A 72,089-nucleotide genomic window follows, 5' to 3' on the forward strand; every position below is an offset into this window, starting at 1 on the left:
CCGCTCAACCCCTATTTCTCCCTCTCCCGTTCAGGAACTGTCAACCACCCTTACGGTGGAACCGGCGTTTACCTACAAAATGCAGTAGCTTGCCGAGACCGGTTGCCAACGGTTTGCGACAGGTTTACGCGAGGAACCGTCCTAACTGGCCTAGACTATCGTATCAAGATATTAGGTCATCCCATAAGTTCATGCCGTTTTTCGAGCGGTTATATATGTTAAGATTGTTTACATACCTTTCAGTTTCATGAGAAAATGTAATCCCCTCTCGTTGTACAACTTCTTCCCATTTTTCTGGTAGGGCCATTATTCCGTCTCGATAAAAGTTATCTTGTTTTTCTTTAAAATAATTTTCTAAGCTATTTTTGAGAGTGTCTATATTTTCAATTTTTTTATCTAGTAAAAAGCGTTGTAATGCTCTGAACAGGTGGTAATCAAATGGGGCAATGTCTGGGGAATATGGGGGATGTGGTAAAATTTCCCAATTAAATTCAGACAATTTTTTTGTAACGCTTTTCGCTACGACATGAGGTCTAGCGTTGTCGTGATGGAAGATAACGTTGTTCCTATTCACTAAACCTGGTCGTTTAAACGCCTATGAATCGTTGTCTTAGGTATTTTCAGAACATTTGACATCTCTTGAACTGTCAAACTTCGTGATTTTTCAACATGATCCCGAATTTTATCTTCGTCTGTCCGAGGTGGTCGCCCGGAGCGTTCCTCGTCTTCTAAACAGAAATTCCCAGCTCTGAAACGTCGGAACCACTTCCTACAGGTGCGAGATGAAAACGCATTTTCTCCGTAAACAGCACATATGTTTCTCGTGGCAATTGTTACAGAACTTCCTTTCTGAAATTCATATAACATGAGATGTCGAAAATGGATACGCATTTCACTCATGATTTTGTAGTATCGTGGACAAAAGGCCTAAGATATCGGCCGAATCGTAAACAATGTCGCGAGAGCCTCGGCATCGTCGGGTACATCAATGTGTCGTCGGTCCTTTCAAGTGAACAGTTTCGTGGAAAAGGCCTGCGTGACCCTGGCCACGGGCGTTTTCGGGACACATGCGCGATAGGGCGGGAAAAGACAAAGAGATGCTAAAGGGTGTTAGTTGAGACGCTGGCGAGAACGAATGCAAAAGGCGTACAGTATGAGTTGAGAAGCGAGAGCGTACGAGTGCAGATGCCGAAGACGAGAGATCGAGTTGTTAGAGTTATAGAGTTGCGAGAGTGATTTGAGCGGAATAAGACTTTTGCGTTTTAGTTCAAGTTGAACATTTATCGTTCTCTGTCCAATTAATCTCTGTTATTTTCATTTATCTTAATAAATAGTATTAGGAGAATTTTACAAATCTAAATTATCCTAATCCTATCCTTTTTCCGATACTACAATTGGGGGCTCGAGCCGGGATTGAATCCAGACAGAGAACGACACGTTTAACGGAACTAATTGTGCTGAAAAAAAAGAGTTGAAAATGGCAAATTGTGAAGAGGAACAGTTTTCGACTGAAGAGGGTTCGACGCTGGAGGAGCTAAGAAATAAGCTCGCACGTCTGAATCTGCCGATATCTGGTTCGAAGTCAGTGCTGATGGCCAGGCTGAACCGAGCGTATAAGGCTGGTCAATCAACTCCGAAGGAATCGAAGCGCGATGAAGAATCGGTAAATCAGCGAGACCTACGGAGTGGGCAGAGAGCTGAGCCCGATTAGGATGGAGACGAAGACCTCGAGAAGCTGAGGACGAAGGAGTTGAGAGCCTGCCTCGCTAGCTTGGGGTTAAAGGTCACAGGGAGAAAATCTGAACTACGCGCACGGCTACAGGCGGCCCTGGAAAGAGACAACGTATCGTCGGAAGAAGAAAGCGACGACGAAAGTGACAATGAAGAAGATGAGAGAGACGTGATAAAACACGAGGGAGGTACGCGAGCGATGTGCTCGGACCGTGATAAATATCGCCAAAAGGCAGGTACCGTCTCGGTATTAAGCTTTAAAGATGTCGAAGACGCACTAGAATTGTTTAGCGGCGACAAAGGTGAAAACGTGAAGCGATGGTTCGAATCATTCGAAGAAATCGCGGACACGTGTATGTGGTCGGACGGTCAGAAGGCAGTCTACGCTAGGAAGCTGCTGAGGGGATCGGCGAAAATATTCGCAAGCTTCGAATGCCATGCCAGGACTTGGCATGAGCTGAAGAACGGACTAATCAGAGAGTTCTCCAGAACGTCCAACAGTAGGCAAGTACACCAAAAGCTTAGAGAGACGAGAAAGAAAAGCGACGAGGCGTGCTTGGCCTACATGTATCGCATGCTGGAAATAGCCAGTCATGCCTATATAGAGGAAGAAGTCAAAGTAGAATACGTCATAGACGGGATAACGGACGAAGAAGTCCATAAATCTATGCTGTATGGTGCTGCATCCATTAAGGAGTTAAGGAAGAGGCTAATCGCGTACGAGGAACAGAAGAGCCGAAGGACGAAGTCGGTTGCGAAGCTGGCCAGAGTTGAGAGAAACAACAGTCCCAATCAAGGTGGAAGTGCGAGAAAGACGCGCTGCTACAATTGCGGCGATAAAGCACATGTAAGCGCGGATTGCCCGAACGGATCGAGAGGTCCTAAGTGCTTCAAGTGTAGAGAGTACGGACACCTCGCATCGAGATGCAGCGATCTGGGTAAGTCCCCTAAAGAGGTTTGTAATACGCAGAAGTCGCTGCGAGCGGGTTGTAAAAGTGTTAGAATTGGAAATTGCGAACTGAGCGCGTTGATAGATACCGGTAGCCAATTAGCCCTGATGCGGGCGGATCAACATGCCAAAATTTGAGCGCCCAAATTAATTCGGGAAATTATCGAGTTTCGCAGTATCGGATCCGAGAACAATCTTACGCTCGGGAAATTTTCAACGGATATTGTCATAGATGATGAGTTATATCATATAACGGTGCATGTAGTTCCGAACACTATGATGCACCGTTCGTTGATAATAGGCACAGACTTCCTGGATACCGTTGAGATGAACAGGAGGAGGGGAGATATCTCCATTTTCAGATTAAAAGACGAAAACTCCGATGGGATTCCGGAAGTTTTTAAAGTAGACACAGAGACGGGGGCGCGTGGAGTAGATTTATCCCATGTCGAAAACGTGCACCATAAGCAGACAGTAGAGAGTTTAATCCGAAACTATAGGTCACAGAAAACGCGTGAAGTAGGAATCAAAATGAATATAATACTGCATGACGATATTCCGGTTTACGAAAGGCCGCGAAGACTATCTCCACAAGACAAGGTCGAGGTCGACAAACAGATCAAAATGTGGCTGGAGGACGGAATAATACGTCAATCACATTCCGACTATGCCAGTCCGATCGTTTTGGTCAAAAAGAAAGACGGCTCGACTAGAATTTGCGTCGATTATAGACAATTAAATAAAAAGGTAGTAAAAGATAGATACCCACTGCCCTTGATCGAAGACCAACTAGATCCGCTACAGGGCTCGAGGGTATTTAGCACGTTGGATCTTAAGAACGGATTTTTTCATGTTCCTATTGGGGAAAGTAGCAGGAAGTGTACAGCGTTCGTAGCCCCCACAGGCCAGTATGAATTCCTTAAAATGTCTTTTGGATTGTGCAATTCGCCAGCCGTCTTTCAGAAATATATAAACGCAGTTTTTAAAGAGTTGATCGCGACAGGAGTGGTGCTGACGTACATGGACGATCTGATCGTGCCGTCGACTGACTTTTCGAGTGGAATAGAGAAACTAAGCACAGTGCTGCGTGTTGCTAGTGAACACGGACTACTCGTAAACTGGAGTAAATGTCGATTCCTACAAACGAGAATAGAATATTTGGGCCACATCATCGAGGGCGGTAACATTCAACCATCTGAATGCAAAACCAAGGCCGTTGCTAATTTTCCGGAGCCCCGATCGGCTAGAGATGTTCAGAGTTTCCTGGGCTTAGAGGGATACATTAGGAAGTTTGTGCCCCGATATTCTGTCATCGCGAGACCATTAACAGATCTATTTAGGAAAAATGTCCCGTTCAGGTTCGAATCGCGCGAGCGCGAAGCGTTTAGAAGCCTAAAAACCGCGTTAAGCGAGAAGCCACTGTTGAAGCTGTATCGTGTTGAAGCGGTGACTCAGCTGCATACGGATGCGTGCAGCGGGGGATACGGAACGATCTTACTGCAACGCGACAGCGAGGACAACGTTTTTAACCCCGTGTATTACTCGAGCGGAAAGACTTCACCGGCTGAAGAGAAGTACACCAGTTACGAGCTTGAGGTTTTGGCCATCGTGAAAGCGCTGAAGAAATTCCGTGTCTACTTGCTCGGCATTCCATTCAAAATCGTTACAGATTGTCGGGCGTTCGCATTAACAATGCGGAAAAAGGACTTGTGCGTGCGCGACGCGAGGTGGGCGATCCTCCTAGAGGAGTTCGATTATAAGGTGGAGCATAGGCCCGGGACCAGTATGATGCATGTCGACGCGCTGAGTCGAAATCCCGTACCCGAGGTCATGCTAATAGACGAAGACGAACGAGGGACTGTCGTACGTTTGAGAGAAGCGCAGTTGCAAGAGGATGACCTGCGACAGATCCGAGACAACATAAAGCAGCACGAGGCCGACGGGTATATCTTAAGAAACGAACTTTTGTGTCGAGAAGTAGAAGACACACCGCTATTGGTCGTGCCGAAGTCGATGCAAACCCAAGTGGTCCGACGAGCTCACGAACGTGGACATTTCGGCGTTACCAAAACAGAGGCGTTGGTAAAAAGAGACTACTGGTTTCCGGGGAATGCGCGAGAAAGTGGAAAGGGTGGTGCAGAGTTGCATCGAGTGTCTCCTTGCGGAGAGAAAGCAAGGGAAGAAGGAAGGGTTGCTAAATACCATCGACAAGGGGGAATTGCCGTTCGACACGTATCACGTCGATCATATTGGACCGTTACCCACTACAAAGAAAAGCTACCGGCATATCTTCGTAGTGGTCGATGCTTTCACCAAGTTCGTCTGGTTATACCGTACCAAATCAACGGGTTCTGCAGAGGTTATCAGCCGCTTGGAAAAACAGTCTATTTGTTTCGGAAATCCGCGAAGGATCATCTCTGACCGTGGGACGGCGTTCACAGCTGGTGCTTTCGAGGACTATTGTAGTGAGGAAGGCATAGAGCACGTGCGAACTACAACTGGAATTCCGCGGGCCAATGGTCAGGTAGAAAGAGTAAATCGGATACTTATTCCGTTGTTGACGAAGTTATCTGCACCAACGCCAGGCGAGTGGTTCAAGCACCTGGAGAAAACTCAAAAATACCTCAATGCAACTCCCAGCAGAAGCACTAGCGTTACTCCGTTCCAGTTGCTGTTTGGCACGCGGATGAGAATGGGGGACGATCCGCAGATGAGGCAGCTGGTTGAAGATGAATGGGCCGCGATGTTCCAGGAAGAACGGGATCAATTGCGTGAAATAGCAAAGAGACGGATCGAGGAGCTTCAAACCCGAAATAGACAAACGTTCAACAAGAGACGCAAGAAGGCGACAATCTACAAAACAGGAGATCTGGTGGCGATCGAGAGGACGCAAGGCGGTCCTGGGTTAAAGCTGCATTCAAAGTTCCTTGGGCCGTACCGTGTGGTGAAAGTCCTGCGAAATGACCGCTACGTAGTGCAACAAGAAGGCGAACACGAGGGACCGCGCACGACTTCCACTGCAGCCGACCACATGAAGTGGTGGAACGTTGGTGTTAGTGATGATAGTGAGAACAGTGATGAGCACATCTGAGGTCAGATGTGATTTGTCAGGAATGGCCGAGTGCAGTATCGTGGACAAAAGGCCTAAGATATCGGCCGAATCGTAAACAATGTCGCGAGAGCCGCGGCATCGTCGGGTACATCAATGTGTCGTCGGTCCTTTCAAGTGAACAGTTTCGTGGAAAAGGCCTGCGTGACCCTGGCCACGGGCGTTTTCGGGACACGTGCGCGATAGGGCGGGAAAAGACAAAGAGATGCTAAAGGGAGTGTTAGTTGAGACGCCGGCGAGAACGAATGCAAAAGGCGTACAGTATGAGTTGAGAAGCGAGAGCGTGCGAGTGCAGATGTCGAAGACGAGAGATCGAGTTGTTAGAGTTATAGAGTTGCGAGAGTGATTTGAGCGGAATAAGACTTTTGTGTTTTAGTTCAAGTTGAACATTTATCGCTCTCTGTCCAATTAATCTCTGTTATTTTCATTTATCTTAATAAATAGTATTAGGAGAATTTTACAAATCTAAATTGTCCTAATCCTATCCTTTTTCCGATACTACAATTTTTTACTGTTAGAAGTCACTGTGTTCAATATATTACGATCTTATACCCGCGAAAATCTACTCTATCCTGTTCTCGATCAGCTAAGCTCAAGTGCATTGGTCTCTTATCGCCGTATGTTTATAAATCGACACATGAAGTGTATACACAAAAGTCGACACGAACTTATGGGATGACTTAATACAAACCGTGTCACAGTCGAGGTGCTGTTAAAAGCGGCGGCGGATGTGGAGTACGGTCGCCTAAAAGCGCACAGAGAGCCTATGGACCCGTTCTTCTTTGTTGTCTTGTTTTTGTTTTTATCGAGTTTCGCTTGCTTTTACAAAAATGTGAGTTCGACAATGGTTAAAACAACGAAATGGGACATAAATGTTTGGCAATTGTGGTTCCTATTTTGTGATATTGCGTCAGCGTCAAGTTTCTGTAAAAACGTCATTGCGATCGACATAGGAATATTTGTAACAAATGCTGCTAACGTTACTAACACGAAATATAACATTTCACATTTCTATTATGTATCGTTAATAAATATTGTAAATTCTTAACAATTCGTTTACATTTTATTTTTAAATTTCTGAACTTTTATTTTGCAGAATACATCACTTTTCCTTAAGGCTATTTATTATTTATATGGCACGAAAGAGATACAAGCTTGTGTTTCGCTCTTAACGCTTATGAAACTCGCGGAGTACGACACAACACGTATGGAAGGTCTTGATAAATTATGTTGTCCACATATTTCGCAACACTAATACAACACTAATTACTTTCAGTTAACAGATGAAACGGATTATAAACCATGTAGAAACATATACAGCTATTCATGTACTCCGCAATTCCTTGTGTTCGCTGTTATACACATTAAATTGTGTAACATTAAATAATGATAAATTATTAATAAATATATATAATAACATTAAATTATACTGTATACATGTATATATTTTATTTTACCCACCAAGTGATACAAAAATGAACAGAAATTAATTATTCTTGCCTAGTCTTTAGATGCAATTTTTCTAAATGATGCAAAAATATTTCGATATTTCTTCCCATCACTCGACAAACTACATTCTCCATTCTCAAGTGCTTGCGAGTATGATCTATCCATCCTTATTTCTACAATTCCAGTAGTCACTGCCAGCACGTGTTCATATTAGTATCACGCTGTACTTTCAGCCTGAACGATTCCCTTAAAAACATCCGTGCCAGGAAAGGACAAGCCCGAGAACTTGTTCTAGATGAAGAGCAAACAGACCAGGAAAACATCTTTCTGTATCCTAAGCGAGTTCTGAATAGAGGCCATTGTCTTAGGAAATCGGTTTGAATCGCTGGCTGGACCGTGTAATTTAATATTTTTGAGCAAATCCCTTCGGTCACAGGTCGTCTCGACAGTTTTCCACGGGAACGGGTTGCAGGAAATTTGAATACCAGCATCGTGTGTGCCCCACGACTCTCACTCTCGTAGCCATTCGAATTTATTCAACGGAAATTCAGTCGGATGGATAATAAACGTTCGATCTGGCTGCAAATACTCGGCGTAGCAGCTTTAAGGTCAGCGGCCGATCAGAGAATATCCCGAATGAATTCAAAACAGTGAGGGAGATTCGTGTAAAAACTCGAAACTGCAATAACAGAACTTGAAACGTTCTTTCTACGATCGTCTCGATGCCAATAGAAACAGCCACGGCGATGGCAATTAAATCGGACCGAGGCGTAAACTTGCAGTAGGCTTTTATTCACTAAAATGATTAAGTATAATATTACAATGAAGTTCAAATCACAGCCAAACTGTACACAAGACTAGACTCAAGACTAAAGAAGACTCTTCTTGGTCGAATGCTTGCAGTTTTTACTGGTTGCCATTGTTGGTATTGAGGTTCGAGGGGCGGATCCTAATCGCCCTACGTAAAGGGGAAAATGTAATTGTTAAGGTATAGAGAGGATTCGGAAATAGAAATAGTTTTCTTTATTCACACACAACAGCTATACATATATATTACACTCTGAAGCCCTCGACAAACTTCTTGCACGCACGCTTCTTGTCAACCGATTCAACTAGATTCTTCTAACCGTTTTTCAACCGCCTTATGCCTCAACTCTGACCTGAACGCCCTCTGACGCTTACACACACATTCACATATACGGTGTAAATGTATCATCCTCCTAACAGTAATGTTGGGCCGTGTGCAAAAGTCAAGTCGAAACCTAATGTCAGATAGTATGAAATGACATGGATTTGGGTATGGTCATTGTCACAACAGCCGTGTCGTTCGTGAATGTTAGTATTTTACTGTTGGTAGTTATACGCAATCCAGTGAAATTAAATAGTTTCAAAATTGAAGTAGGCGCGAAAATTAGAGTATTATGATGGTGCAAGTCGAAAGGGCCTGATTTCCTATACAAAAATAAGTCGAGGATGAAGTGACAATTTTTGACACAAGACTTGGTTTTCCAGAAAATCAGTTATGAAGTTCCACTTGACTCCCTACTTTTTAGGTATACGCGTACCTATATGAGGGAACTTCACAATCCGTTGTTTGGGAAACGAATCCAGGAAAAACTTTATATATCTGTATGCACGTCTAAAAATACCATTTATCCTCATATATACATGTATGTTTTCTTAAATATTTAATATATTCTTTGACATGAAATAACAATACTCATTACCTCAGCCAACGTTCATACCGCGTTGAAAATACTCGTTCTCGTCCGATCACGAAAGTCAAGCAGCACTGGGCACGGTTAGTACTTAGATGGGTGACCGCTTGGGAACTCCGTGTGGCGTTTGCTCTTTTTTACTTTTTTCAACACTTAGCCAATCGAACAATCAGATTTAATGTTTTTAATTTTGACTATATCTTTTTATACTTTTAATTTGATGTTATGTATAAACAATATGTGAAATCGTTAAACAAAATCATTACCGCAAAATATAATTGACCATTTAAATAATTTGTAGACTTCTCTATTTTTCAAGTATTTGTGAATATTAGTCCTTACTTAGAAAAATGCACGGTGGACAGCGTATAGGTTGGCCTGTGCGCGCGCGATTGACTAAGTGTTAATAAGCTATGGTCGTATACATCAAGAAAATATTTTTTTAGCATTAAACGATTATCACCATACGTTATATCATTCTTCCATACACGCTTACTTATATATTGCTTTTTTTATATTTTCCGATAATGTTATATGTGCGTGTAGGGTGCCAAAGAAATACTCGGTAGTGTTTAACAGTATATTTATTAACAATTCCCGCTTTCTACTCTTTACGTACAACTCTCGATTCCAACTGACGATTCTCTCCCCTCGGTTACAGCTTAACAGTTTTCTTGATCCGATTCGGTTCTTTTTGTCATCCATCAATATCCTTACTACGCACGCTCGTTACGCGTCCCCTTGAAGTTGGCACCATGGTATAAATGTGACTGGGCCTGTCGGTCTTTTAATGGTGTTTTGAATGACCTCTCCTTTATCTGTTGCTTGGATCTCCGTATTCTTGAAATTAGAATCTTCTTTTTTTTCAATTGTTTTATAGTATCCAATAACGTTACCTGCTGCATTGGAACTTTGTTTTGTATAGTTTCGTGTTTTTCAAATTATTTTTTCTAAAGGCAATTCAGGATTTTTGATTGGAACAATGGTACTAATACTGAGAATTACTTTAGGGTGGATCTCGTTCTGAGAAATAAGTTTTCAAACGATTACCATGGATTTTCTTAATAACACTATCAATCAAAATCCCGTAATACGGAGTTTTAATTTGGTGAATTCTGTATGGACCTAACCATTCAATGTCCATCCTATTTTTCTTATGATCATTATGAATAAGAACATAATCTCTCTCTACGCGTTTAAAATTTTGAGACAAGTTTCCGGCAATTTTACTCATAGAATGGTACAGCATACTTACATATTTTTAATCGGCGATTCCTGCTCCCTACAGGAAACCTTCCTCTATTTGAAAATGCTCATTCTCCGAAGTTGTTTCATGGAGACGAGCAGTCCTGGCTTCCTTTGATGCCTCTGAAGCTCGGAGTTCAGTGCGCTCGGTACGAACTTCGTCTTGCCAGACTGCGAACGCATGAGTTTCTGGGCCAATCGTGATTCCCATGACACTTAAGATTTTTAATATGGGTATAAAAGCTTCATTAAAAATACATACAGCGGGGAAAGTGAAAATTTGAATTGTCTGCGTTCCTGCGTGGATGTGCCTCCATAAAAAAGTCCATATCAACGAATTTAACGATTCGTTATTATTTTGGGTTTCAGAACCCAAACATCGTTCCAATTGAATTATTGAATTAAAAATACATTAAAAAGGGATAAAATACAATAAATATTTTATGAGGGTATTTATACGTAGGTACTCGGGTAGCGTGTACTGTCTATTGTTCATTTATTCCGGTCGGATCGGAGCAGATAGATAGACCACGTTATAAAAATGGCTGTAACTCATAAAATAATTGAAATTTTGAAAAATCCTTTTAAGGGCATATTCTTGAATATCGAAACTTTGGAAATATGGAAAAATTTCTTTTTAATTTTTGTCGAATTTGTAGAATATACCCTTAAACCCATAGTTTTGGCTATCACGAAGGGCAAGTTAGCTTTCCTTCCGAAAGATAATTCAAATGGCGAGAAGCCTGTAGCTTCGTGAATCAAAGTATTATATCCTAAAAAAATAAAATTCAAAACTTCATCCCATTCTCTATTGTTATCGCGTAAACTAGTTCGTATCAAATCTTTCACTACAGAATGTGTTCTTTCTAGGTATCCGTTGGCTTGAGGGTGGAGAGATGTGGTTTTATTCTGTTTGATTTCGAAAGCTTCATCAAACTTAGTCATTAGTTCGCTCACAAAGTTTTGTCCTTGATCCGTCAAAATTGTTCTTTGTGCTGAGAAAATATAACTGTAGTGTACCAAAAGAGCGTTAATAATTGACTCTGTCTGTTGCGTGTTCAAAAGTACTAATATTAAATATTTTGTCAGTTCGTCGTGAATCAAAAGTATGAATTGATTTCCTCGTTTTGTTTTCATCGTTGGTCCAATGATATCCATTGCTATTTTATCATTTGGTTGCAAAGGTGTGTCTGAAATAATTGGTATTTCCTTGGGTCGAATTCGCGTTAGTTTTTTCTTTTAACATGCATCACAATTTTTGATAAAAGTTTCTACCTTTTCCACTAAATCTGCTATTTTATATTTTTCTTTAATTCTTTGATGTTTTTTGCACTCCTAAGTGTCCTATAATTTCATTATGATTTTCACATAGAATTGTATCTACTTCTGCTTCTGTTAACTCTTTTATTGGTTCCCACGCAAAAATTAATTTTTTATGTATCATTGAAATAAAGATTTATGAGTTTCAACTGAATTTTTTCTAATTCTGAAAACGTGTTGTCACCTATTCTAAGTTTGGTATAATTTTGAATAATCGAATGGATTTTCCTAAGCCAAATTGTTTCATTATATTCACCTAGCTCGTCTTTGGTTAATTGATAAAAGGAATTGTCGTTTGATTTCAAATCAAGTCTTCCATGAATTCTTGCCGCTTGCTTGCATTCATTGAAATGCTCTGTACGATCTATAACATGGATGTCTGTTTTTGTGATTGCGTGAGCTCTGGATAAACTATCGGCTACCGTGTTATCTTTACCTTTACGTATTCAATCTCGTATTCGTATTTTTCTAATTTTAATCTCCATCTCATTAAACGTGATTAAGGATCTTTACAATCGTTTAGCCATTTCAAAGCCTGATGGTTTTTCCTAATTATGAATTTACGTCCTAACAGATATTGTCTTAGCCTTTTTATCGCCCATATGATTGCTGAAAGTTCTTTTTCATTTGCCGTGTAATTTTTTCTCAGGTGGGTTGAGTGTTTTTGAAATAAAACAATATGGGTGTCAATCTTGTGAGAGAACAGCTTCTCGTCCTTCGTTACTTGCGTCGGTCGTTAGCGTGAAGGTCTTTGTAAAATCTGGGTAAGTTAAAATCGGTGTCTCATATAATTTTTGTTTCAACGATTCAAAACTGTCCTGTTGTTTGTTCGTCCAGTAAAAGCTAATATCTTTCTTAATTGAGTCGGCCAATGGTTTGGCTATCTTGGAAAAGTTACGTATAAATTTTCTATAATAGCCGGTCAGTCCTAAAAATGATTCAACCTTGGTTGGGTTCCTCGGCGTCCTAAAATCTTTCACGGGCTTGATTTTCTTCGGGTTTCGTTTAACTCCTTCGACTGTTACTAAATGTCCTAAATATTCAAGCTCTGAGGAATTCGCATTTACCAGGCTGTATCTTGAGTCCTAGTTCTCTAAGTCTTTGCAAAACTATTGCTAAATTTTGACTATGTTTTTGAATTGTATCTTCGAAAATTATAATGTCGTCTAGATGTACGAAACAATTAACATTGACTAACCCTCTTAATGCTGTGTCCATCATTCGTTGAAAAGTTGCAGGTGCGTTTTTCAGTCCGAATGGCATGCGAATATAATGGAAGTAGCCTTATGGTGTGGAGAATGCAGTGTACCAGGTATGTAAATATGAAACCGGAATTTTTGTATAGAAAATACACGTTTATTGTATGAAAATGATTAGTAATATTAAATTATGATTTTGTCTTGCTCCAAAGTTATCTTGTGTTGTGCAAATTTGTACAAGATAAAAGATCAGTCTCTAAATTGAACACATTGATATAATGAATTAAAATCTTTTCAATAGGTATACGAAGTTCAGGTTCTATATTTGAATTGAATATTTATATTGAATATGTCACTAGAATTGAAGAAACATGTTCGCGTCGGCTTGCCTTCGAGGTAGATAGTTTGAACACTCCGTTCTCTTGGTTGAACAACTCTAAGTTTCTGAAAATACAAAACGTTATTGTCCAATCTGATTTTATCATTTGAAATTTCATATTGATATTGTTCAAGACATGGTAATCCTATAATTCCGTCTTCAATCAAAGGGAAATCGTTAGGTACTGCGCAAAATTTATGAGGTTTACCAAAAGCAATGATTCCAACAAATCTATCAGTGAAATATTTCTCTTGTCCCATATAAAAAGTTTGAGGTTCGTCTGATTTGAATATCTTAGTGTCCGATTTATTTTCTTTGATTAAATTTATCCCTGCTCCGGTATCAAATAACTGAATACGTTCTTTTGCAATTCCTCTGAATGGTATTGTTAGTAGTCGTCCAGTTGTTGTGTTAACCCTTGATATTCTTGGGCTTGCGTTGTCATTTCTCCCTGTAGATCTGGGAATCCCAACGGTCAAGGAAGCAACTAACAGATACGCAGAAAAATAGAAATCAAGAATAGCAACACACCCAAACCGGCTAGCTGCGGAAACGTTCAAAACCATAAACATGGACAGAAGGCTAAAAAGGAAGCACCCAGCAGACCTCATAAAGGATATAACTTAGCAAACGCGAGGATGGTACCCCACTGAGGGTAGCCACCAACATGTTAATATAACTGTTAACAAATTCTACCAAATGTCCAAATTGGACAAATTGTGAATTTCAATAAATAAATAAAAAAAAAAATTTCTCCCTGTTGCTGTTCATCCTCGTTCTCGTCTGTTCCCATCTGGTTTACTCGTGGGGATAGTAGGTTTCTTTGGCTTGAAAAAAAAATTGAAAATCGAAAATTTTGACATTGCGGAGCCACGTATCCCGATTTACTACATTTGAAACATTTTACTTGTTGTCGAACAGCAAATGGTATACGTTCCGTTTTAGAAAATGGTAAAACATTTTTGTTGATCGGACTATTACCTGTGGCAGGTAGTGGTCGGTCGTTTGTCTGCGTCGGTCTGTTACTACGTTGATTATACGTTGCTGGTGGTCGAGTACATGTCCTTCACCATTCCTTTTGTTCCCCTCGCAGGTATCTTTCAATGTTGGCGCCTTTCTTTTCTGTTTCGCTCAATGAAGATGATTCGTTTGCTAACAGTATGCGTCCTATATCGTGTCGAAGTCCTTTCAAATAAATTCGACCTACTTTTCTCATGGTGGCCTCAATCATTATTCGTCGTGTAGTTGATTGTGGATTTTCGTTAATTATATTGCATAAGTAAGTTTGTTTAATATGCGGTGAAATCGGATGTTGAAACTTTAAACGGATTCGCCGCGTCCTTATTTCAAATCGCGTAATTGTTCGCCGTATTCGTTAGATATTGAATTTTTACGTTGGATCTCAAAGCGTTATGTAAATTTGCATAATTTTCAATGGTTATGTTCCGAATACATTGCGCGGCTTTGCCAACTATTTGATCGACTTTAATGGCTTTCAATAGTGTAGTATCGTGAGGAAAAAGCCTGGTTAGAAACCGATCAAAACAATGTCGTCTGTCTTTCAGTCGTTAGTTTACATAGGGAAAAAAGCCTATGTGACTAAAGTCACCTAGTTCTTGCGAAGCGTTAACAGGACGGTTTGAATCTAAAAAAAGTTGTTGGTCGAGAAGCGTTGGACGTTTGTCGAGTTGCGTGAGTTACTAGCGTAGCTGAAAGATCGAGTTGTTAGCGTTGCTCAGTTGCGAGAGTGGTCGAATTAGAATAAGATTGTTACATTTAGTTCCATATTAAACAATTATCGTTTTCTGTCTCATTAATATCTGTATAACTAATTTATTGTAATAAATTAAAAATTATAAATAGCATCAGAAAACATTTATACCTAAATTTTCCACGATACTACAATAGCAAAACTTTTTGTAAATAACGCATTCGCATAGCACGTACTTCTTTTATGAAATTTTGTACTCCAACATCATGGTTAAAATTGGAATGTATTGAATTGCGCCTTTTACTGATAACATAGTCTGGTGTTGTGGTTCATTGTAATCTTGATATTTGTCATCACTTTCGCTTTCAGGATCAAATATCGTTTCGGGTGCCCTTGCTACAGGTACACGATTTCTATTTCTTGATTTCGCGGTTTCTTTTGTGGTGTTCGTTACAGGCTTGGAATCTTTGGTCATAACTGTAGTATCGGGGAAATTTAGGTATAAATATTTCTGACACTATTTATAATTTATTTACAATAAATAAACGAAACAGATATTAATTAGACAGAAAACGGTGGTTGTTTAACTTGAACTAAACGCAACAATCTTATTTTACTTCAACCACTCTGGCAATTCGACAACGCTAACAACTCTACTCTTCGACTTCTCGACTAACTCTGACCCCTAGACTCACTCTTTCAACCCATATCGTCCCTCTCCTCTAGCGTTCTTTTTTTCCTTTCCTTAATCTCACCGTGCCACCCCCCCTCCCCCTGAGAAATAGGTGACCTTAGTCACGTAGGCTTTTTTTATATGTAAACTAACAACTGAAGGACAGACGACACTGTTTTGTTCGTTCTCTAGTCAGATCTTCTTTTTACGATACTAAATAACTATTTCCTGACTTCCAATGCCTACCATCAATTTGGCAACTGTTTTTTTCTTTTTTTTTAGCATTTCGATTTCTTCACTTGCTTGTTTAGTTAGTGTTTGGATTTGTTCTTGCACTTCGGCGGTAGTTCTCGCGTGAATTTCGCTCTGTTTCTGTATCGCGTCTAGTATTTGCTTTAGATTAATTTCGCCGTCTTTACTTGGCGCTTTAGACATTTTTTCTTTTCTCCTCTTTTTTTCTCAAAAATTGTTACTTCGTCTGAGTCTTGATTGTCAAAGAATCAAGCTTTACCTTGATATCCGTAGAAATGGATCTTCCGTAGAATGTCCGTTATCAAGTTGCTTCAGATTCATAGATTGTGAGTTTGTCGTTGAGGATGACCTGTCACGACCGGCATACTTTGAACCCGATGGACCGATGATGGAGACAAAGATGTGGCGGCCTTGGCGACAATGTATATCGCCGAAGTGCCTAAAGAGTCATCTATATCCTAACGGTCCTTCCACCGAATGTTCTAGAAGCGTAGCAACGGTCACGTACGCCTACAGGGTAGTGGCGATAATGGGGGATGACAAACAAAGAAGAAACAGATGCCACCGAAAATAAAAATATTGTAAGAGCCTCAGTCTCGAACGGTCACGCCTAGAGCTCAGAAGTGTCTTATAAGTGTATAAACGAGGAAAAAATAAAGTTTTCTTCTTTCTTTTAAATTTCTTTTTATTTTACGCGACATACGCAGCATACAGCAGCAAGACGAATGAGATGGGTGAGAACGAAATAATGTGGCTATTCGATAGCGGTTGTACAGATCACATAATTAACGATGTCAATTATTTTGATAAATCTATCGACCTTAAGGAATCGGTAAATATATATTTAGGCGATAATAGATCGATAAAGGCAACAAAAATAGTTAAAAAATTTTAAAAGCTACAAAATGTTATAAGCTACTTTGAAGTATTTGGAAAACAAAATAAAATAAATATGAGTAAAGTATTTTACGCGAAAGAAATGTCCGAAAATTTGATCAGTTTAGTAAATTAACAGATAATAAGAATACGGCTATTTCAAAAGGAAATATTGCAAAAGTAATAGATGAGGACAATAAACTTACAGCTGTAGCGTTCAAAGAGAATGGAACATATAGAATGAAAAGTATATTGAAAGGGAAGGAGCACTTAGCAAACCGTGCCGAACGTAGTGGTATGAGTGAAAAGAAAAGATGGCATAAGATGCTAGGACACATAAATTTTAAATACTTAAATATTTTGGGTAAAGAGCAGCTAGTGACTGGTATACCGAATGAATTTGAAAAGGAATTTTTGAAATTTAGGGTGTGTATAGAAAGTAAAATGCATAATTTACCATTCAAAAATATTCGAACCAAGGCTAGGGAGATAATGGAAATTATTCATACGGACGTGCGCGGTCCCTTTAAGACTACCGGATTCAATGAAGAGAAATATTTTATCTCATTTATCGATGATTATAGTAAGATAGCTAGAATTTATTGTATAAAATCAAAAGATGAGGTCTTTGATTGTTTCGTACAGTATGTAAATGAAGGTGCGAATTTAACGGGCAAGAGGTTAAAAATATTGAGATGCGATAAAGGAAAAGAGTACTTGAATAATCGAGTTTATAAATTTGCTAGAGATAAAGGTATCAGAATAAATAATTGCCCAACCTACGTACATGAATTAAACGGGACAGCGGAAAGGTATAATAGAACAGTGATGGACATGGCGCGTTGCTTGTTAGCGGAAGCGAAAGTACTTAGAAGGTACTGGCCGGAAATAGTTTGTACAGCGATATACTTGAAAAATCGAATACTGGCAAATACTATAGAGAGAAAGACACCTTTTGAAATATTCTTCGGGAGAAAACCAAGTGTTGAAAATCTACATCTATATGGAAGTAAAGTTTTTGTAAGAAGACCAGAACAAAAAAAGAGTTTCTAAATGGGATAAGAAGGCAAATATGAGAATTTTGTTAGAATATAGTGAAGTAAATGTTTGAGGTAGATGAAGTTGATGTTTGCATTGTTTCTGTTAAACTTAATTTTCTCAAATTAAATGTTTTATCACGTGTACTATTTTTCTTCTAAAGACTTCATTTATATTAATGATTACATTCAGCTTTTCATTATAACTACTGAGATCACATTATGAGAATGCAACGCAGCTTACGCAAGTTGCGTTAATAAATAGTCTCATTATAATTTCTAATGTTTTTGTGCGAACGGTCAACGATGTCCCGGAATTTTCGAGACTCCTAGCAGCTGAGTATGTCAGTATTCGATTTTTCAAAATGTAGAGTACATATATAAACTATGTAAAATATGACGTACTAAATATGCATTTAAATTTAGAAGAATTGCATAAAACAATTTAATTTAAAGGCAGCTGGACGGTGCAACCGTTATAATATCCAATCCAAAAGAACAATTACAGCAAATGCTGGGAAGTCACGATGGTGTAGTTTAAAAGCAGCTATTATGAAAAAGGCTTGCCTGCAAAGTGTTGCTTGTGCCAGTATAATGTAAAACCGATGAGCACACTATAGGAATCACATAGGGTTCCTATTATACAGGTGTTAGGAAATTAAAGGGATGCCTCTTGAAACCAAAATAAAACGAAAATCAAGCATTAAAAAATTGCGTTTTCGTCTTTCCCTTTTAGACAATTAAAAAGTAGACAATTAAAAATCGGTCAAAATAATCCTGCACGAGAGAAAATCTTACGCAAACGAAAGGAGATTAGTCTAGGCAACGAGACGCACAGTGATCGTCAATTCAAACGATACATGGGCAGCAGCTTACCTCGTACAAGTCGTAGAAAAGACTATAATATTTACAGACGTATACTGTGTTTGACCCATCCGCGAGTTTACCAGGTGGGTTTCTTTCTCGCGTTCCAAGTTAGACAAATATGTCTGTGACATTGAATGCTGTCAGTAGAGCTACGAATTATTGTACGATGTCTGTAAATATCGACGTAGAGAAAGATTCGTCTAAGCGCTGCGTAGAACATGAATGTTTTTTTTTTTGATGTATACATTTTTTGTCTAGATCGTTAATCTGTAACTGCGTGTAATCTTTAACTGTGTGCTTGTGCCACCGGCTCATGTGTCCCCCCTTCTCGCGCCACTTTGGAAGTTGCTCGGCGAAACTAAGGTACAAGGAGTCATTTAGTCGTCTCATTTCGTACCGATAACATGGATCACGTTGCGTCAGGTTTGTAACGTATTTTAACCTATTGGTGGCGTCGGTTCTTTATTACTGTCATTAATATATTTTTCGCATTATTCATTACTATATTTTTTACTATCTAAGCAAGATTTCGCATGAGTTTTTATAGTATTATATTTTTAAGTATATTTAGTTGTGAACTTTTGAATTCTAGCAAATATTTTCAATTATTTATAATACGCGACTATACTGTATTAATAGAGTGTATATTTCATATTTTAGTAACGAACATTCACAATATAATTCTTGCAAATGATCGCAATGCATTCACGGTATTCGTAAACATTTGTTCGATACCGAGAAATATCTTATAATTTTAAACTAATAATTTTCATACGTATTCCAATTTCTCAATAATAATCTCTTCAGTGTGAAAAGAAAAGAAGCAGTACTCTCTAAATAAACGTTTGATAGAGAAAAGAAGAAAAACATCGAAACAATACTTCGCTTCTTTTCTGCTCTCCATCCCACCTCAACCATAAACAACTTTATTTTTAGGGAATAATTGTGACCGCGTGCAATGCGGTTTGTAGAGTCAGCATTTGCTCCGCAAAAATATTTTTCAACATTTTAAAATCAGGGTCGTTTTGATTCAATTCAATTAAATAATCACGCGCGAAAGTAATAAAATTTTATCAAAGAATTTTGTACGCGACATTAGGGTTCTTGTTCGCCGATTAATGATATTTTATGTTTTGTTATAGACATACCACAGCTTGGACTTCTTTGTCTTGTTTGCGAATGCTCCAACTGTGGCTCAAAAGCCAAGAATGTAAGTAACTTTACATATCATACTTGAATTATGTGTATTTTGTATATTTTGCTTTGAATAATATTGATTAAGAAATACAATTTGATTGAAAATTTTATAGGTTAGGGTTTTCTAAGATTATACTTCTATTAAAATAAGAAAAAGTGTTAAGGTCTTAATACCAAATTACAAAACAAATGAGTAATATATTTAAAAAATCATTAGATTTCTGATTTCTAGATTTTAAACTTTTATATTAGAGTTCCAATTTTTACATTTATAGATGTTTATTAGAATTTCAATCTTTATTATTACTAAAGTTACGAATGTAATAAATTTCCATTTTTCATAATCTCCAACATTCCAAATAATCAGCGATCACTTATCATGTTTTGTTTTGTAACAGATTTTTAACAACCTCCATTTCCACCATTGGATTTTCAACGGTTCCTGCCTGATGTTAGTCTTTCTAATGATATTTACTGTGATAGTGTAGTATCGATGGCAACGTTTTCCGTTTCTCCGCTTCTAATGGTGAGTCGCATGCACTTTTGTCTCTCCTTTTTGTCACTCGATCATGTCATAGGATGAAAGGTCCGAATCGGCACGAGTGACTGACTGGTCGTATTATGTAGAATTTTTTGCGAGCATATTGACCGCGGGTATTTTTTATACCCGTGAGTAGCAACATTTCATATCTTTATTTATTAGTTCGGGATAGGTCTTCTTGCACATCGCGATTATAATAATTAGTTTTTTAATAATTAGTTTAAACATATAAATTTGAGAATATATTCGTGGCACTTACAAATATGTATAATAGTATTCGATATAAATATTTGCAAAAGGCAATGTAAATTCGACCAATCGCGGGGAGACGCAATCGCGAGGAAACACGTCAACGGGAGTCGTAAATTCCCGCTACGATTATAATAATCGACGCCGTGGGTAGATCGATCTCCTGATTTCCGTTAAGACAATAGGGGTGGTTGAAATAATATAACTCCGTGATTAACAGTGTTATAACTTACATATTTTCTCCAACAACTTCATATAATCACACACACTAGTAACGTCGCTGAGTATGGGGATTGCCTTGATCTTGCTCAGATTCTGACTGTCAATCTGATAGACGAAGGCTCTCGTGTCGTAGTAGACGTATCGATTGATCAGATCCGACTTTGAGTGAATCGAATCAACAGAATTAACCGAATGACTGAATGAATAGACTTCGACCGTTTGACTTCGACTGTGTGACTTGAGTGACCTGAATTGACTGACTGATTGACTGGAATAGACTGACTCGTACTGACTCCCTTGTGTGTCTGACCTTTGGGACTTACGGAGGAAGTCTCGGGATGTGAGTGGTTTTTGAACGAAGGAAGCTGACGATGTGTTAGTGTATCGTGCACCATGTATTTTCCACATTATGTGTGTGGTTAGGCTGTGGAATTGCGTCGTTTTTCTCATTCGCTTCAACTCAAAAATATGGAGACATATATTAATTCAACTTATATATCAATACAATCGCAATTCCTGGTTGTTACGACCGTTCGCGGAGAGACGCGATCGCGAGGAAAACGCGTCAGCGAGATACGTAAATTCCCGCTACGATTCTGATAATCGACGCCGCGAATTAGTCATTCCCCCGTTTCGATTAGGGTAACAGAGGTGGTTCAAATGATTTTAACACTGAATTAACGGGGTTAATATAAACTTGTATATTTAACAATATTTAAAATTAGAATGAACACGTCACAAATGATTTAACGATGATACAATTAGTTTGTTACAGTAATTCTACCGACTTTATGATATTTTGCGATGTATTCGTTTGACTAAGCGACCTGGATTTTATTCGTCTGAACCCCTCGATGCATTCCGTCTGAATCCTCAAATGATATTGATTGTTCTTCGATTTTTTTCTTCTGTCTTCTCTGGGAGACGACCCCCACTACGCTTGGGTCACGCCACCGTTCGCGCCTATGATCACGTATGCCACCTTCTTTGCGTAGATAAAATAACGGGCCGAAGGCGAATCGACGTTTCTAGAACTATGCGCTTGTCGCTACATTGTATATATTTCGCCGGTCATCTAAGACGATCCGTCTGCGACACTGTAGTACCACGAGCGACGGTTAGGAACACGGCCTATAGTAAGCCTCGGGGCGTAACGGTGGTAATATCAGCTACAAGATTAAGTGTAACCACGTTGCTAATATTGCTGTCAATTACAATTATAATTCCAAGTTTACTTATATTTATTTTAACGATATAATTTTTTTAGACGTGTTTTATCACGTTTTGAGCAATGGTCACTAGCCTTCGTCAGTCGATTTCAGGAAAATGATACGTAAATTTTGTATGTTATGTGCATGTTGTATATTAAACTCCGGTATCGGAGGCGTCCGGGACGTTCTCTCTAATGTAGACTCTTGCGCCCGGGTGTTATGTGTGAGAACCGTGTAGGTGGACCTGTCACGTAAAATAAATAAAAAAAAAACAAGGAAATCGAAGATGAAAATAAAAAAAAGAGAGAATTTATTTCTTAACATTTGGTTTACGCTAATTACGATTTGTTTCTGAACTCTAGCCGTGACTTTCCAAGATTGAAGCTCTTATTTTGACTTTCGATCGGATCTGTTTCCTTTTCCCTTGTCACCCCTCAATATTTTCACTATCTACGCGTTTGTTAGGCGTTCGCGACCGTTCCTACGCACGCCTTCTTCTCGAACATTCGGCAGAAGGACCGTGGGGATATTGGTGGCTATTAGGCACTTCGGCGATATACATTGTCACCGAGTACCGCCATATCTTTATCTCCGTCATCAGCCCATCGAATTTAAAAGTGTGCCGGTCGTGACAAGCCTCTGGTCGGGTAGGCGCGTTTTCGAGTGTTCAACCTGTTTCAGGGAATTTCATTCGAATAATTGACAGTAAAGTTGGCACGAATGAAACATGTCATCGTCTCTGGTTTTGCCCGTAGAATTTTTGAATATCGCGGTCGTGATCGCGAGTGGTTTCCGAAACGAACGTTAATATTGTTCGATCGTGCACATGCGAACGTGCACATCGCTATATGATCGTTGTTCATCCATGTGTACTTGTACCAGCTTCCGCGATTTATGTTTTTACTTGACCTTTGTACTTTATTTTTTGATTTGCGATCTAGAAAGTCTCCAGCTTAGATGTAAGTTCCAGCGGGCATTGCGCCCGAAGAAAGAAGAGGCTATGGGCCGAAGAGGCCCGGCAAACTGCCGTAGAAGAGGGCAACTACCAATGACTCCCCATCCTCTGGATCATCCAGAGCATGGGAAGTTATTCTTGTTACTACCTTGTCAATATGCTTGCTTTTAATATTTGTAGTAGTAGAAATAGTTCTTTTTTTTTGGCCGATGTATATAACAGATAGTAAAAGTTAAAAGACCAATGTTCGTATGTATCGTTGGGGAAAGGGATGAACGTAATGGGTTAAAACAAAAACTAGCCGGACGAGCAGGGGTGGAAACAGCTCGGGGAAACGCCGCGTCGTTTTTCGTTAAATGCTTGCTTAATAAATCCGCTGGCTCGTCCGGCCTTTGTTCGTCCTTGTTGTTCGTACCGTGAGCGAAGAATTAACCCCAACTCCTCCGCGAAAACTGGCCGAAAATGAAAAAAACGAGGTAGCTCGTGGTCGGGCGAGGCAGTATCGAAAAACGGAGTGATTAATCATAGTGGGCTCGCGCACGGATACTCTTGCCCCTTTTCCAGGTGTAGAGCGCGAAATTTTAACAATGCTAGAAAATGAAAAGCCACCGGTTACGGGACGTGGAGCTATTCTTTTTGACATTTATACGCTTTTAGGTTATGACAATAAAAGGGTGAGATAAAATGAGTCATTGATAGGATTATTTATCTAACAACAAAATAGGCTAGTTTTATTCACAGAATAGTAGATTTTATAAATTTATTCTTTAACACATCATGGTTAATATATGTCGTTCATTGTGTGTTGTCGCTTTAAATTCGTCAAATCTCAAGCAATTTGGCTGTAAAAAGGAAGATTAGAAATATCAAGTTCGAATTAATTTTTAATATCTACTCTCTAATCGAACAAAACAACCATCGTAAAGAACGACATGCACGAATTTAGCAACTACATACGAATTTTCATTTAGCATCAGAACTACGTAGCATCAAATTCATCTGAAATCTGATTAAAGTCTTACATCCTCTATTAACACGATACTTGGAGTAAGTAATTTTACCCGGGTATTTGCTACATTGCAAAGGAGTGTAAGGGGTGTGCATCAGCAAGGTAAAGCATCCTGAACAGACGGACGTACTCGTACAATGGGCACTCGAATGTTTTTCGAGTAGTCCCTGAATAGGTTCGCCTATCTCGAGGGAAAGAGCCTCGAGTGCACGACAATTCACTAAAATTTGCACGAGGAAGTGGAAACGGTTAAAAAGGCCGTTACAACGGCTGCTGTCCACGTTCTCTTTCGTTTGCTGTTGAGTGTCGAAGCGTGCAGACGTGTGTCTAGTGCTCTGTGAAGTTAACAAAACAACACGTAATGCCCATCCGTCGAAAGTGGATCGACACATACATAATCCAAGCGTTTCTAAATTTACTAGTGGAAAATCCAACGCTCCTAATCTCTGACCCGAATCATAGCTTCTCAACTAGTTATTTCAAATTTATTCAAAAAAAGAGATAGTGCAACGTAAAAAGTGCCAAAGGTACGGTCACATGCAGAAATATTGCAACCATAATTTCCGCTGCGTTAAATGTGCAGGTATATATCGCACTGATCAGTGCACTAAATCTCCAGAAACGCCTACGAAGTGCATCCTCTGTCAAGGAGAGCATCCTGCGAATTATAAAGGTTGCTCAGCCTACAAAACCTTGTACACAAATAACTCAAATACTCAGCCCACAAAAATTCTCTACTTCTTCAATCTCCTATGCCCAGGCAGTTCAAGGAAATCAAAACAATCAGAAAATCCATAGTAACCATTCTCAAAATAGTGTTCCCAATTCTCAAAACTCGGATAACTTCTCTAGACCCGAAAAATTAATCGAGAAACAATCAGAACAAATTAATAACTTACTATCATAATTAACACTCATCATGGATAAATCATACTTAACCAATAGACAATTCATGGTTAAATACCTACATGCCACAACCACAACATTTCCAATAGAAGCTGGTATACCCCAAGGTAGCGTCCTCGGACCCCTCCTGTTCTCCATCTACACTGCCGATTTACCAATATCAACAGAAATAACTATAGCAACATTTGCTGACGACACAGCACTATTAGCATCCCACGTAGACCCGATAATCATATCCTCCACTCTCTAGTGATATCTCGACTCTATGGAAGAGTGGTTTTATAAATTGGGCTTCAAAATTAACGAAAATAAATCCACACATGTAACCTTCACGCTGCAAAAAAACATGCCCTAGGGTGACCATTAAAAATATAGCAATTCCTAACAAGGATTCAGTCAGATATCTGGGCATGACTCTGGACAGGAGATTGACATGGAAATAACACATCATAGACAAATCGAAGCAATTCGAGGCTAAACATAAAAAATAGCCCTAAGCACTAGATTCAGCTGGAAGTAAACTTATAAATAATTAGTCATGTAACTGCGCTACGCCAGAGAAACTTACTGAAAATTCTCAATGCGAGAATTGATTATAAAGTACTTGTAGCGGTAATCGACAACAAATACCGCTACACGACACTAACTAAGTAACGGACACGGTAGCGAAGTGGTTAGCGCTGTAGGTTTCGAACGTTCGGGACCCGGGTTCGATTCCCGGCGCCCGTGATCCTATTTTTCTCCCACGCATCAAAATAGAAGAATAATTAGCAGTGCCCCAGCAGCGACATCTACAGCCGGCAACTACTACTATCATCGCCAACACATAACGCACACACCTCTACTTGTAAATAAAAAGAAACGTTCTCCTTGTCCGACCCTACTCTACAGTCATTGTAATACTATTTTGTCTTACGTTCGCGGTTCGGGCAATCGCGTGGTTTCTTTTAGCCCATTCGGAATTGGGTAGAAAAAAACGTGCTGGTGATTAACAGCCCGCTCGGTTCGTTACGACACCGTTTCATCCTCTTCCTTTTTCCCTCGCTCCTTGCCTGACATCCTTTCTAGTTGGTGAAAGGAACAGAACTTTGAGCATCGTAATGTTCATTTAGCCGCGAGCGCGCGGAACATCTCGAGCTTTGATCTCTATAGAAACGGAGACGGTGAATGTGGAGTTGGATTCGATTGCTTCCCTCGCCTCCCCAGCTTTAGGAGCTGCTATATAATGATTCGCTTTTTTCTACCCAGTATTTGTTCAACCAGTTTTGAAGATAATTGAGAAATTGAAGTTACGAGGGAGTGAAGGTAAATGCCAAAAGTGAAAATTTTTAATAAAAAGAAAAACAGTGTTTCGACATCGATCTTCCTCTTTATCAATTTTCAAACATAATGAAAGTTTATCTATGCCATTAAAAACTAAAGGACACGAAGAAGGGGTCAATAGCTGGCCCTAGGATTATTTTGATTTCAAAAAATTACAGATTCCGTACGTAAAGCTGCGATATCTCGGATCGTGGCGAGAAAATTGAGATCCTGGACGTTTAAGAAAATGGGGACTCCGGGCGGCTAGCCAAATTAGATTATTCGAAGGATCATTTTTTAGATACCTTATTTAAGTAATGGCACAACCTGGATAATAATATCATTCTGTTTCTACAAAATCGTGTACAATCTGTCCACACTTCCGATAGGAGGCCCGTAGTCAAATATTTTTTCCAGGAAAAATGCTATTATTATAGAAAAAACCTACGTATCTGGTAAATCTCAGCCGGCCCCTACGCGACTGCATTCTTCAATATCTCCCGCTTCCTTCCTTAGGAAGGTTGCAAGGTCTGCAAATGAGCAATTGTTACGATCGAATGAATGAATATCTAACAGTTCGATAACGATCACGTAGCTGTGCCGCTCCGAGGACACCCGCCATTATCGATCTTAGCGTTTGCACAGTCAGGAAACAGTAGCGCGATGATTTTCGTGTGATCTTTTTCTCCGGGAATTAACGACATTCCTAACCGGACTATGTCACTAAACCGACTTAAAACCATGGGAAAATCATTTCTAAGAAGCTACAAATCATATTGCATAAACACGTCACACATTGACAACCCGAGAAAACCAAAGGGAATGTCGAAATACCGGTCAATTCCTTTCATCGTTTATTTTGATCAACTTTATTTATCTAGTGAAGTTTTTAATTCTTTCAAAAAAATTAGCAATTTTCAGTTATTCGTTGTAATAAAAAAATTTTGTATTATTTCATTTTTAATGGTGTTCTATTTCTAAGAACGTGTTAATGGTATGAGGAATATTGTAACAATTCAGTTTTTTAAAGTTACTTTGGGACCTATTGTACCATTTTTTTAACGGGCAATAAAACAGTTTTCTTGCTTCGATCATCTTCGTCGTTTTACCTTTACGTTTACGAAACTTTTTGAATATTGCAGAAAGCAAAAAAAGCGCATAAGGAAACGTAACATATAAAGTAATTTCTTCGCTTGAATATCGTTAAATCCGGACTGAACACGAGTAAATAATCAATAGGAGATTATTCTACGTGCGAAATTATGTCAAAAATATATAATAAATCTTTCATAGGACGCTTCGTTTCCGAGCAAAATAAATGCAAAATTTCAACAATATATCGATAAATATATAATGTTCAATTCTCGTATAATTCAGGAATCGATTCTGAATTCTGAAAATCGAGTTTATTTTAACAATGCTTAGATAAAATACAGAAGTAAACAACAATTAATAATAATAAATAACAAAGCTTTGTACAAGGTCTACCTGAAAATCGAGAATCGATTTTCAACGTCCTGAGCTACCGATCTTTCTCCGTCAATCCTCAATGTTTTTCAATAATGATTCTTTCTTCTGTGTCTGCTGTTGCTCTCTGTTCGTCCGTTTGGGAACTGCGCATCTTTCACTATGGCTCTCCGTAAAACAAAGAAAGCCGCTCTGTCCGCGAAACAAAAGAAGTCGTGCTGTCCGTAAACAGAGAGAGTCCGTTAAACAGATAAAGTCCCTCTGTCTATCCGCGTCTGAACTCTTAGGGAGTTTACACATCCCCTCCTCGGGTTGACTATTGCATCGCTAATTGTCCTTTTCAAATGGGACTAATTTACTCACATGGAAGAAATTCCCTCCAAGTTTACGATTATCGTTATCCACTTCGTACGTAGAATTTGAGATCCTTCTCAGAATTTTGAAAGGTCCTTTCCGGATTTCCTCCAACTTATTTCTATTTGATTTGTTTCCATTGTAAGGAAACTTCTATTTGATTTGTTTTCATTCGAGGATGGACAGTCTATCGAGGTGAAAATTAGTTTGATGCTTTTTTTCTTGCGTTATCTTGGATTTCTTTGGATGTCAGTACTGGATATCGGTCTGCGAAGATCATTCTTATAGAATCGGTTTCTCCCGTCGAATCTATAAGTTTTGTGACATCGTCCGAGCATTGTGTTTTTGATGTGCCCTTGAAAAACGGCCCTTGAAAAATGGTCAATAAGGATATGCATAAATTTCTTCGGTGAATTGTTATTAGAAAAACCTCCGACCGTATCGAATGACATTATTTCAAATGGTTTTTTAGCTGGTCCTATTTTCGACATAAATCCAATCGGTCTTCTCGTTCTGCTTTTATTCTTGATGCAGATTTCGCATTGTTTGCAGAATTTGTCGACTATCCGATCCATATTTTTGAAGTAGTAGAAAGGTCGGATTTTCTTTAGTATATGGTTCCCTCCAACGTCACCGAAGAATTCATGAACCGTCTTTGTGATGTGTGCACCAAATTTTTGTGAGACGAATATACGTTGCCGTCCTTTAATATTTTTGAAAAATATTTCTGACTTTTTTGTGAGGTTTTTTGTATTTTTAATATTTTTTTCGTTTTCTTTTTGATCTCGAATTATGTCCTTCTTTGTAATGATATTCACCACTTTCAGAACGTCTTCTTCATTTTCAAAACTTTCTAAGACGGGGTTCCTGGATAGCGCATCTGCTTCTACGTTGTCTTTTCCCGACGAGTAGATGATCTTGAAATCATTCTACGATAGGTAGTGCATAAGGTCTCCTAAAGTTTCATCGGTTCCTGCTTTGAGTTTCATTGATTCTAACGGTTTATGGTCTGAAAGAACAGTGAAATATCTACCGATTAACCAATGTTGCCAGTACCGAATCACCTCTTTAATAGCCAGACATTCGAGGTGGATTGCTTTCTTCTTCGCCTTCGTTGTTTTTAATTTCCTTGAAAAGTATGCAACCGGATGTAACATCCCGTTGTCTCGAGCTTACTTTAAGACAGCTCCTAAAGCGTTTCCACTTGCATCTGTATAAATGAAAATCTTTTCATTTTGGTCGTATATTGAAAGGATTGGGCTTGAATAGAGATATTCTTTAATCTTTTGAAATGATTTTTCACATTTTTCGTTGCAAATAAATTTCACATTTTTCCTCAATAAATTATGAAGTGGTTCCAAGAGTTTGCGCGCGTCTTCTATGAATTTGTAATAAAAATTAATTTTTCCTAATAGTTGTCTCACGCTTTTCTTGTTTTTTTGGGCGTTCAAATTCTCGTATCGCTTTTAGGTTATCTCTCTCTGGTCTCTGGACACCGTCTTTTTCGATGATGCGACCCAGATATTTTACCGACGTTCCTGCTAGTTTACATTTGGCCAGTTTTAATCGGAAACCTTCTTGTTTTATAACCTTCATTAACTGCTCTATATGTTTCATATGTTGGTCGAATGTTTCCGAGAAAACTAGGATGTCATCAATATAGTTTATACAGAATTCTGTCAGTCCATTCCTTCTAAGAGTGTTAGCAAGCAGTCGTTGGAATATAGCAGGAGAGATTTTTAGTCCAAACGGTAAGCATTTCCATTGCCAGTGCCCATTTTGTGTAATGAAGGCTGTCTTCTCTCGGTTCTCTTTTTTTATTGGAATTGACCAGAATGCTGAATTTATGTCGAACGTGGAGAAGAAATGGCAATTTCCCGCTTTGACTATGATGTCTTCTATTCTTAGGAATGGTTGTGATTCCGGAACTACAAATTTGTTTATCTCCCGGAAATCGATACACAGTCTATCTCTCCGATTCCACTCTTTTTTAAAAGCCAGTGTCACTGGTGCTGCAAATGGTGAATTGATTCCCCTATGAGACCGTGTTCTAGTAGTTTTGTGATATGGAACTCTAGTTCTTTTTGATCTGGGATGGAACATCTGTATGGTTTTTTTGATATGTACTGTTTTCGGTTAGTTTTATGGAGTCCTCTTGTAATTTTCTCGTTCCTACATCGAATTTGCGTTTGGCAAATATTTCTTTGTATTACTCTATAAGTTGAAATACCTCTTTCTTTTGTGAGTTATCTAAGTGTCCAAGGTTGTTTATAAATTTGGTGCGGCGGCTGGTTCAGCGCGAGTGCAGCGTCGGAGTAGCCATCCGTAGCAAAAGGGCTAGCCTAAGACCTTTTCTTATTGATCTGGTTACTCTCTTGATATGATCTCTGGTATTTTCCAAAATTGTTAAAGACATTGTTCCATTCTATAACCATTCTATAGCCATTTAATGTTTTCAATGAGTAATTAGATGACAGATGACAAGACACAAAACTCGTTATATCTGTAGTGGTACTCGACAGTAAACTTTCCAACGGTTTCTGTCCCGTGGCTCGCTACAAAAATGTCCTATCCTTCGGACTAAATGATTGCCAGATGTCGATACATCCTCACAGAATATTTCCAGCTATTCTAAAAATCCGCTATAAATCTTAGGATTTGTTAGCTAAGATTCTCTAAAGGAACATTCTCCTGTGTCTTCACAGTCCCTCATATACTACGGAAAATACGGGAAGTCTGCTTTCCACACGTACTATGCTTCCTGCTAGCAATCTTCTCTCAAGGCCGGTTAGCATCCATCTCCACCCACCAAAATTAACCAATTAATAGCAACATCCATTTCCCTTACTTTCCGAACCAAGGCTCACTTCGATGAATCCGATGATCATGTATCCTGAGACATATCCCATCATAGTTTTCCTCTGCAGTATCATCGTGACAGAGAGTGAGTGAATAATCGGTTAGAGCTCGTGAGCGACGCATCGTGAGCAATCATCGTCCGAACTCGCTCCACACACTCTGGTAAATCGACATCGTAGCGCACCGTCTAGAAACCCAACTGTAACTGCACATCGCGAACCAACAGCGGAACCGAGAGTTCCACACGAAGTGTATATAGGTAGTATTTTGAATAAATATACCGTCAATTATTCTCTAGTCTTCGTCACGACTTATCAACCTCATATCTTATAGATAGACTGCGAACCTTTATACGCTTAAAATATGCAAAAGGTATATGAAATTTATGCATCGTAAAATATGTAAGCGAGCACGAAAAATTTGCATGTATGTATTACATGAAAAATATGTACAATTTGTGAGTAACTTGTTAAACGTAATTTTATCAACATCATCTGAACTGTTACATAAGCATATTTAACAATTTTGTTTTAATTAACAATTCATTTGCGGTGAAGCATAGGAAATGTGTCAGCAAACGCGTAATAAACACATATATAAACATGAAAATTAACATTACTATAAATTATAAGCATTTGCTGCACTCGAATACAAAGGCGTAATTATAACAAGTGCGTAATTATTCATATTTGCTCCAATACAGTTGTGGTTCATAACTTGACAGTTCTATCGCTTCATATGTTCGCGGTTTTACATATTTCGAAGAAACCAAGATTCTTTTTTAAAAATGCATCTGCATTTACGCAAACTACTACTTGTTCACTGCAACCACCACGTACGTTTCTTAGATGTGGAATACGGTGTATGGATATTTGTGACGTATCTATTTCGATCTACACGTATGATACTACATGCCAATAGCGCGCATACATACGTCCACTGATCTCTTTACAATCGTCTCGCTTAATTAAACTCCTGCGATCCTTTATATCGCCTTAGATCTTGAATAACGTTATTTTTATTCTTATTCTATCAGTTGGAAATTCTTAGTATTTAGGCTCCTTCAGGTACTTATTTTTTGTTAATTATGTATTAGTCAGAATTAGTTTTAGCTATTAAGTTCCTAGTAATTATTATAATTATTAATCACTTACTCGCGTATCTTTCCTTTTTTTGATTACCAATGGGTTTTGTCGTCGATATAATAATAAATAAATAAATACGAGTATATATATTAGTCATTAACATATATATATATGTATATGTCGGGTTATCGGCAGGTTTAGGGGCGTGTAACGAATCTTCATTCGGATTAGCCATCGTTGTTGTACAATAGAGACTATATTTACTGGGATATATATGGTATTTACAGAGTTTGACAAATAACCGTGGTGATTAAACGCTCGAGATGTTAAAGACAATGTTCTTAGGTTCAATAACGAATCCACGGTCAAGGAGGTAACTCTTTGTTAAACGTAGAATATGTTTTGAGGCACAAAATAACGTTTGCTGTGACGCTCGGTATAACACTGTACGTAAAGACGATGTGAAAAGTCTCCAAGGTGATCGCAAGAATAAAAGACTGATGGAAACTTTCCTCTCCTTACGATCGCGTTTGTTCGTTGCATATTAGGCGGGGATACCAACAAAATTAAAGCCGCCGTTGCTAGGCAGACCCGCATAAAGCTGACACTGCTTCTACCCGGGGTTTGATTGTTAATACAACGTGTGTCCCACAATATTGGCACTTCTCTGTTAGGTAAAAACGTTCATCCTGTGTCCGTGACCACGTTCAACGACCAGTTGTGTCACCTTGAGCTCAAACCTACTGTCACAAATCTCGGGCAAACATAACCGGATTGAATCATAACAACTACTTCTAAGTTTTATTATTTAAGGACAGCTGTAATAAATAGTCTAGACTAAATTATTGGGGATCTTCCCAAAATTCCAAAAGAAAGGCCCCAATGTCCTCTCATCTGCCATATGTATATATGTCGGAGATGAAAGAACACCGGAACCTTCCCTTTGGAACTTTGACAAGATCCCTTAATACTGTAATCTAGATTCTACCATAGCCGTAATTAAAAAATAGTTGTCATTCGATCTAACTGTATTTATTTGAGATTTATGATAGTGAGTTCGGGCTCGAAGCAACAACCGGTCGCCGAACGTAGCGGTCAAGGGATGAACGTTTTGTCTAACAAAGTCATGAAGTAATTCTATAGTTCTCATTAAAGGAAATAGTTGGGACGGTGCACGACAGTAAACATTTCAACGATTTCTGTCCCGTGGCTCGCCACACGCAGACCTTGTCCTTCGGGTAAGATGATTGCCAGATGTCAACGCATCTTCACAGTATATGTTTAGCTGGCCGAGGACCCGTTATAAATCTTAAGTTTCAGTCATATAATATCCTTCCAACAGACAAATAGTCTTTTTCCCAGCTACGGGAAGATAAGAGAAATCTATCCTTGCACGAACGACGCTTCCCGCTAGCAACTTTCCCTCAAGGACTGTTAGCATCTTTTTCTAACCACTGATATGGAGATTGACCAATTGGCAGCAACGCCAATTTCCCTCACCCAACGAAGGCTTTCCTCGACGAATCCGAGGATCTCGTGTCCTTAGACACACCCCGTATAGTTTTACCTCGGTGGCATCATCGGGACGGAGAGTCATTCTCTCGTGCGACCTCATCGACGAAAAGAGTGACGTCATTACGATCAGTGAATATTTCACGTTTGTTAACAAAGAGTCAGACTTGGACTTTGCGAGAACGTACATCTGTCATCCCGTCGACCGCGGGTTCGTTATTGAGCTTAGGATCATTGTCATTAGCTTCTCGAGTATCTAATTATCGCTATTACTTGTCAAATTCTATCATAATCATATTTGCACTAGTAAATATCTCCTCTATTTCATAATGATAACGTCTAATGCAAATGGGGATTCGTTTCACGCCCCGTAACCCTAACCCTAATCTTAACGTCAACCCGACATATATATGTATATAACAATGCACGGAGTTTATTATAGAATATCTATCTATACGATTTCATTTTGTGTTATAAGACGAAATTTTCAATATGTATATAACTGACATAAATCTGCAAAACGAGTTTTTTGAAATTGTTATTACGGAGTTAGACAAGTGAAGTTGTAAAAGATGAACAGTGCTATTTTCTTCGCGATTCCACTCAATTGCAATTTTTTCGCAATTTTCTTACATTTAGTATATTAATTCTTTCAACTTCTCAACAAAAATCAAGTTATTTGTTCCGATTTCAAAAAAGTTATTCCCCCTTAAATGATATTAGAACATTTTCGCGAGCCAGTATATATAGTATGTATCGGTATGTAAAATAAATAAATTATAAAAAATAAGCCACTATAGCGTGATTCTAGGGTCACCTTGAAATTCAAAATGGAATTTTTTTGCATTGCATCATATAGAACTCATTTTCTTTAAACATGATGTTCCATTGGCTCTTCTGTCACGATGATCCCGGGAATACAGCGATAGGATATCATAGCTCATATACCTTAGCCATCGAAACAATAACTAAGCAGTAAAAGGATGCCTATGTAATCGGCATCCAGCGATAACCCTTCCACAGGATCCAAATCCTTGATATAAAAATCCTCCCAAGTCAATACTCGATATTCTATTCTGTTCTGTCATAACATTCTGTATCGTTACTCTATCGGTTTCTAATAAATTTTGTAATAACGATCATAACTGAAGTACAAATCTTTCACCTCCCATGCGGAACGTGAAATAATTTCGAATCGACGTGACAATATTGATGATCCTGCCAAGATCCATTCATCGCATCAAGAGGAAACTTCAACGGGAACTCTACGGATTCTACAGCGAAGGACCACGGTCACCTCCTTGATCAAAAGAAGGATCCACAAAGAACTTCAGTAAGCCGACTTTCTTACATTATGGAAACAGTAAAATCGAAATACGTTCCGAAGATAGTGACTCTTCTTTCGCTGAAAGTGTCATATCTCTCAGCATGAACCCAACTGACAAGAGTACCGCTAAACAAAACGAGCTAATCGCCAGCCTGATTGAACAATTTCAAAGCCTAACTTACGAGTTTAAAAGCTTTAGAAATAGCACCGACCAAAACACTAAAAACATAAAAGAATTTACGGAAACTAGCGATAGAAACCGCTCTAAAGGAATACGTGATCTTGCAAAAGCCATGGAAATAAAATACGACACCGAGACCGACCAGTCGCACATGAGCACCCATTTAGAAACCGCTACTGATAATGTAACGGATGACGAAACTATCGGACCGAACACTTCACAAAGACCACGAGTCACATCTAGCCAAGCCGCGATTAAACCAAGAAACAACTACAACGAAGATCAAGGCCTCGAAGCAGATAAGGCCATACGAACTGTCGAGACACTACGGGGCCGAGATGATGTAGGCGTTGAAGATTTCATCTTATCGGCCCGCAAAGCAAGAGCTAGGTGCAAGGAAAGTGACAGAGAGTTATTATTAGATCTCATACTGATCGAAAGGATTACCGACAACGCGAAACGAAACATATGATATCTAAAAATTAACTCGTTCGAAGACTTATATTCATGCTTAAGATAAAACGTATTAGCACCAACAACTATTAGCAATTGTATGAACAAATTAAAGAATTTAAAACAAGGGGCAACAGAAAGTGTACAATCCTTCAACTCCAGATTCCGACAACAGCTGAACGAATTAAATTACGCAGTTCAAAACAAAAACCGTACACCAACTGAACGACGCCTAGCTATAGACATTGAAGAACGCGAAGCACTTAAAACATATTTGCTCAACTTACGATACGAAATAGGACAGATGGTAGTATGTAGCGATCCAAAGAACCTGAACCTTGCCGAACAACTAGCAGCTGATAGAGAACAATGGTTACAAGAAGCAAATCGTGTCGCCAACCACCCAAAAAATGAATCTCATAACACTATATTAGTATCCAAGCGAAACACTATCGATCCACGACCACAAACTTTTGCTCAACTACCTCGCCGACCATTAGACGACCGCATGAAACCGAAGTGTCCAAAGTGTTTACGAACTAGACACACAGCCGAAAACTGCTACTCTCGAAATTTTCCATTCTCCAACCAAGAAAAGATTCCACCTAGAGTAAACCAAACAACGGAGAACCTAGAGGAAGCTTATCTAGAGTCAACTGCATCACCACCGGAAGATTGCTATCAATCGTACTGCAACGAAGAGACGGAGGAGGAGCCAGATTCCTCATTGATACCGAAGCAGGAATCAACCTTATAAAAGAAAAAGCCTCACTGAACGTCCAAACTTCTAATCCAAAGACCTTCCTAATGGGAAGTGATATACATACCACTAATAAAATTTGCAATTTAACCATGCTCAAGAAAAATCATCAATTCTACGTAGTGCCTAACAACTTTCCTCTAATCGAAGATGGAATAATCGGACTCCCATTCCTTATAAAATACCAATACAGCGTCACTAACAATAAACTAACCTTAGACGAAATTATATTACCATTCCAGAAAACCGATAGCAAGATAAGACCAGGCGAAACTTTAACTGCAACCCAATACATCGAAGGAAAGCCCATGGCAGTATGTTTCATCAACACTAGTTAGCAAATTTGTCACATTACAAACGAAATAGAGAAACCCGATAAACTAAGCCAAATTAATAAATTCGCACAAATAATACGTACCAAACATGTTGATCCAGAACTTCGAGAACCCCTTGAGAAAGTCCTCATCAATTATTTAGACGTTTTTAATATGGAAACAGACTCATTACCATGTAGGAACTTGACCGAGCATACAATCACATTCAAGACAGACAGACCTATAAACATCAAACCTTATAGACCGCCCGAATATCATAAAAAAGAAATTGAGACTCAAATCAACGACATGTTAGACAAACAAATCATATAACCATCGGACAGTCCGTATAACGCACCAATTTGGGTAGTTCCAAGAAATTAGACGCATCAGGCAAACAAAAATGGAGAACTGGAGACCTTAGAAAATTAAACGAGCAAACAGACCAAGTCGCATATCCTTTACCAAATTCGGACGAAATACTCGATCGCTTAGGCAAAGCTACATTTTTCTCAGCCCTAGACCTCTCGTCAGGATTTCACCAAATACCTATGGAGCAAAATTCCAAAAAATATACTGCATTCTCAACCCCACAAGGTCACTTCCACTATAATCGCATGCCCTTCGGCCTTAAAAACGCACCGGCGACGTTTCAACGTATGATGGATACCGCGCTACGGGGATTAATAGGAAATAACTGTTTTGTGTACCTAGATGACATTATAATATTCGGGAGCACCATCCAAGAACATAACCAAAATCTAGCTATTACACTAGACAGACTACAAAATTTGGGATTAAAAATACAATCGGATAAATGCGAATGCGAAGAGGGAGTAAAACCGAATCCCAAAAAGATTCAAGCCATGAAAGACTTTAAAACACCAAAAACCGCGACCTACATAAAATCATTCTTAGGACTCGTTGGATACTATAGAAAATTTATACGTAATTTTTCTAAAATCGTGAAACCACTGACAGATCTCACAAAAAAGGACAACAACAACTTGCACTTGATACACTGAAACAAAAACTCTGCGAAGCCCCTGTATTACAATATCCAGATTTTGACAAAACATTCACATTAACAACAGACGCAAGTAACGAAGGGTTAGGAGCAATACTCTGCCAAGACGGACATCCACGCTGTTATATATCCGGATCTTTGAACCCTCCTGAAAAATATTATTTCACGACCGAGAAAGAGTTATTGGCAATAGTATGGTTAATCAAAAGACTAAGACAATACCTACTTGGTAGAAAATTTAAAATTCAAAGTGATCATCGAGCTTTGAAATGGTTAAAGAATGTTAAAGATCCCTCATCGAGACACATGCGATGGCGTTTGAGACTCAAGGAATACGATTATCCTGGATTACGAGCAGGCAATGTGGTTCTGCCGCAGGGCCGCTATCGTCTGAGGTTGGTGGGGGCTGAGATCGGGATCGGAACCAGCATGAAGTATCTGTTTCGTGTTCGACCACCAAGCAATCCGGTAGGAAAACCAGACTTCCTTGCACAGCGGCTCCGGCAATGAGGAGCGGTGTGACATGACCGCATACCGTTCCTTTAGGGGATGCATTTTGTGCGCGGCGGAGGGGTGAGGGGCGGTGTGTCGCTCACATCGGTTCCCGGGTCTCTCTCGATCGCAGCCGGGACGGTCATCGTGGAGGTTTTAGTCGGTTGGAGTCCGGCACTATCATGCCGCTTCCCCTCAGAAGCGGCCTGGTGTCCGTGCGTATTTCCTCCACGTTAATAAAAAAAAAGAGACTTAGAGTTATCGTGTCTTTATCGAAAATTGAAAAGTGAGGAAATAACCAGAATCTATATAATTATTATCACGTAATACGCAAAAATATATGAAATATACGTATTCGTTACAGTATTTAGTGCATGAAACGTATCTCTGCTTAGATTCTATTGTTGTATTCGAAAAATACGAGTATTTACAGCCCATACGTTTACGACACTTGTTACGTCTGGCGACACTCTACCTAGAGCCGGCCACACACCGCGGACAGGATGGCAACCAAATGTCCGCACATCTTGATCGCGCCCAGTCATGAGCACTTGATCCACTACTGATTGCACTACTGATCCATGTCTTGCATGAAAGTTAGTAAAGCAAAAGAACCTTCATTGAAGACACTGGCTGCCACATAATCTGCATTTTCAACGATGACAGAGGCTCCATTCAAGTGCTTTGGTGAGATTTTCCAAATAAGTTGGTTCAAACTCTCATTGTTGTTCTGCGTAAAGCCTCCGACACATCGCTCCAGGAGAGCATCTTTGCTCAGATCTTCATAGATAGGCTTGATGGCATTCAAAACATCCTCAGGAAGAGCACTATACGTGTATTTGAACGAATCCAATGCATTATCAGCTGCAGCTTTTTGCCATTCGCACCAGGAGTCCGCGCCGCTCGGGCATTTTTTATGCTGTGGATTCTCGCCCGTCGAACTGTAGTGAAAGAACGTTGCCCAGATAGCATTCTTCATATTTTCCATGGAATCAGAGTAACGTCTAATAGCCAAACCGTAGTATACCGTCAGTTTATCAGTCATTTTAGCCGTAAGCTTCCCTTTACCAGACAGACTCTTTCTTTTGATCTTCTTTGCAGCCGTAGTTTCAATATCAACAACGGTATTTTTGACTATTTCACGCAGACGAGTGTCCGTTCTTTTTTGAACGTGTCCTACACATTCTTTTTTCACTATTGAAAAATCATCACCATAAGGTTTAGAATTCACTAACCCGGAGTAAGCTTTAGAGTCGCCGTCGCCGATATAGTTGCGATATCGTACACCATTCTTTACCGACATGTATAAAAATACTCGTCACTTCGTTAATTTTGTTCCAATCGACTTGAAATTTTGACACAATATTCTCAAGATATTATGCATTCAATTAAAAAAATGCAAAAAAATTTTAATGCCTTACCCCCTTTTAATCGATCCCTTTCTTTATGAATACGCGTTTTCTATAATAGTTTCCTGTCCAGCGTATACTTGGTTGTTTCCTGCTACTGTATTTCATTGTCGTTTAATTCTACTGGGGAACATATAGGACGGGTAACATTGATTTTAGTTGTCTGTGTTCTTAATCAGAGTTCTATTTCGTTAAGATGGCGTTGTAGTTCTTTTGCGGCTTCGTGGGGTATCTCGATTCGAGGCTAACATCGCCGTGTCGCCGCCGAAGGTAGCTGTTGTACTATTTGGTATCGTCAGGAAAACTGGCGTGTATACGATATTTATGATATTTATGATGTGCGTGTGTCAAGTGTGCCCCAGGAACTTCGGTCGAATTGGCTTTCTGTTGCTCACCTCACGCTTCCCCTTTCAAGAGTCTATCCCAGATGTTCGCATAACTTATTATATATTTGGAGCTAGGGGGGGGGCATTTCCCCCAGCGCCATCCACCCTCCTAGTCGCGGCCCGTCGGTCTTCGCCTGGTCTTCCTGTGCTTGCAGCGCCGTCTCCACCTTCCGGAGTCCTCCTCGGACTGCGACGGAATGAGCCCTGGTCGCCGCATCACATGTGCCAACGCCGTTACGGAGCGGTCACCCATCCTAGACCACACCGCAACCCGTGAACCTTAACTTTCGTGATCTTACGGGAACGAGTGTATTTTTTTTTATTTGTTTATTATTACCAGATTACATATTTGTATTTTCCATAATAAACGCTGAATTCTGGTTGTGGGGTGGTTCAGGCAAAAGTACCGATAAGCGACGGTACGACATAACCATGCAATATTATATTTTTTTCTTTTTTTTTTAAGATTACTTTTGTAACTTAAACTTAAGCTGCTGTTGCGCTGTGCTTATGTACGATATTTCCATTTCTGTCCTGAAAGCCTGCTCTCAAAAACAGGACAGTTCGTTAGTCTATTTGGGAAGGGGTGGGATAGGGTGGACTTGAAGGGGCTGGGAGGGGTGTCTTGTGGAATTATTACAATATTTATTTACATATTTTCATTATTTACATATTCATAATTTTATACGGTGAGCGTTGCCATTCTGTGACTCTTCCTCGTATTTTCCTAACTTCCGGGAAGTTTTCCTCGTATTCTATTGATTTCATCCCTATTTTTCTTTGTACATGATAAATTATTGGGATGTTATTTTGGTCTTGGAGATAGTTTCTTTCGTCTAGGTATAGAAAAGCTTCGGGGGGGGCTGTAGCCTATTAACAGTGTATTTTTATAATATACGTCGGTTGGAAATAAGCAACCGAAGATTAAGCTATTTTCTTTTATCTTCGCCCTTGCGCAAAGTGGTTTCTTGTTAGTCTTAGGATGTGACAGTCGATGCGGTGGATGTTGGCTAAGTCGTATACTTTTTTATTTTTCAGGTATTTTTTGTATCTGCTGTGTTTTCATCTGTAAATGCTCAGGCAAGTTCTGATGTATTTTGTTTCGAATATGCGAATTTTTTCCATTAATGAAGCTGGTATGTTGTACCATATTGGACAGCCGTAGGTTATAATGGGTCTTATTAGCGTTTGGTAACACATGATTTTTACTTTGCTGTTGAGATGTCTGTAGTAAAACGATCTTTTTTGTTTTCCACAATGCTTTGCTGGCTTTTGAGAGTTGAATTTCGATGTGTTGCTTGTAGTTTAGTTTTTCATCTATATTTACTCCTAGATATTTTACGCAGTTTTTGTGTGGTATGAGATCCCCTTCGTTTGCTTTTTCTTTTAGGTGAAATTTTTTACAGTGTTCCCTTTCTATTGAGCCGATTTTACTTGTCTTGGGTCTAAATAGTATGGTTTCGCATTTGCTTCCATTGATTTCTAGTTTCCATGTGTAATAGTAATCGCTAATTTTGTTAAAGAGTTCTTGCAGTTCTGTTCTTATCGTTTCGGTTTTGCGGACTGCCACGTAGATGATTAGGTCATCCGCGAAGGCTATGGAGCGTTTATGGGTGGATGTGTTGAGATTAAAGAGGTTTAGTAAGTCGCTATTGTAGATACTGAAGAGAAGCAGGGATTTTACTGTTTCTCGTTGCAGACGGTTTTCTATGGAGAATTCTTTGCTTTATGTATGTTGACAGTCGGCCATTAAAAATGTTTTGTTTGTCATCATGTCCCAGACTATTTTAATTAGGTATTCATGGAAGTTCTTTTTAATCATTTTATAATTGAGCCCTGGGATCCAGACTGTGTCGACAGCTTTTTCGAGGTCTACTAGGCAGGCGGTTACTCGTTGCTTTGCATTAAGTGCCCAGCAGATGTCTGACGTAAGTTTATTTATTGCGTGGATTGTGCAGTGCTTGTGCCGGAAGCCGAATTGATTTTCCGGGATTACCTTATTTTTTGAGCAGAAGGCGGCTAGGGGATTGTCTATGATCATTTCGTATACTTTGTTTATGTTGGGAAGGAGGCTATAGGTCGTAGGTTTGCAGGTGATGTACCGCCTTTATCCTTTTTTGTAATAGCTATAAGTTTGGCCTTTTTCCATTTTCTGGGGAAGTACGTATTATTTAGCGCATTGTTCAAGAGTACTGTGTAGTACCATTTTATTTTGTTTGGTAAGCGTTTGAGCGAGATGTTTGGGATGCCATCGAAGCCGGAGGATTTTTTGTTGTTTATCATGGAGAAGATTATACTAAGTTGGTTGTAGTTTCTAAAGTAGTTTATTTCTGGGTCTGGCTGTTTGGGGTTGTCCGATGTGTTTTCGTTTGAAAATATGCAAACTGTTTTGTTTAGCGTTATGTCTTGTTCTATTTTATTTTTCAGTTTGTTTGTTTCAGCGATGATAATTCTCTTTAATTGTTCTCGGCACATTTGATCCTTTTGTGTATGTGTTTTGGAAAAGTGGGTGCCGAGAATGTTTAGTTTTTTCGTTGTTTTGTATATTATGAAGTTGCCCTCTGTGTCTTTGTTGCTGTTGTGTATCTCTATACCTGCTTCTTGGATGAGGGAGGCTTTTTCTGGGGGCAGTTTGTGGGGCGGGATGTAGTTTTATTCCTTTGGTCTGATAATTTGATTTATATGCGGCAACATGCTAGCGGAGTCTTTTTTGAAGATATTTTTTATTTTGTTTGTCCAGTATTGATTTATAGAGTTTGCGAATTCTTGTTTTAGTTGTGATTTTATTTTGTATAACAGGTACTTTAGGAATTCTATGTCTCCTCTTTTGTCGTAAGAATAGTTGTATTTTAGGTTGTTTAATTTGGATAGTATGTAGCTTTTATCTCGTAGTTTTTTTATTTTATAGTTTACATAGGGCTCGCAGGAATCTTTTTCTTTTAGCGTCGGTACGGATTCTTGTAGGGCGATTTGTATATGTTTTTCTATTTCGTCTATGAATGAGTCTATTTGACTGTCTGTTAGGTTGACATTGTTATAGATTTTTAGGTCGCAGTTCTGTTCGAGTAGGTGTTGAAACTTTTTCCAGTGTGTCTTTTTGTAGTTGTACCTGGGTGTTTCGGTCTGTGTTTCGAGTGTTAGGCAGTCAGATGTGTTCTTGCTTATCTGAAATACTATGGTGTTATGGTCACTGTCGTAGTATAGGGTTCTGAGAGTGTTACTTGGTCGTAAGTTTTGGAATTTTATTCGGGCGTCTGCTAACCACATGTCTAGATAGGAGCGTCCTTTTGGGTAAGAGGGTAGCTCTGAGCTGTAGAGGTTTGTTTTGTAGAGAATGCTTCTATTGTATTGCCAGTTTCTAACGAAGTTTCCTCTCGCGTTGTTTAGTTCGTTTTTCCAGTTTGTGTGTTTGGCATTAAGGTCACCGGCTATTATATGGTAGTTTTCCTGTTTGTCGAGCTGTAATAGTTCGCAGAGATTGTCGAATTCGTCGTTAAATTGTTTCTGGTTTCGTAGGCTGCGTAGGCTGCAGTGATAAATAAGTTTTCCTTATTGTTTATTTTTATTTTTATGATCGTCGTTTCTTGGATTTTTAAATTTGTTATTTTGTCATTTTGGATTATTTTGAACTTCAGAGGGATTTTTATGAGGATTGCCGTTCCTCCTCCTTGGGTAGCGTTCGATCTGTCGTGTCTTATCATAGAGTAGCTCTTGTAGTGTATTTTGTGTCTATTGTTCAGTTTTGTTTCTGAGATAAGTACTATGTCGGGGGTTTCTTTCTTTATTAGGGTTAGTATGCTGTATCTTTTTTGGTTTGAAATTAGAGAGTTGGCATTTATTGAAATTATTTTCTGATGTTTAACTTTTATCTGATTTGTTTTTTGCTGTAATTGGTGGATGAGTGTGTTTTGACTATTCGTCGTCTATATCATATTTTCGATAATGCTGAAGATGGAGTCGATTCTTTCTTCATGCGTTTTTAATGCTTTTTTTATTTCATTTATTTGCGTTTGTTGCTCGCTTAGTGCTTTTAGTATGATTTTTTTTAAGTCTTCAATGACGTTTACTATGCTTAGTTGTGGTATGTTTACCGTTGGGTTGGGGTTTTGATTTACGCACGGAGCTATATTTGTTAATTGTAGAGGTTTCTCGATTGCCTGGTTTATGCTTGTTCCTTGTTTTATTACGTCCGCGAACTTTAGTTTTTGTTGTTTTCGCTTTGATGACTTTTTTGTTGAGCTTTTTACGTAGCTCAGCGAGTTTTGGACATCCTTTGTATGATGCAGGATGCCCGAAGTTTTTGCAATTTACGTAGTAGTTTTTTTCTTTGCTTACTGCGTCTTCTTTTTTTATCTTACACTCGCCTGGTCCGTGCGGCTCAGTGCATTTTACACAGCGGTAATTTAGGTTACAGTTTTGCGCTGTGTGGCCTATTAGCTGGCATTTGTGGCATTGGATAATGTTGTTCCTTTTTATTTTTTCCCACGATACTATGAGGTAGTTAATTCGATTTATTTTTAACAGTTTCCCAATATTGCTATCAGGGGATACTTGAACTATATACATTGGGAGCAATATATTGTCCTCCCTTGATTTTCTTGTCGTGAATCGTGACACTTTTGTGAATTGAATTTCTTCTGTTTTTATGGCATTTAGGTCTTCCAGTATTTCTGCTTCTGTAAAGCTATTACCTAGCCCTTTTAGTAAGTAAGTGTGGGGTTTTTGCGATTTGGGTGTACGTGTAGTATGCTGTGTTGGCTGCGGTCAGTATTTCTTTCGCTTTGATGTAATCATTTAGACTTTGTAGGTATAGAACGTGCTTACCTGTATGGATTCTTTTAATGTGGAAATTCTTGATTTTTAAGAGAATTTTCCTTGAGGGCGGTCGTGTCTTTCGGGTCCTGAAGGATTATGTTAATTTGGGGTTAGGTGGCTGGTGGGCAGGCCCTTATGTGTCTGTCCCTTCAGTGGCGTTGTCGTTTGGTGCGCTTGTGATGTTGCTTTTTTCATCCGTGCGGCGGGGGAAGTGATTGTTCGTATGTCTTTGCTCTTGTTTCTGGTTTCTGGTGATGTGGCCAGGGACATAGGCTGTCTATTTGCTTTGTTTCTTAATATTTCAATTTTTTATGCTTTCCACAATCGTATTTTGAGTATCTGTTTTTTTCGTTACTATTGGTTTTGAATGGTCCTGCAGTTGCTTGGCTCTTGTACATTTTATTCCTGTTTATCAGGTTTGGTGGCGAGTTGAGTTTCCGCGTCTTTTGTGCTACTGTCTGCTACAGTCTTTGGTTGTCATTTGATTTTGAATCTTCCTTTTAACCCTTTGTTTTGTTGGGTCTGAGGTGGTATGGTAGTGATTAGTTTTTACAAACAACAGAGTATACCTAACTATATAGTTTATTAGAATATATCCAATGCGTACACTAATCGTATAATACACTTGTTGTCTCCATTCGCGGTCACTAATAGATCGGCGCAAAGAAGTATCGCTTAATTGCTGCTGCTCGTGTCTCTCGATAACTAAGGATGCCTCGCTACCCTGTTCGTTGCATTTATATGCGTTGGAGTTGACGAAAGGCGTTGGGATTTGAATTTTGAAGATGTTCTCGAAACATCCCAACGGACGCTGAGCTCTCGACCTTGTTTACAATTGTTGGCCTTTCAGGTAGCTGACTCGAGGACCTATGATCACGGCAAAAACGACGGATTTGGATTAACGATCGGTAACCGCCTAAGGTTGTCGGATCTATAATAAACTCGTCTTTCAGTAAACACGATTTCTTGTGTATTGGATTCACTGGGCGAAAACCGTTATGGATTTTACCGACGAGTACCGCTGCAGTACCCCCCTGCTAGTGTTAACGTTACTTCTTTTTATGTCGGTTTACTTATGTTAGCGGGGGTGCCCTTGCTAACTGCTTAATTCAAACCCGCTTGAAAGCGGCCAGGAAAACGAACTCTCCTGCCCGAACGCGTGGGGTAATGGGTTCTTGCGTCTCCGTCGCTTTGTTGCGCCTGCTCGCTGCTTTGCGGTCGGAAGATTTTCCTAGGTACAAACTCGTCGTGAGTTTCTGCGCTCCTTTCCAGGTGCTCAATATCTTCCGACACGATGAAGGCGGGTTTTAGATGATCTACGGAGACTTTCACGCTTTTGTCCTTCACCCGTATGATAAAGGTTTTCTCCCCACGCTGTATATCCTGATAGGGGCCATCGTACGGTGGTTGCAGTGTTCCTCCGATTGCATTGTGACGTACGAAAACGTACGGCGACGTTTCTAAATCGCGGAACATTAACGTTTTCTTTTCGCCGTGTCGTGAAGTCGGCAGATGTCTAATCTCGCTCATTCGCTCTTGCAGACGGTTTGCGAATTCCGCGTTGGCCGGTTGTTTTGCTGGTACAAAAAATTCTGCTGGCAATCGTATGCCCGTACCGTAAATCATTTCGGCTGCCGTTGCGCTCAGGTCTTCCTTGATAGCGGTTCTAATGCCTAGAAGAACTATGGGAAGGCTTTCGACAAAGTTGCTCGAATTGTGGCATTTGATTGCAGCCTTACGCTGCCGGTGGAAGCGCTCTACCATCCCGTTGGATGCGGGGTGATAGGCTGTGGTACGCAAATGCTTAATGCCGAGCATCCGGCATAGTTCTTTGAAGAGGTTGGATTCGAATTGGCGTCCTTGATCGGTTGTTATTTTTGCTGGGACGCCAAAACGTGCTATCCATATGGAAAGAAGAGCCGAGGCAACGGTCGTTGCTTCCATATCTGGTATTGGAATCGCTTCGGGCCAACGTAAAAAACGGTCGATACATGTTAGACAATATCGGCAGCCTTGTGTGTATTGCATGACGATGGTGTCTAAATGTATATACTCGAATCGTCCTGCGAGCTCTCCGAATGTTTCGGTCGGCGTTGATACGTGTCTCGTTATTTTACATTGTTGACATGGGATGCATTGCCGTGTCCATGTTTGGCAATTTTTGTTTAGCGCCGGCCAAATAAAACGCGATTTTACGAGTTTTTGAGTCACGCGAATTCCTGGGTGGGAAAGTCCGTGAAGTGCATTGAATACGTCGCGCCGCAAGGATTTCGGTACGTACGGTCGTACGATGTCGCCTGACACGTCACAGTATATTTCCGCGTCGTAATCCGGAAAACGAATTTTCTTAAGCTGCAATGCGGATGTATCGGAGTTAATGATGTCGTTGAGTTCCTCATCGTTTTCTTGCGCGGCGGCGAGAGTTTTGTGATGCACGGATTTTCCTATGGCTTCGATGCGAGATAGGGCGTCGCTACATTATTATTCAGCGCTTTTATATGCCTTATATCGGTCGTGAACTTACCGATACAATCTAGCTGCCGGAATTGTCGCGGCGAACACTTGTCGGGATATTGACTGAACGCATAAGTGAGGGGTTTGTGGTCAGTGAAAATAATAAAATTCCTCCCCTCTATGGCGTCTCTAAATCGCTTGGCCGCGGTATACATAGCGAGCAATTCGCGATCATACGCGCTTTATTTTCGCTGCGCGGAATTTAAGGGTTTAGTTAAGAAACCCAACGGTTGCCAAGTGTCATTCGCGCGTAAGCTGCAACGCCGCTCCTATTGCAAAGTCGGACGCGTCTACAGCGAGGCTGATGGGCGCGCCAGGTATAGGATGCGCTAACATCGTAGCGTTAGCTAGGGCGCGTTTTGACTCGCTAAAGCTCGTTTTGGCTTCCTCCGACCAAATAATGGGCATGTTGCCCTTTTTCGCCCCTTATAGCAAATCATTGGGGGGTTGTAAGATTTTAGCTGCCCCCGGTATGAAACGTCGGTAAAAGTTAATCACACCGAGGCATCTTCGTAGTGCCTTGATGTTCTCGGGGAGCGGTGCTTCATTTATGGCTTTAACTCGATCGGCGAGCGGTTTTATACCCTGCGCGTTTACCGTATGGCCTAGGAAGGCTATTTCGTCAACGCCGAACTCACACTTTGCGAGGTTGATTACTACGCCGTACTGATTTAGACGTTCGAACAAAATCCGCAAGTGCTCGCGGTGCTGCTCCTCGGTTTCCGAAGCTACCAAGAAGTCATCTACGTACGCGTATACGAATTCTAAGCCTCGCGTGATTTCGTCGACAAATCGTTGACAGGTTTGCGCGAGGGCCTCCGATTGCATTTCGAAGCCCAAACATCATGTTGGTTGCCTCGAAAAGGGAGAATGGTGTCGAAATCGCGGTTTTTTTTACATCCTCAGGCGCGATTTGGATTTGATGGTAGGCGCGCACTAAATCAATTTTAGAGAATATTCGCCTATCGTGTAGATGCTGCGCAAAGTCTTGTATGTGCGGTGGAGAGTACCTGTCGGGAACAGTGCGGGCGTTCAGCGCCCTGTAGTCACCGCAAGGTCGCAGACTTCCATCCTTCTTTGGGACGACGTGTATTGGAGATGCCCAGGAACTCTTCGACGGGTGCATGACTCCTTGCTCGACCAGTGTTGCAAATTCCGCCTTGATTTGCTTGAGACGGTCCGGTGCGAGCCGGCGGAGTTTGCAATATACGGGCGGGCCGTGGTGGTTTCTGAGGTGATAAGGTGTCGATTAATTCTCACAAAGACCGGAGTATACCTAACTACGTAGTTTATTAGAATATACCCAATGCGTACACTAGTCGTACAATATACTGGCTGTCTCGTTTCGCGGTCGCTAATAGATCGGCGCAAAGAAGTATCGGTTAATTGTTGCTGCTCGTGTCTCTCGGTAACTAAAGATGCGTCGCTACCCTGTCCGCTATATTTATATCCGCCGGAATTGACGACAGGCGTTGGGATTTGAATTTCGAGGATGTTCTCGAAACGTCCCAACGGGCGCCGAGCTCGCGACCTTGTTTACATTTGTTGGCTTTTTGGGTAGCTGACTCACGAGCCTATGGTCACGGCAAAAACGACGGATTTGGTCTAATGATCGGAACCGCCTAAGGTCGATAGATCTATAATTAGCTCGTGTTTGAGTAAACACGGTTTCTTGTGTAGCGGATTTGCTGGGCAAAAACCATAATGACTTTTGTCGACAAGTACCGCTACAGTACCCCCCTGCCAGTGTTAACGCTACTTCTTTTACGTTAGCTTACTTATGATAGCGGGGGTGCCCTTGCTAACCGCTTAATTCAAACCCGCTTGAAAGCGGACAGGAAAACGAACTCTCCTGCCCGAACGCGTGGTGTAATGCGCTCTTGCGTCTCCGTCGGGTTGTTGCGCTTGCTCGCTGCTTTGCGGTCGGAAGATTTTCCTAGGTACAAACACGTCGTGGGCTTGTGCATTCCTTTCCAGGTGCTCAATATCTTCCGACACGATGAAGGCGGGTTTTAGACGGTCTACGGAAACTTTTACGCCTTTATCCTTCACACGTATGGTAAAGTTTCTTCCTCACGCTGTATCACTTGATAGGGGCCATCGTACGGCGGTTGCAGAGGGCCTCCGATTGCATCGTGACGAACGAACACGTACGGCGACGTTTCTAAATCGCGGAACATGAATGTTTTCTTCTCGCCATGTTGTGAAGTCGGCAGAGGTCTGATCTCGCTCATTCGCTCTCGCAGACGGTTTGCGAATTCCGCGTTGGCCGTTTGTTTTGCTGGTACGAAAAATTCCGCTGGCAATCGTATACCCGTACCATAGATCATTTCGGCTGCCGTTGCGCCCAGATCTTCCTTGATAGCGATTCTAATGCCTAGAAGAACTATGGGAAGGCTTTCGACCCAGTTGCTCGAATTGTGGCATTTGATTGCGGCTTTAAGCTGCCGGTGGAAGCGCTCTACCATCCCGTTGGACGCGGGGTGATAGGCTGTGGTACGCAAATGCTTAATGCCGAGCATCCGGCATCGTTCTTTGAAGAGATTGAATTCGAATTGGCGTCCTTGGTCTGTTGTTATTTTTGCTGGGACGCCAAACCGCGCTATCCATGTGGAAAGAAGAGCCGAGGCAACGGTCGTTGCTTCCATATCTGGTATAGGAATTGCTTCGGGCCAATGTGAAAAACGATCGATACATGTTAGACAATATCGGCAGCCTTGAGAGTGCTGCATGACGATAATGATTAAATGTATATGCTCGAATCGTCCTGCGAGCTCTCCGAATGTTCCGGACGGCGTCGATACGTGTCGCGTTATTTTACATTGCTGACACGGGATGCATTGCCGTGTCTATGTTTGGCAATCTTTGTTTAACGCAGGCCAAACATAACGCGATTTTACTAGTTTTTGAGTGGCGCGAATTCCTGGGTGGGAAAGTCCGTGAAGTGCATTGAATACGTCGCGCCGCAAGGATTTCGATACGTACGGTCGTACGATGTCGCCTGACACGTCACAGTATATTTCCGCGTCGTAATCCGGGAAGCGAATTTTCTTAAGCTGTAACGCGGATGTATCGGAATTGACGATGTCGCGAAGTTCCTCATCGGTTTCTTGTGCGGCGGCGAGGGTTTTGTGATCCACGGATTTCCCTATAGCTTCTATGCGCGATACGGCGTCGAAAACATTATTGTTCAGCCCTTTTATATGCCTTATATCGGTCGTGATCTGACCGTTATAATCCAGCTGCCGGAACTGTCTCGGCGAACACTTGTCGGGATTTTGACCGAACGCATAAGTGAGGGGTTTATGGTCAGTGAAGATAATGAAATTTCTCCCCTCTACGGCGTGTCTAAATCGTTTGACCGCGGTGTACATAGCGAGCAATTCGCGGTCATACTTTCGGCCTTGGAAGGCTATCTCATCAACGCCGAACTCGCACTTTGCTAGGTTGACTACTACGCCGTAATGATTTAGAAGACGTTCGAACAAAATCCGCAAGTGCTCGCGGTGCTGTTCCTCGGTTTCCGAAGCTACCAGGAAGTCATCGATGTACGCGTATACGAAATCTAAGCCACGCGTGATTTCATCGACGAAACGTTGACACGTTTGCGCGGCGTTTCGAAGCCCAAACATCATATTGGTTGCCTCGAAAAGGCCGAATGGTGTCGCAATTGCTGTTTTTTAATGTCCTGAGGCGCGATTGGAATTTGATGGTAGGCGCGCACTAAGTCAATTTTTGAGAAAATTTTCCTACCGTGTAGCTGCTGCGCGAAGTCTTGGATGTGCGGTGGAGAGTACCTGTCAGGAACAGTGCGGGCGTTTAGCGCCCGGTAGTTACCGCAGGGTCGAAGACTTCCATCCTTCTTTAGGACGACGTGTAGCGGAGATGCCCAGGAACTCTTCGATGGGCGCATGACTCCTTGTTCAATCAGCGTTGCAAATTCCGCCTTGACTTGTTTGAGCCGGTCTGGTGCGAGCCGGCGGGGTTTGCAGTACACGGGTGGGCCTGGTGTGGTTTCGATATGGTGCTCCACGCCGTGCCGGATTTTCTCTCGCCCAAAGGCCGGTGGGCGCGTTAGATCAGGATATTTTGCCAACAGTTGATGATAGACCGAATCCCCCTTTACGGTCTTCATCATGTGTTGTTCGCAGTTGGCGGCGTATCCCCGGGTCGTTAGCTGGGTTGTTGTGTCAAGAAGACGTCTCTTTCTTGGGTCCACAAGCAACCCGTATTGGCTCAGGAAGTCCAGGCCGATGATGGGGGTTTGCACGTCGGCGATCGTGAAGTGCCATTTGAAGGCACGTCTGAGGGACAGGTTCAGCTCCATCGCCAAGGTGCCGTACGTTGCGATGGACGTCCCATTGGCAGCGAATAATTCGTACGCTGCTTTCTTCACGTTCCTGGATAGCCTGCTTCGGGGATAAACGCTGTTGTCGGCCCCGGTGTCCACTAAGAACGATGTTTTCGTTCTCTGATCTACGATGAAGATGCGGCGAGATCCCAAGCCGTCGTGGTCCGCCGCTTTTACGGACGGCTGGGGTCGTTTCCCGTCTTCCACTTACACGGGGCGGTGCATTTTGTGGCGCGATCGCCGAATCTCCCGTGATAAAAACAAATTCCGTCCTGACGCGGGGTGTCACGCGAACGGCGACGACGTCGTGTAAGGGAGTTCGAGCGTCTTCGCGGTCTACGGTACGCCCCGATTTTTAGAGCCTTAATCTCCTCCCTCAGCCTGCTGATTTCGGCGGCCAGCGCGTCGTTTTTGTCTGCATGCGGTGCCGATGGCTCGGCGATTGTGCCCACCCTATGCGCTCGGTGGCCGTGGCGATCGTGCGCCTCGTCGATTCTATCCGCAGTCCTGGTCAGCTTTTCTATGTTCGTATTGTCAACTGCGGCCAGGACTTCCCCGATACGGTCAGGGAGGCGGTTCCTCCACAGGTTTAGGATTAACTCGTCGGACGCGAGCGGGCTGGTTAGTTTCTTTAGGTCATTGTAAAACTGTGAGGGCTTTCTGTCGCCCATCTCTTCGCGTTCAACTAACCTTTCAACCTTGGCGCTGTCCGATTCTGTCAGGACGCGGATTAGCTCGCTCTTCAGTTTCTCGTACTGGCGGGTGGCGGGGAGGTTGGTCACGGTATACTCTATCTTTGCGAGGTATGGTGGGTCGAGGAATCCCATGAGGGCTAAGGCTTTTTCGTCATCGTGGCTAATGCCGGCTACGCCGAAATACTTCTCTAGGATCGAAAACCAGAAACCGGTCTTCGTAGGCATAAATGGCGGCACGCGGAACGAAGCTGGAGATGGTTTGCTCTCCTTTTCCATAGTGCGATTTGCGGACTATACTGTTCACACCGCGACTAGTCTATCACTGTCACCTCTTACACAAAAAAATCACGTCGGGGTCACCAGTTGAGGTGGCAAGGTGTCGATTAATTCACACAAACACCGGAATATATCTAACTACGAAGTTTATTAGAATATACCCGATGCTTACACTAGTCGTACAATATACTTGCTGTTTCATTTCGCGGTCGCTAATCGATCGGCGCAAAGAAGTGTCGGTTAAATTGTCGCTGCTCGAATCTCTCGGTAACTAAGGATGCGTCGCTACCCTGTCCGCTATATTTATATCCGCCGGAGTTGACGATAGGCGTTGGGATTTGAATTTCGAGAATGTTCTCGAAACGTCCCAACGGACGCCGAGCTCGCGACCTGTTTACAATTGTTGGTTTTTTGGGTAGCTGACTCACGAGCCTGTGGTCACGGCAAAAACGACGGATTTGGCCTAATGATCGGAACCGCCTAAGGTCGATAGATCTATAATTAGCTCGTGTTTGAGTAAACACGGTTTCTTGTGTAGCGGATTTGCTGGCAAAAACCATGATGACTTTTGTCGACAAGTACCGCTACATGCAGTGCAAGCCATCTGCACTCCATCCCGCGTTGCTTAACAGCCAACGGTCTACGTGCCGTCCTTCCGACGCGCAATAAATCCAAGGAGCTACAGTAAAACTAACTTCTTAACGTCATTGTTTCGACACACGTTTTCTGTCTATGACCGATTTTAGAAAAGTCCTTGGATTTATAATACGCTCTTAAGAATTACGGAGAAAGCGGGTAGTGGCCTGACGCAAAAAGCGGAGATTTATCTAACGGAAAATCCGGATTTTCTCTTAAACAAGGCATCAACTAGCAACATTGGTAGGAGGTTCCGTCCCCTCTCATCACTCATTAACACTGACTAGAACCAATGGACATCGCAGATCGTTGCCGTCACCTTACTAACGAAAAGTGTGAGCAACGAATCCGTTTTCTTCGTTCAAAAAACCACACTCACACCCACACCGACGTTTTCTCCGTAATTGCATGTGAGGAAATAGTCAGTCTACTTCATACGGTTAAAGTCTAGTCATTCGGTCAATCAATGTCTGGTCTGTTTAGTCGCCACTTCTATTACAACACGATGGCCTTCATCTATAACTCTTTATATCATACGTAACGGTGTAACTCATTGGTGTAATAAGTGCTGGAGATATCAATTTTATAACCCTGTTAATCGCAGTGTTATACTACATCAATCACCTCTATTATCCTAACCGGAATACGGGGGTCGATCTATGGTGTTGATTATTACAATCGTAACGGGAATTTACGACTCCCGTTGACGCGTTTTCTCGCGACCGCTTCTCCACACGATAGCTCGAAAATACACATGTATTTCATATGAATCAGATTCAAATTTTTGTAAATTTCGTTGAATTAGTTATATAATTTATTAAAAGTACTCTGAACGAGGTTTCGATAAAAAACTGTAATTTATATTACTTAAATTATTAAAGTTTCTATGTTTATTAATTCATTCATTTCTGTAACTTTTGCGGACACTTTTCCAAAATATTTATTGTTGTTCTAAATAGTCATTCTAAATTGTCCCTGTATTTATAAACCGAATTGTAAATTAAATTACGCTTAAAGGTTTTGTTAAAAAATATTTATACTTATGGCATTTTCGCGGTAACATGGAGTTTTCAATCTCTTTGCTTACCTTCAACGATGTAGCCTTATAATTTACCGAGTTCACCACGTGGACGTGACTGTACTTCTATTTTCCACATTAACTATAGAAGACTGGAAAGATTGGAACTTTATATTTTACAGTGCAAAAGCAAAACGCATTTTGTTGTTTAAGAATGCTTTCGAATCGCATGTTATTTCTTTTGAAATGGTAAGTGCGAGAAAGAATTCCATGCATTTATAAACAAACTTTGTTCCCATTCTTTACTTTTTCCTAAATTAATCTTTTTCTCCCGTATTCCTTTTTAAAAAATTGCAGTGATTTTGATCATTTAAATATCTATCATTGATCTCAGTGCAGATAACTTTTCCATATTTCAGGCAGTAATTGATCCAGTGATTATTGTAGTATTGTAGTTAAATTCAAGTGTAAAAATTTTAGAGTCGTCAACACACGCTGGCTTCTTGAAGACAAAAGATCCCTTGCAGTGGCATTGGCATTACTTTATGTAAAGATCACAAGAGATGATAAACGTGATAAATCAATTTCTGTAGATTTTTTGATTATATGTTGAGGGTAATAGAGCAAAAGATTGAAAAATAGTTGACAAACTTTGCAAAAAAGCAGATGTTTCTAGCATCATTCGATAGTTTTAAAATGTTCAAAACTGTCGAAACAAATATAAATTTAATGCAACAAGCAAATAAAAAGTACGTTATTTGTCTTGAAATTGTTGTGCTGAGAAAATTTTCTCTCCTACAAAGAAAAATAAAAAGTATGGCATATTTACATTCAAAGAGTTAATAGCTTTGATACAATGTCAAATCCCCGTGTTTATAACGTGTAATTAGGAAGACAAACGATTTACAATGTTGAGAAACTATATTTTCCAAGCAAATATGTGTTTTAAGATTGAGATTTATGACACCAACACCGAAGATAGTTGTAAAAGTATAGGAGGGATTCGGAAAATACAAAAAATTTCCTTTACTTAGCACACAACAGTTATACATATATCTTATACTCTAAAGACCTTGAAATCCTACTCACACGCTTGTTTGTTGTCAACCGACTCTTCTAGATACTTCTAACGACCGACTATTGTCTTTCGACCCAACTAAGGCCTGGATGCCCTCTGACGCTTACACACACATTCACATGTACAGTGTAAATGTATCTTGTTCTCAACAATAGTGGACACATATAAAGATTCGTTAAGGATCAACGCGTAGAAATCACTTTATGGATGCAGAAAATCTGGCTTCGTATAACATGACGGGATCTGGCGGCTACATTCTCGATATCGCTAAATGTGTTATGAACTATTGACATAGTCGGGAAATTCATCATATAATAGCGTCATATAGCCATAAGGTGACACACCAGTTCTCATAGACATCTCTACGCGTGTCGCTTTTTGCTTATTCTGCGATATAAGCAAATCTTTTTTATCGAACCAAATGGAATTTCCGTGGAAAGATTATCTCGTAGTACGATGTATGTTATTCATCATCAAACAAAATACATTACAGTTACAATTATGATATAATACATAATTTTCTTAAATCGTTAGATTACAGTTTTCCAAAAATAAATCAGATAGGTTTAGAAATCGCTACTGTGAATTTTGTAAATATACTGATATCCAAGTAAAATTTAACTTTGCTGCTGTTTAAAATTTTAGTTTATAAAAGTGAAAAAATTCCTTTCTTACCTTTAAATATATATGGACTAGTTTTTAAAGTTTGTAACAGAATGCTTCAAGAAGAGTAACGCACTTGGGAACATGAATAAATTGGTAGTTTCAGAACGATTCTGATGCATTTTTAATTGTAACGCAAAATTCCAACGAAGCGATAGAAAACGTGATTTTTTGCAAAAACTGCTAAGAGTAATTAAAAAGTAAATAAGCAAAAATTCTGTCTGTATAATGAACTAATATATCAAAATAAATATTAAATTTATTAAGCCAATTGAATTAATATTTCAGACAACTGACGCGAGAGTGCCTGCGTGGGTGCAGAATGTATACAGCCTTGGATCAATTGATGATTCTACTTAATGCTTTACTTTATGACTTTACTGTATCACTTTCACCTATTATATGACTGTACAGTCGCGAATAGGTCTGCTTGTGTTCTGTTTACGAGTTGTTCGCCAGCTCCAGTGTAGACACAATCCTATTTTTGTGCATGATCAGTATGCAGGCAGCTCGCTGTCTGTTCTAGTCAATGCAGACGCAGCATTGCTAAGGCTATGCAAATATAAATTATTAAAAAGTATAATATCGTACAATTCATCTAATTATACGCGTTGTTGGGTTAATCCCTCGACGACGTAATAAAATGACGAAGAATTCGAGACGAACGAATTCAATTTACTGTACTTACTACTATACTGATCAAAATTTACTGTATTTCTCGTAGCGGGTAGAAAAAATTTATGCTTTGAACATTTCATAAGGAATAAATATTAGTTGTATTGGGAATGATGATATTCAAGTGTGACATTTATTTCTTACGAATCTGAAGGTCTCTATTACTAAAAGTGACTATTTATGTATACAAATTTCCCATCAAAATATTATATTAAAGTATACATCAAAAAAAACTTTCTTCCCAAATCAGTGGAGCGATTTCAATTAAACTGTGAGTACTTTATCGATAGCGTTCAATAAATAGAACGAACAGTTATTTTATTAATTTTTGTTTTACATTGTTATTTTTATGAATATAGAGAATTAATATGAAACATAAGCGCGGGAAAATGGCGGGAGTAACTATGACTCTCTTACATCCTTTACGTATACATCTATACGTATACATCCTTTCAATCGGCTTGCCGAATAACGGTTTATTTTTACCGTGAAGAGATGGAATTAACACCTAACCATGAGTAAAGTATTATTTCTCGGTCCCAGAAGCACTGTGGCGGACTTATCCGCTTCGGAGAGGACCATAATCGACGGATCGGCAACGTCCCTGGATTATGCAAAGGTTATGGTGCCGCTAGTGTGGAATCAGGTTGCCCGTCCGGTCTGTCAGAGAAGGGACATTCACCTTTTCTTCGTGATATTGACAGACCTGGACAGACAACTTGATCAACATCATATGGATGCCCGCATCCAGTGGGGGTGCATATATTGCGAAAGAAGTTTCCCGAAGCTTCATGGGGCAAAATGCCACATACCTAAGTGTAGTGGTATGAATCAAAGGAAAGAGTCAGCATATAAATGTGGAGCATGCCACATGATCTTCGGGACCCAGACAGGGCTATCCACCCATGAACGGCATGCGCACCCTGCCCTGACAGAAGAAGGGGAGCGGACCCCCAGAAATGGACAGTAGCAGAAGTAACTTTCCTGAAGGAACTCGATGAAGTCTATAAAGACCACAGATTTCCAAATGTAGAAATAAATAAAATCCTCACAAACAAAACAATTGATCACATTAAATATCAAAGGAGAAAATTAAAATTAGCTAGTGAGGGCGAGGGCCATCAGGAGGTTGCCCAGGAGATGGAGGGTGCGATTCCGTTAACTCAGACAATGCGTGGTACACAGAGTCTGCATTAAACGGGAGTAGCGAGTCCATCCAGCAATGGAAACTCGAAATAAGTAAAGCAATCGAGATACTATCCGAGGTGCCTCCGTCGTTAAGGGAGGTTAACGATCGGTTGGACGAGGTATGGAGAAGTGATAAAGGGAGCAGGCCCTTACTGTCAACATTAGCAATTTTATTTACACATCTCTATACGGAGCAATAGAGAAAATTAATGAATTAGAGGATAATAAAACAAGAAAGCATCAAGTGAAACGAAATAAGTATAGTCGGAATAAGAGCAGGAATTCCAGGAAAAGATACTCCTACGCACATTGCCACGAGTTAATTCAAGAATGTCCTAAGAAGTTGTTGTTAACAACGATCATGCATACCTCAAACCAGCCAGGCAACCACCAGAAGCTGTTGAAATGAGGAGACTCTATGAGGGCTTATGGGGTTAAACAGGATCTTCGAATACCCAAATCCCGGGAAATAAAGCCTCCGAGCTATCCTTAAATGACTTATTTCCGCCGATAACCGCCGAGGATGTGGGCAAGAAAATAAGTAGTATAAGAAAAAAGGCTGCGGCAAGACCAAATGGTTTTCAAAAGGAGCACTTAATGATACTTGGCCTGCCTGTTATGTTGACAAAGATTTTTATATATTATGTTATAGTTCCTATTTTGCGACCATATGGAAGGAGAATATGACTATTCTAATACCGAAAGTAAACAAGCCGAGCAGTTATGTCGAGAACTGGAGACCTATAACAATAGGCCTCATTCTCGGCCAAATTTTCTCCTCCATTCTCGACAGAAGGATAAGGAGGGATGTAATGTTCAACCTAAGGCAGAAAGGGTTCACGTCTGAAAATGACTGTAAAGTGATCGTGGCCCTTCTTAATGCTGCCTTGAATTACGGTAAAAGAAACAACGGGGCGGGGGGGTTATTCACTATTGTAGATATCTCCAAGGCTTTTGACACCATACCTCACTTGGCGTTAAAACCTTGCATGACGAGGAAGGATGTGCCGACCCATATAATTGAACTTATTGAAAGTATGTATAAAGAGGGCAAGAAAAACATCAAAGCGAAATGTTATATAGGGGTCGAAATTAAGATCCTGAGAGGAGTTAAGCAGATCGACCCTCTATCGCTGCTGCTTCTTAATCTGTGTCTAGAGCCGCTGCTAGAGATAATAGAGGAACAAATGTTAGTGGCATAAATGTCAATCAAACTAGAAAGATATCCTGGCTTTCGTCAGACGACACAGTGTTGTTTGGTGAGAATAAGAGGGAGGAGCAACACCAAGTGGACGCGCTCCATGAATATCTGGAAGGCCTAGGAATGATCATCTCAAGGGGAAAGAGCCAAACATTCCAGATGATCGCTAAAAGAGACACCTAGTTTTTTATGAAACCGCTCAAGAACATTACAATTGCAACCATTGACCTCGATGAGGTCTTTAGATATTTCAGATATTTAGACTTCAGACTGTGGCATTAGAGTGCCACAGATTCTGATCGTGGTTACAAGAGTCAGAAAAATCTCTCTAAAGCTATGCCAAAAAATTTGTAATGATTACGAAGTACATCTTTCCTCGATACATCTATCAGTTGTTGATAAATCCACCAAGTGACGACGTGTTAAAATTTCTGGAAAGCGAAGTCAGGCAAGAAATAAAGGCCATTTTACATTTGGTGCCTTCAACTGCTACTGGTTTTTTCTTTGCTTCTAAGGTCTGTGAGGGGCTAGGGTTACCGAGATTGGAATATATTGTGAAGCTCGGTACCCTAAAAGATGTTATTAATTTTAAAAATTCGATTGATCTAGCGGTCTTTAATCTCATAGATGAGGAAAGCGAAAAGAAATTAAAGAAAATGGCCAACTCCCTAAGGATCAATTGGCCGGCCACTTCTAAGGACATTGAGAAGGCAAGAAAGAGGCTTAGAAGACAGCATATAGCGCAATGGACAAAACTTAAAAGCCAGGGGCAAGGAGTCAGCGACTCCTCGAAGAACAAAACTGGCAACGTGTAGCTTAAAGAATATGATCTGCTCAAGCCATCGAGATTCATCGATGTCCTTAGGCTTAGATCCAACACCTTTGGAACGAGAACTGTAATGGCACGGGCTTACAAAAAGATAGGTGTAGCCTGTAGGAGATGTCGTGCCCAGCCCGAAACTCCTGGACACATATTAGGGCTGTGCCAATACACCAAAGGTCAAAGGATTAAGAGGTACGATGAGGTGAAATCAATCTTCGCCGAAAAACTAAGGAAGAATAATGAAGTATTTGTCGAGTCTACATTGAAAGTAGGAGATAATCTCTGGAAGCCCGACCTTGTAGTCAGAAACGATAAACGGCTTCTCGTAGTCGACATTACTGTCCATTACGAGAATAAGGATTACCTCCAGAGAGCTGAAAAGGAAAAGGCCGGGAAGTACTCTTCATGTCTGCAACATCCTAAAAATAAATTCAATATCGGCGACGAAGAGGTTTCGCCCACGGTCTTGGGCAGTAGAGGCGCAATAACGTCTAACACAGAGAGAATTTTGAAACGAATTGGAATATCGGACAAGGAAATAAAGACGATCGTAATGAACGTCTAGAGGATTTCCGTGGAGATGTGTAACATATTTTTGGGCGGGTGAAGAAGACCCAGTTTTTAACTGAATTTTATGTTGTTGACTATGGTTATTTACTACTTATTTATTAAGAATTGTACGTATTGATAAGAATTGTACATAGTATTAATGAATAACAATTGTTTATATAACATATTTATTGATTGATTGTTTTTAAAAATGGACGTCTAATTATTCTTTTAACTATTTATTGAGTAACTGTATTTTAATTATGTAGAGGTTTAATCGCTTAGGGATAGTGCGAAATGACGAGAACAAATTATTGCTATCGCAGCTCGTTAATATATATTTCAAAGAATTGAAGCGTCACCAGATACAAATGTTGAGGAGATACTCGATCGCGCTGTTGGGTTACCGTGAATACTCTCTCGATATTGTACTATGTTCTAGTCATCCGCGAACATGTCTGTTTATTTATACTGGTCGGAGGAAAATCGAAAAATTTGAATTTGTCTTGACCCGGCGGTTGCCTGTAACGGCGACATTGTTTTGCCCGGAGTTTGTGTTACTTGTATTCTGATGGTCTTGATACTCCGAGACAGAACAATAACATGATTTGATTTGTCCTCTAAATCATGTGCCGCTATATTACCCCCCTACCAGTGCTAGCGTTTTTATTAAGTTAGACCGAGTATCTTCTTGGCGTAATTCCTTGAACAGTTGCGATTCGAATTGGCGTCCTTGGTCGGTCGTTCGCGCCACTAGATAGATGCGTTGCTCTTCGTTGTGCCTTTTAACAAGTCGTTGAGTGATTGAAGAATTTTCGCGGCCTCCGGTATGAAACGTCGGCAAAAGTTGATCATACCGAGGTACCATCGTAGGTCTTTAACGGTCGCGGGTAGTGGTACTTTAACTATAGCGTCGACGTGTTCAGCTAGTGGCTTTAATCCCTCGGCGGTAACCGTGTAACCAGAAATTTGATTTCGCTAACGCCGAATTCACTTTTCGCGAGATTGATCACGACCCCATATTTGTCGAGACGTTGAAACAATACTCGCTAGTGTTCGCGGTACTGCTTTTCGTTTTCGGACGCTATTAGAAAGTCGTCTATGTACGCGTAGACGAAAGCGAGACCTCGCGTGATTTCGTCTACGAATCGCTGGCACGATTCCGCGGCGTTTCGAAGCCCAAATATCATGTTGGCGCTTCGGAAAGCCCGAAAGGTGTCGCGATCGCTATTTTTTGTAGATCTTGTAAGCGCGCATAAGGTCGATTTTTGGAAAGATTCGCTTACCATGGAGTTGTTGCGCGGAATCCTCAATATGGGGCGGGGAATACCTGTGGGGTATGGTGCGGGCGTTTAACGCGCGGTAGTCGCCGCATGGTCGCAGACTTCCGTCCTTTTTCGATACCACGTGCAGAGGTGACGCCCATGAACTTTTCGATGGCCGCATCACTTGTTGCTCGATCATCGCTTGAAATTCCATCTTGACTTCTTTGAGGCGATCGTTGGCCAGGTGTGGTTTCGATGTGGTGTACTACCCCGCGACGTACCTTCTCTCGCTCGAAAATAGGTGGACGAGTTAGGTCTGGTAACTCCATCAAAAGTCGATGATAAACTGATTCACCGACTATAGTTCTTACGGACGCTCCATCCGTCGTGCCGGTGTATCCCCTTGCCGTCAGTTGAGTCCTCGTGTCGATGAGACGTTTGTTTCGCGGGTCCACGAGCAACCCATAGTGGCTCAAAAAGTCCACACCGATGATAGGTGATTGGACGTCGGCTATCACGAATCGCCATGTGAATGCCCTTCTGAGGGACAGGTTGAGTGTGACGGCGATGGTGCCGTACGTTGGGATCCGCGTCCCGTTGGCCGCGAACAATTCGTACTCGCATCTGTTCGTTGGTTAGCGTATTTTGCTACGGGGATACACGCTTATGTCGGCCCCAGTGTCCTCGAGGAAGGACGTCAGCGTCGCTTTATCGGTGACAAAAATGCGGCTGGAGCCCATGCCGTCGTCGTCTGCCGCTTTTACGGACGGCGGGCCCCGTTTCCCTGCATCCATTTGCACGGAGACTGACACTTATACGCCCGGTCTCCGAACGTTCGGTGGTAGTAGCAGAAGTCGGGGTTTCCTGATCTCTCTCTCGATCTTTCTCTTGATCTCGGCCGGTTACGCCTTCCCGCTTCGGGTCGCCGCCTAGGACGAAGCTCGCGCTTCGACGCGCGCATTTCCGCTCGCAGTTGAGATATTTGTTCGCTCAGGACGTTGACGACGGGAAGCCATGGTTCGCTTGTTGTCTCGGGTTGTGCCGGCTGCTCGACAACGGTCGCAAAACGAGGTGCGTGCCGGTCGTCCTCTGAGAGATCCTCGTGTACCTCGTCAGCTATCCGCAACATCCTAGCCACGTCGTCGCCGTCGACTCCAGCCAGAAAGCACCTGACCCGCGTTGGTAGGCGGTTCTACCACAGAGTGAGGATAAACTTGCTGACGCGAGAGGACCGGCAAGTCCTTTGAGATCATGATAAAATTTCGAAGGTTTCCCGTCGCCGATCTCTTCCTTTTTTCCACCAACCTTCTGAATTTCTTGTCGTCGGTATAGAATTCTCGCTGTGTATTGAATACTCGCTCGATATTGTACTATGTTCTAATCGTCCTCGAACGTGTCTGTTTATTTATAATGGTCGGAGGAGAATCGAAAGACAGCGACATTGTTTTGCCCGGAGTTTACGTTACTTGTATTCTAACGGTCTTGATACTCCGGGACAGAACAATAACATGATTTGATTTGTTCTCTAAATCATGTGCCGCTACAATTATTAATTTATCGACTATTTGCCTAATAAATTGATGAAATCAATTTCTAGGCAAATATTAGTTTCAAGTCCCTACGAGGGAATACCTCGGAATTATGGGCCCCATTTGAAGTTCCACAGTTTGAATGTAAGCAGCATGCCACTTTTAAACGGTGTATTAGGATCCTTGGAGAGTCATTGTTCCTCAGGGGCAGGGGAGACTTCAGGCTCGTCTGCCCTAGTCGCACTCCTACTTCTCTGTTGTACCGCCGGTAACATTAGCGCAGTGTCGCCGTGGGTAATGGTCCCCCGACGCGGCGCCAATGGCTAAACGGAGTGCGGCGACGAAGGAGGCATGGTGACGACTCAGCTATGTCCCTGGACACTATTCTGAAAATTATGGTGCCGTTGGTGGGAGATAAGGTCGCTTGTCCGGTCAGCAAGGGAAGGGAAGTCCACCTCTTCTTTATAACCCTAAGCAGATCTGCACAAGCACCTTGGTTTACATCACGTGGATGTCCGTATCAAATGGGAATGCTTGCATTGTGACAAGAGTTTCCTGAAACTCCATGGGGCAAAGTATAAGTGTGAAGCTTGCCCCATGAGTTACGGGACTCAAAGAGGGCCATCCACCCATGAACGGCGTGCGCATCCTGCTGTGAGAAATGTAAAAAGAAGGGGAACGGAACCCCTAAATAGAAATTGGACTGTAGAAGAGGCAACCCTCTTGAGAGGGCTCGAGGAGACATATAAAAATCACAAATACCCAAATAAGGAGATAAGTAAAATCCTCACTACCAGAAGGATTGACAAAGTAAAATAAAAAAAGAAATACATAAGAGTAGGTGGTGAAGAGGCGAGTACTCGAGAGGGTACCCAGGTGACAGGGGGAGGATGCGATCCCGTTAATTCAGGCAATGCGCGTACGCGCGAAGAACCTGAATTTAGCAAAGAAATAAGAACGACGAGTCTACCCATCAGTGGAGACTCGATTTAATGCAAGAGATTGAAAGACAAACCAAGATTGAAGGAGGTAAATGCTCGGTTAATGCAAATTTGGTCAGAAAATAAAGAGAACAGGGAAGCCCTTATTGATAATGTTACTAAATTTATTTGCAAATCTTTATGTGGAGCAATAGACAAGAGGAATGACTGAGACATAAGTAAAAAGGGGAAGCCTCAAAGCAAAGGAAATAATAAGTATAACAACAAAAGTCCGAAAAAGAGATACTTCTACGCACGGTGCTAGGAGTTATTCAAAGAATGGTCCAGTAAGTTGGCCGACGTTGTGGTTAACAATAATCGTGCATAGCTAGAACTGTCCAGGCAACCGCCTGAAGCGGTTGAAGTGAGGAGGCTCTACGAGGATTTATGGGGTCGTGCTGGTCCCAGGAAATAGAGTCTCTGAACTATCGATTAACGAATTGTTCCCGCCGATAGCCGCTGAGGATGAGGAGGAGAGAATTATAAGAACGAGAAAAAAATTTGCGGCAAGTCCAGATGGACTACAAAAGGAGCACTTAATGGTCCCCTGCTTGCCCGAAATACTGGCGAAAATATTTAATATCTTATTTTATTCTCGACCGAATTATCTCTTCCATCCTCGGTGGAATAAGATGGAGGATATCTCTAAGGCTTTCGACACAATACCCGACTTGGTGTTAAAACCTTGCCTGGCGAGGAAGGGTGTGCCAACCTCTATAATTGAATTAGTCAACAATATGTATAATGAGGGCAAGACAGTAATAAAAGCTAAAGTAAATAATTGAGGAGCAAGTCAGCGGCATAAACGTGAGTAATAATAGAAAAGTGCCTATCCTGGCCTTCTCTGACAACATTGTCTTGCTTGGTGAAAATAAGAGGGAGGCACAACGCCACGTGGGTATTCTCCATGAATATCTGAACGGCCACCTCTGGGGGAAAGAGCCAAACGTTTCAGATTGTCGCTATAAAGGATACCTGGTCCGTTAAAGAACCGCAAATAAGGCTCGATAATACGCCTATTCCAACCGTTGACCCAGATGAGGCATTCGGGTATTGAGGCGCCAAAATGGGGCCTTAGAAGGGTATCCACTGTGGCATCGTAAGGCCAGAAATTCTGAGCGTGGTCAGAAGAGTTAGAAAGCTTTCTTTGAAACCATACCAGAAGATTGAGTTACTAATTAATTACATCTTCTCTCGATACACTTAACATCTCTTGATCAATCCACCAAGCGACAGTGTTTTAAAATTGTTGGACAGCGAGGTCAGACAAGAAATAAAGGCCATTTTACATCTGGTGCCTTCAACTGCCATTGGTTTCTTCCATGCTCCAAAAGCAAATAGGGGATTAGGGTTATCGAGATTTGAACACATTATCAGACTCCGTACTCTAAAAAGCGCGATTACTATTAAGAACTCAGTCCATCCAGTGACATCTAGCCTGATTAACGAAGAAAGTGACAGGAAAGTAAAGAAAATAGCGTACTCCCTAAGGATAAAATTGTAGTATCGACGGAAATATATATTAGGTATACAATTTCTTTTATACTATTTATTTTATTTTAAATTAGTTATACAGATATTAATGAGACAGACAACAATGGTTGTTTAATATGAAACTAATAGTAACAATCTTATTCTAACTTGGCTACTCGCGCAACTCCGCAACACTAACAATTCTACTCTTAACAACGCAACTCAACAACGCTAACTCTAACAACTCTACTCTTCGACTCCTCGATTAATTCTGCCCTCTCGACCCACTCTCACTTTTCGATTAACCGCTCCTTGGATTCGAATCGTTCCCCTCCACCAGCGCTATTTTCCCCTTTCTCTAATTCCATCCTGTTAACGCTTCGCAAGAGCTAGGTGACTTTGGTCACACAGGCTTTTTCTATGTAAACTAATAACCGAAAGACAGGCGACCTTGTTTTGCTTAGTTTCTAAGGATTTTTCCCCACGATACTACAAAATGGTCGGCCACTTCTGAGGGCATTGAGAAAGCCAGGAGGATTCTAAAGTATGGACACGTCAAACTATGGTTAGAGTTGAGAAACCAGGGTCAAGGAGATAATCACTTCTCAAAGAATAAAACTGGGAACGCGTTGCTTGAGGAGTATAATCTGCTTAAGCCCTCGAGGTTCATGGATATCATAAGTCTTAGGACAAACACTTTTGCCACAAGGATTGTATTGGCACAGGCTGACAAAGAGTTAATCACTTCTTAAAGAATAAAACTGGGAACGTGTTGCTTGAGGAGTATAATCTGCTTAAGCCCTCGAGGTTCATGGATGTCATAAGACTTAGGACAAACACTTTTGCCACAAGGATTGTATTGGCACAGGCCGACAAAAAGTAGACATAATTTGTAGAAGATGTCGTAGGGTTATGCCAATATACCAAAGGACTAAGGATTAAGAGGTACGATGAGGAGAAATCAATCCTCGCCGACAAGCTGATGAAAAATAACGAGCTATTGGTCGAACCTACGTTAAGAGTAGGGGCTAATCTGCTCAAACCGGACCTAATAGTTAAAAACGAGGAACGGATTCTCGTGGTCGATGTTACCGTCCGTTATGAGAACAAGGATTACCTCCTAAAGGCAGAAAAAGAGAAAGTCTGCAAGTACTTCCCATGACTAAATTACTTCAAGGAGAAGTATAATATCGACGACGGAGAGATTTTGCCCGTGGTTCTGGGCAGTGGAGAGGCAATAACCCCTAATACAGAAGGAAATTTGAAATGTATGAGGATCACTGATAAAGAAATCAATACTACAACTCAATCGAGATGCTTAATATATTTTTAGATGGGTGACACTACGTTCGCAAATTTTCGGATCCTGTACGTTCGTAAATTGTAAGAAAATCGCCGTCTTATCGAAAACCTAACGCAAGAGGGATTGGTTTCAGGTTAGGCTATTTTCCAGAGAGCAACGCGTAGACGTCTGTCACGTACCAATGGTGTGGACCGTAGAGACTTCGAAATATTCGCATCAGCCCGAGGAGCCGAAGGATTTTTTCGAATTATTTTCTTAAATAACGTTAGAAGATAACGACATTTTTACACAAGTCGTTCTGTTTCTGAGTAATACAGACGACTGTAACTTTTATTTGATCGCTGGGAATGGTTGAAAAAAATCATTCTCTTTAGCCGCCATTTAAGGCTCAGCTGAGAACTGGCACGGACTAGGGGAATCCGTCTGTCCAATTAAAACAAAGCATTGCGAGGATTTAACGCAATGTGATTTCTATCCAGTGCTCTGAAACGTCAACGTGAAGAAATTGACAAAAAGAACATACAAAAGCACGGGTAAACGGCGAGAGTAAATATGACTTTCTTAAGGAGTTAGGTTGCGGTTAGATTGGGGATAGTTTACGCCCTGGGAACCCCGATGAATCTGATGTTCTCCTATAGCCGCGTGGTGGCTGGTCGGCGCCTTTGGCACCCGCCAATTGCCGATGCGATGCGGAGAGCTTCGGAGAAGTTGATGGGACCGTATCTGCCAAGACCACTTACCTCACCGTTTTGTGGGGCTCCCCGTCACCCTGCACCGGCCTTGACCGGCGTAGGGTGCGAAAGAGTGAGTGGCACCACGATGGAAACCCTTGTTGACGACATCTGCGACATTGCTAACGATTATTATTATGCAAAACAAAACGAAAGGGAAAATCCTTTACGGTGCAGGTGAGGGATACCCCAGTACCGGCGCAACAGCTGGTTGTAAAGCGAGCCCCGCTGCGTCGTCATCGAGCAACCATTGCCGTCCAAGGGCGGGTCCCCAGACCCGCGGACGCGTTTATGCGTCTGGCGAGGGAGGCACGCGAACCAGGCGGAGGGTCTCGGAAAGGGTCGGATGAACCCGACGATATGACTATCGGCCCGGCATCTTCGTGGGGTTGAACGCATCGACGGCGGGGGGGGGGGGGATCTGACGACAAAATGTCGTTGTGTTTTTCCTTTCCGGCCATTGCGGGCACGCTCGGCAAGCGGTCGTACGCGGTGGGGTACGCGTCCGCGTGAGATTCGGATTCCGCGTTGCTACCGACTCCCGATAAAAGGAAGAAGAGGGTCGCGAGGTGCGGGGCGGACACCGACACCGATACCGACGCCGAAGCCGCCTCTGTGGGCTCCGTTGCCGCTACCATCCGCGGCGGTGCCGACGGCGGCGACGACGCGCGAAGTGAAGAAACAAAGATGTGACCTGACGACAAGCAAGTGACCGTGAAGGACGCGGAACCGACCCACGGTCAGGAAAAAGCGGACGGCGCATACCTGCGGAGGAGGGTGCGCCTTCTGGAGAGAGAGGTCAGTCGTCTCCAAGAGACGGTAAAACGGTTGACCAAGGAACGCACGGAGAGTGCAGCCGAAGTTCTAAGTAACGACAGTGAAGAACAAGAGGTGAGGATCACCTCTACGAGGGGGATGAAAGGAAATGCTCCCGGAGCCCCAACAGGAGCGATTATAGCCCCCCCCCCTATCCATGGTCAGCGTCGCGCCGTTTCCGCTGTCCCGACGGGTTGGGGAATAATGTAAAAAATAAGAAAATGGATAAATGGAGGGTGAGAGAACCGAGGAACTGGCATCGTCATCTTTGTCGTCGTCATCCTTGCGAACAGGTGTTTCGGTGCTCGGGGCGGCAGCCGGCATCAGTGGATCAGGGACGAAGACTTTCGCGAAAGTGACCGCTCTGTTTCCGGCGCGCCCCTGCACAGGGAATGCGGGTAGCGACGGTGATGCAGGTGTTAATGAGAGAGGAAAATGGCGTTACGCTAGTGGACGGGATGCGCGCGGAAAGAATATGCCTGGCCATCCCCGGTCCCCACGGTGTGCCGCGGTATCGCTCAACGTGCACGCCGGGCTTTACCTACAAGGATGCGATGTCGGTGGTCAAGAGAGAGATGAAGCACTCCGAACTTGACATCACGCATAAGATCGACGAAGGCGGTCACGGGGGCGTTATTATTCGAAATCTCAGGTCAGGACGCTGGGAACAAAGCATCGCGACTGACCGAGCGGACGGCGGCTACGCTCAAGGGCTTCCCCGCAAAGTCACTATGCCGCGGAGGACAGCGGAGCTGACAGTAATCGGGCTGGAAGACTGGGTTACCCCGAAGGAGGTGGTGGCCGCCATTGCCGATGAGGGGGGCTGCAATGTTGACGAAATCAACGTGAGGGTCATACGCGCCGCTTCTCGGAGCCTCGGGTCGGTGTGACTACGCTGCCGGCAACAGCGGGAAGGAAAATTAGTGGAAGCAACGGCGGAAGAGGAGACGCTCCATCAGAAGGTAAGCTCCATATAGGTTGGTTAGTAGTGAGAGTTTCCCTTCTCCCGACAGGCCGACTTCAGTGCTTCTAATACCTGGAGTCGGGTCACGTGCCCCGGAGTTGCACGTCAACGGTCGACCGGTCGCACCGTTGCTTCCGGCGCAGAACGGAAGGACATCGTGCCTGGGACTGCATGGCCCGGGTACCTAAATGTCCGGTGTGCGCGGACCTGGATCTGCCCGTGTCAAATGGAATCACCGGCATGTAAATCGCTAGCCCGTAAGTGTTAAGGTATAGAGAGGATTCGGAAATACAAATAGTTATCTTTATTCACACACAACAGCTATACATATGTATTACACTCTGAAGACCTCGACAACCTTCTTGCACGCACGCTTGTTACCAACCGAATCCTCTAGATTCTTCTAACCGTTTTCCAACCGCCTTTTGTCTCAACTCTGACCTGGACGCCCTCTGAGGCTTACACACACATTCACATGTACGGTGTAAATGTATCATCTTCCTAACAGTAATGTTGAGCCATGTGCAAAAGTCAAGTCGAAACCTAATGGTTCGCTGTAAGATAGTATGAAATGACATGGATTTAGGTATGGTCATTGTCACAACAGCCGTGTCGTTCGTGAATGTTAGTATTTTACTGTTGGTAGTTATACGCAATCCAGTGAAATTAAATAGTTTCAAAATTGAAGTAGGCGCGAAAATTAGAGTATTATGATGGTGCAAGTCGAAAGGGCCTGATTTCCTATACAAAAATAAGTCGAGGATGAAGTGACAATTTTTGACACAAGACTTGGTTTTCTGGAAAATCAGTTATTAAGTTCCTCTTATTTGACTCGCTACTTTTTAAGTATACGCATACCTACATGACGGAACTTCACATTCCATTTTTTGGGAAACGAAGCCAGGAAAAATTTTATATATCTGTATGCACGTCTAAAAATACCATTTATCCTCCATATATACATGTATGTTTTCTTAAATATTTAGTCTATTCGATAACATGAAATAACAAGACTGATTACCTCAGCCAACGTTCATACCGCGTTGGAAATGCGAAACCATACTACTTAGACCCAAGACAAGTAAAATCGGCCCAATAGAAAGGGAACACTAAAAAATTCCATCTAAAAGAAAAGAGGGCCGCACAGGAGGTAAGGACCGTTCCTAACGATGGCGGTGATGCGGCGGCGAGAAAGTAGACGACGTCGTCAACTGGCCACATGAAGGCTAGAGAAAAGGAAGAGAAATGTGTTCGTGCCTACCGCGAAGGGAACGGACTTTTTTTGCGTGAGGTGGGGAAAATGCTGTTACGCATGCCCAGTGACCCGCATTACTGGGTTATGTGAGACTCGGGCGGATGTTGTTGCCATAGCCACTAAAAACCCCTCCTTCTTCCTCTGCTTTGAGGACAGACAACCCCGGTAAAACCTGTCGGCAGTCATCAGGGTTGTCTTTTCATGCCCCGTTGTATCTTATTCTTCGGGCAGTTATTGCTCTCGTCATCTTCTCAGCCAGTTCAAAATACTGGGCTGATCTCCTTCTGCGGTTCTTTGTTGTCTTATACCTCTGCCGTCACTGCTCCGCGCAGTTGTGGTTGTTCTCGTTCTCCTCCTTGCCTCCTCCAAGGCCTTCCCTGTCACCCTCCTGTGAGACATGACGGTCTTGCAGAATTGCCTGAATTTATCCCTGCTCTCGTTCTTGGCGGTCACCGTGGCGATCAGATTGTCCACGTCTATCTTCTCGCCAAGAGCGTTCTCCAGCTCGATCCTTCTGTCCGTCCACTTCGGGCACGCGAAGAGGGCGTGCTCTGCATCGTCGTTAGGGTCTCCACAGTCGAGACAGTTGCTGTCGCTGTTCTTGCCAATCCTCTTCCTATAGACACCGAAGCTCCCATGCCCGGTTAGCAGCTGCATGGTGTGGTGATCGATGTCCATCTTCTTTTTGGTAAATAGCAGCGCACTCGGTATTTGCTTCTTTGTGACATTCTCCTTTTTGTAGTTGTTCCACTCCTTCTGCCACTCCTCTTGGGCATTCTTGCGAATCGCCTCCGGTTCTTCCTTCAGCTTGCTGCCGTCATCCGCGCCAATCCTGGACCCATGGTTCTTGTTCCTCTCGTAAGTCTCTCCGAGCATCTGTATCTTTATGTAAATCGGGAGATTCCCGGTCACCACGCAAAATGCCGCGTAGGAGACGGTACGGTATACCGTCGTTGTTATGCACAGGGCCGTTCGTTGCGCTTGTTTCAGCTTTTTCCTGTTCTTATCTGTATTCGCTGCTCTAGCCCACACCGGTGCTCCGTAAGTCACGATGGACTCCCACACATTGTAGTAGAGCCTACGAGCCAAGCTGGGCGGCCCGTTGATGTTAGGTAGTATTCCCCTGAGGGCTCCTATTAACTTGTCGGCTCTATTACACACCATCTCGATATGCGCACCGAAACTCCGACTGGTGTCGATGATGACTCCGAGATACTTGATGCGGTCGACCGTTTCGATGTCCGAAGAGCCCAACCTGAGTTTCACCACTCTCGGCACTCGCAACCTTGTGATGAGCATGACTTCCGTCTTTTCTTTCGCCAGTGTGAGCCCGACACTCGTGCACCAATCGTTGGCGATCCTTAGCATCGTGTTGACCTTGGCGGAGGCCTCTTCGTTCTTCCCGGCGGAACATGTGATGGCCAAATCGTCTGCGAAGGCGGTTGCTCTGACCATTGGCATGTTGTCGAGTCTCTCGAGCAACCGGTCGTATACCAAGTTCCACAGGAATGGTCCGAGGATGGATCCCTGCAGAACGCCCGCTGCCACCTCGTGCTCC

General features: G+C 41.6%; 1 protein-coding gene, 1 long non-coding RNA gene and 1 pseudogene across 3 annotated transcripts; all 3 read left to right on the forward strand.

Annotated features, from left to right (window-relative positions):
• Positions 1-1,282: 1,282 nt before the first annotated feature.
• On the forward strand, positions 1,283-3,085 carry LOC125387015. The gene has a single exon (XM_048414191.1). It carries the CDS (start codon positions 1,931-1,933, stop codon positions 2,816-2,818), a length of 888 nt encoding a protein of 295 aa, XP_048270148.1. The 5' UTR covers positions 1,283-1,930; the 3' UTR covers positions 2,819-3,085.
• A 5,884-nt stretch (positions 3,086-8,969) lies between these two features.
• On the forward strand, positions 8,970-9,088 carry LOC125387026 (annotated as a pseudogene).
• Positions 9,089-18,809: 9,721 nt separating this feature from the next.
• On the forward strand, positions 18,810-21,597 carry LOC125386996. 2 transcript variants are annotated; one of them, XR_007227601.1, is made up of 4 exons: positions 18,810-18,938; positions 19,658-19,725; positions 20,111-20,238; positions 21,490-21,597. It is a non-coding gene; the product is annotated as an uncharacterized LOC125386996 (long non-coding RNA). The 2 variants fall into 2 exon arrangements; XR_007227600.1 differs by lacking the exon at positions 21,490-21,597 and having other exon boundaries at positions 18,811-18,938; positions 20,111-20,438.
• The last annotated feature ends 50,492 nt before the right edge of the window (positions 21,598-72,089 follow it).

The sequence above is a fragment of the Bombus terrestris genome, unplaced genomic scaffold (genome assembly GCF_910591885.1).
Source record: "Bombus terrestris unplaced genomic scaffold, iyBomTerr1.2, whole genome shotgun sequence".
NCBI classification, from domain to species: Eukaryota; Metazoa; Arthropoda; class Insecta; order Hymenoptera; family Apidae; genus Bombus; species Bombus terrestris.

What these genes read in the sequence shown, in the direction of transcription:
- LOC125387015 (XM_048414191.1), top strand. Translation starts at nt 1,931, where the DNA reads ATGTGCTCGGACCGTGATAAATATCGCCAAAAGGCAGGTACCGTCTCG.